Raw genomic sequence first — 72,089 nt, forward strand, 5'->3', positions numbered from 1 at the left:
CCTCCAATTTACTATCGGTTAAGAGGGCCACAAATGATTTGAATTGTTATGCAATCTTTGGTCCTAACAATGTTTATTTTCAGGATATTGAGACTGGAAAGGTTCTTGGAGAAGGGCAAGGGAGTGGAGATCTCTATGTCCTAGAGAAAACCGATCCAAATTTATCCTTTACTAAGTCTTGTTTTGTTGTCGATTCGAATATGGTGTGGCATGCTAGGCTAGGCCACCCACATTCACGTGCTTTAGGGTTGATGTTTCCTAATATTTCTTTTGATAATTCTACTTGTGAACCTTGTATTCTCGGAAAACATTGCAAGTCTATCTTTCCTAAGTCAACTACTATTTATGAGAATTGTTTTGATTTAGTTCACTCAGATGTTTGGACATCACCATGCCTATCTAGAGATAATAACAAGTATTTTGTGACTTTTATTGATGAAAAATCAAAATACACTTGGATTACCTTGTTGCCATCTAAAGATAGAGTATTTGATGCCTTTATCAATTTTCAAAATTATGTGACTAATCACTTCAATGCTAAACTTAAGGTACTTAGGTCTGATAATGGGGGGGAATACACAAGTTGCAAGTTCAAAGAACATCTCTCCAAGCATGGCATTCTCCATCAAACTAGTTGTCCCTACACGCCACAACAAAATGGTGTGGCCGAGAGGAAGAACCGGCACCTCATGGAAGTGGCGCGGGCAATCATGTTCCATTCGAGTGTTCCTAAACGATATTGGGGTGATGCCGTGATGACTGCATGCTACCTAATCAACCGAACACCAACTAGAGTTCTTCATGACTTATCTCCATTTGAAGTACTAAACAAATTTAAACCATCTCTTGATCACTTACGAGTTTTCGGCTGTGTTTGTTTTGTGTTAGTACCAGGAGAACAAAGGAGTAAGCTGGATGCCAAAAGTACAAAGTGTATGTTCATTGGCTACTCCACCACACAAAAGGGGTACAAATGTTATGATCCGGCCACAAGTCGACTATATGTCTCTCGAGATGTCCGGTTTCTAGAACATGTGGGCTACCATGACAAGAGGGATTGGAACAGCCTTAAAGATCTCTCTCACTCACCTAATGACCGAGCTTCGAGTCTACGGTTCCTTCTTGATCACCTTGGCAACCCATCCCCACCAACGGGTGCCGTGCGGCCAACACTAAGTCAAATTTCTACCGATGGTGGGTCTGACCAAGGAGATGCAAATGACAATGGTTCAGCCCAAGATGGTGAATCTCTCGAGTCTGGCCTACCCATAACCGGTGTTCCCGTCCCTGGCCCTACAACGGACACGCATGCTCCGGCGGCGGCCTCTACCGAGGAAAACACGGAGACGGCTCCTACGGACGGTACGTCCACCGTGTTGCCTAGCGTGGGTCCACTTCCGGCACCAGTCCTGCGTCGGAGCACCAGACCTCGATCGGATCCCTCCACTTGGAAGAACAAGCGTGTCTATTACAACAGCCAAGCTGTCGCTCATCCCATTCAGTCCGTTTGTTCCCTTGAGCTGTTACCTGCTGATCACCAAGCTTTCTTCGGCCAAGTGGACGCCAATTGGATCCCGCAGACATATGATGAAGCCAAGGAACATCAAGTTTGGTTAGATGCGGTCAAGGATGAAACTGGCGCCATGATCCGGAATCATACGTGGGACGAATCGGATCTTCCTCAAGGCAAGCGGGCAGTTAGCTCCAAATGGGTGTTTACCATAAAGTATTTGAGCAATGGCGACATTGAACGGCATAAAGCCAGGTTAGTGGCCCGTGGCTTCACCCAAACCTATGGCGCGGACTACACGGACACCTTTGCACCCGTGGCCAAGCTCCATACGGTTCGGGTTGTGCTGTCTCTTGCTGTCAACCTCTCATGGGACTTATGGCAGATGGATGTGAAGAACGCCTTCCTTCAAGGTGAACTTGATGAAGAAGTGTACATGACGCCTCCTCCCGGCCTTGAAGACATGGTTACACCCGGAAAAGTCTTGAGGCTGCGTAAGGCCATCTATGGCCTTAAGCAGTCCCCACGAGCGTGGTACCACAAACTAAGCTCCACTCTCAAGACTGATGGTTTTACGCGATCGGAGGCTGATCATACTCTCTTCACGCGTCGCACCTCTATTGGTTGGGTGGTGGTGCTCATATACGTCGACGACATCATCGTGACTGGTGATGATAAGGCGGCCATTCAGGACACCAAGGACTCTCTCAAGTCGGTATTTGACATCAAGGACCTTGGGGAACTCAAATACTTTCTTGGTATTGAGATTTGTCGCTCACCGGAAGGACTCTTCCTCTCACAACGCAAGTATACTCTTGACTTGTTAGAGGAGACTGGCAAGCTTGGTGTGTCTCCGGTTGCTACGCCCCTTGATGATGATTACCAGCTCAAGCGAAAGGGGGAGAGCTTACGGGCAAAAGAAGGCCGACCTAAGGAACCAATGGACGAGCCATTCTTAGACGTCACACGCTACCGCCGGCTTGTAGGTAAGCTGATATACCTTACTATCACACGACCTGACATATCCTATGCTGTGAATCAGGTTAGCCAACATATGAAGGCACCAAGCAAGTACCAATGGAGTCAAGTCGAAAGGATCCTAAGCTATCTCAAGGGCAGTCCGGGTCAAGGTATTTGGATGGGCAAGAATGACAACACCGAAATCGTTGGCTATTGTGATGCGGATTACAATGGCGACACGCTGGATAGGAGATCCACCACTGGGTACTGCACGTTTGTTGGAGGCAACTTGGTTACATGGAGGTCTAAGAAACAAAAGGTGGTTTCATGCTCTAGCGCCGAGGCCGAGTATAGAGCTATGAGGAAGCTCACTAACGAGATGACATGGCTGAAGGGCCTACTCAAGGACTTAGGCATCGAGACAAAGCAGCCCATGACCATGCACTGCGACAATGAAGCGGCTATCCACATTGCCACAAACTCAGTCTTTCATGAGAGGACCAAGCACATAGAAAGCGATTGCCACAAGGTGAGAGAGAAGATTGAAGAAGGAGTGGTGTTACCATGCCACACAAGGAGTCAAGATCAGCTAGCTGACATCTTCACCAAGTCTGCAAGCTCCAAGGTTTGTGATCACATCTACAGCAAACTTGGACTTGTAGACATTACACGGCCATGATCAAGCTTCCCTAATCCGTGGACAGCACACTCTTTTTCCCTTGACTTGGTTTTGTCCCATGAGGTTTTCTAAGTCAAGGTTTTTAATGAGGTGCTGCTTCACGGGTTCCAAGCTTAGCCATTTCACTCGGCTAAGCTTGAGGGGGAGTATTGATCAAGAGAATAAGCCTAAGGCAGCCATGGTCGTCCGTACAATTATGGGGCCGTCCGTACAACCAAGCAATAAGGCCGAGTCATGTAAGTGTGTAAAGACAATGAGGAGGCCTGCTCTCCTTAGGCCCATGAGAAGGATCTAGAATGTCGCTTGTAGCCGTTAGAGAGGAGGAACAAGTGGAGTCACGGGTTATGTTGTGTTTAAGGAGACTAGGACGGGTCACTATCACCGTTGGGATTAGTTCTATCTCTCTCCTTGTCCCTATCACTTATACGATCGGTTGGTAGAGGGTGTAGCCCTAATTTTCCCTTGATATATATAGGCTTTAGCCTACATTGTAATATGTATTCTTATGGAACAATAACCTAATCTTTTCTTCTTCCTCATTCTCTTTGTCTACCGATATCTCTCATCAATCTCTTGATTCTCTTCTTTATTCTACAAAGTCTTACACTTAGAATCAATGTTTTCTCGGTTTTAGCCTGTTTCGGGACAAAATGGGTAAAAGTGGTGTCTAAACACTCCAAATTCAACCTGAACTCTTATAATTAGTCAAATGCATTGGATTGTTACATATTTTGACCCTAGAAAGAGTACCATAGCTGTTTACTGCTTTAAATCAATGTTTTCTCTCGGTTTTAGCCTTTTTCTCTGTTTAAGCCTATTTTGGGATAAAACGGGTTGAAGTGTTGTCTAAACACTCTAAATTCATCCCGAACTCTTCCATTTAGTCAAATGCATTAGATTGTCACACATTCTGACCCTAGAAACAGTAAAAAAGCTGTTTATTGCTTAGAATCAATGTTTTCTCGGTTTTAGCCTATTTCGGGACAAAATGGGTAAAACTGGTGTCTAAACACTCCAAATTCAACCCGAACTCTTATAATTAGTCAAATGCATTGGATTGTTCCATATTTTGACCCTAGAAAGAGTACCATAGCTGTTTACTGCTTTAAATCAATGTTTTCTCTCGGTTTTACCCTTTTTCTCTGTTTAAGCCTATTTTGGAATAAAACGGATTTAAGTGTTGTCTAAACACTCTAAATTCATCCCGAACTCTTACAGGTAGTCAAATGCATTGGATTGTTACATATTTTGACCCTAGAAAGAGTAACATAGCTGTTTACTGCTTTAAATCAATGTTTTCTCTTGGTTTTAGCCTTTTTCTCTGTTTAAGCCTGTTTTCGGATAAAACGGGTTTAAGTGTTGTCTAAACACTCCAAATTCATCCCGAACTCTTAAAGATAGTCAAATGCATTGGATTGTCACACATTCTGACCCTAGAAACAGTAACAAAGCTGTCTATTACTTAGAATCAATGTTTTCTCGGTTTTAGCCTGTTTCGGGACAAAATGGGTAAAAGTGGTGTCTAAACACTCCAAATTCAACCTGAACTCTTATAATTAGTCAAATGCATTGGATTGTTACATATTTTGACCCTAGAAAGAGTACCATAGCTGTTTACTGCTTTAAATCAATGTTTTCTCTCGGTTTTAGCCTTTTTCTCTGTTTAAGCCTATTTTGGGATAAAACGGGTTTAAGTGTTGTCTAAACACTCTAAATTCATCCCGAACTCTTCCATTTAGTCAAATGCATTAGATTGTCACACATTCTGACCCTAGAAACAGTAACATAGCTGTTTACTGCTTTAAATCAATGTTTTCTCTTGGTTTTAGCATTTTTCTCTGTTTAAGCCTGTTTTCGGATAAAACGGGTTTAAGTGTTGTCTAAACACTCCAAATTCATTCCGAACTCTTACAGTTAGTTAAATGCATTGGATTGTCACACATTCTGACCCTAGAAACAGTAACAAAGCTGTCTATTGCTTAGAATCAATGTTTTCTCTGTTTAAGCCTATTTTGGAATAAAACGGATTTAAGTGTTGTCTAAACACTCTAAATTCATCCCGAACTCTTACAGGTAGTCAAATGCAATGGATTGTTACATATTTTGACCCTAGAAAGAGTAACATAGCTGTTTACTGCTTTAAATCAATGTTTTCCCTCGGTTTTAGCCTTTTTCTCTCTTTAAGCCTATTTTGGAATAAAACGGATTTAAGTGTTGTCTAAACACTCTAAATTCATCCCGAACTCTTACAGGTAGTCAAATGCATTGGATTGTTACATATTTTGACCCTAGAAAGAGTAACATAGCTGTTTACTGCTTTAAATCAATGTTTTCTCTTGGTTTTAGCCTTTTTCTCTGTTTAAGCCTGTTTTCGGATAAAACGGGTTTAAGTGTTGTCTAAACACTCCAAATTCATCCCGAACTCTTACAGATAGTCAAATGCATTGGATTGTCACACATTCTGACCCTAGAAACAGTAACAAAGCTGTCTATTACTTAGAATCAATGTTTTCTCGGTTTTAGCCTGTTTCGGGACAAAATGGGTAAAAGTGGTGTCTAAACACTCCAAATTCAACCTGAACTCTTATAATTAGTCAAATGCATTGGATTGTTACATATTTTGACCCTAGAAAGAGTACCATAGCTGTTTACTGCTTTAAATCAATGTTTTCTCTCGGTTTTAGCCTTTTTCTCTGTTTAAGCCTATTTTGGGATAAAACGGGTTTAAGTGTTGTCTAAACACTCTAAATTCATCCCGAACTCTTCCATTTAGTCAAATGCATTAGATTGTCACACATTCTGACCCTAGAAACAGTAAAAAAGCTGTTTATTGCTTAGAATCAATGTTTTCTCGGTTTTAGCCTATTTCGGGACAAAATGGGTAAAACTGGTGTCTAAACACTCAAAATTCAACCCGAACTCTTATAATTAGTCAAATGCATTGGATAGTTACATATTTTGACCCTAGAAAGAGTACCATAGCTGTTTACTGCTTTAATCAATGTTTTCTCTCGGTTTTAGCCTTTTTCTCTGTTTAAGCCTATTTTGGGATAAAACGAGTTTAAGTGTTGTCTAAACACTCCAAATTCATCCCGAACTCTTACAGTTAGTCAAATGCATTGGATTGTCACATATTCTGACCATATAAACAGTAACAAAGCTGTTTATTGCTTAGAATCAATGTTTTCTCGGCTTTAGCCTATTTCGGGACAAAAAGGGGAAAAGTGGTGTCTACACACTCCAAATTCAACCCGAACTCTTATAGGTAGTCAAATGCATTGGATTGTTACATATTTTGACCCTAGAAAGAGTAACATAGCTATTTACTGCTTTAAATCAATGTTTTCTCTCGGTTTTAGCCTTTTTCTCTGTTTAAGCCTATTTTGGAATAAAACGGATTTAAGTGTTGTCTAAACACTCTAAATTCATTCCGAACTCTTACAGGTAGACAAATGCAATGGATTGTTACATATTTTGACCCTAGAAAGAGTAACATAGCTGTTTACTGCTTTAAATCAATGTTTTCTCTTGGTTTTAGCCTTTTTCTCTGTTTAAGCCTGTTTTCGGATAAAACGGGTTTAAGTGTTGTCTAAACACTCCAAATTCATCCCGAACTCTTACAGTTAGTTAAATGCATTGGATTGTCACACATTCTGACCCTAGAAACAGTAACAAAGCTGTCTATTGCTTAGAATCAATGTTTTCTCGGTTTTAGCCTGTTTCGGGACAAAATGGGTAAAAGTGGTGTCTAAACACTCCAAATTCAACCCGAACTCTTATAATTAGTCAAATGCATTGGATTGTTACATATTTTGACCCTAGAAAGAGTACCATAGCTGTTTACTGCTTTAAATCAATGTTTTCTCTCGGTTTTAGCCTTTTTCTCTGTTTAAGCCTATTTTGGGATAAAACGGGTTTAAGTGTTGTTTAAACACTCCAAATTCATCCCGAACTCTTACAGTTAGTTAAATGCATTGGATTGTCACACATTCTGACCCTAGAAACAGTAACAAAGCTGTCTATTGCTTAGAATCAATGTTTTCTCGGTTTTAGCCTGTTTCGGGACAAAATGGGTAAAAGTGGTGTCTAAACACTCCAAATTCAACCCGAACTCTTATAATTAGTCAAATGCATTGGATTGTTACATATTTTGACCCTAGAAAGAGTACCATAGCTGTTTACTGCTTTAAATCAATGTTTTCTCTCGGTTTTAGCCTTTTTCTCTGTTTAAGCCTATTTTGGGATAAAACGGGTTTAAGTGTTGTTTAAACACTCTAAATTCATCCCGAACTCTTACAGTTAGTCAAATGCATTGGATTGTCACACATTCTGACCCTAGAAACAGTAACAAAGCTGTTTATTGCTTAGAATCAATGTTTTCTCGGTTTTAGCTTGTTTCGGGACAAAATGGGTAAAAGTGGTGTCTACACACTCCAAATTCAACCCGAACTCTTATAGTTAGTCAAATGCATTGGATTGTTACATATTTTGACCCTAGAAAGAGTAACATAGCTGTTTACTGTTTTAAATCAATGTTTTCTCTTGGTTTTAGCCTTTTTCTCTGTTTAAGCCTGTTTTCGGATAAAACGGGTTTAAGTGTTGTCTAAACACTCCAAATTCATCCCGAACTCTTACAGATAGTCAAATGCATTGGATTGTCACACATTCTGACCCTAGAAACAGTAACAAAGCTGTCTATTACTTAGAATCAATGTTTTCTCGGTTTTAGCCTGTTTCGGGACAAAATGGGTAAAAGTGGTGTCTAAACACTCCAAATTCAACCTGAACTCTTATAATTAGTCAAATGCATTGGATTGTTACATATTTTGACCCTAGAAAGAGTACCATAGCTGTTTACTGCTTTAAATCAATGTTTTCTCTCGGTTTTAGCCTTTTTCTCTGTTTAAGCCTATTTTGGAATAAAACGGATTTAAGTGTTGTCTAAACACTCTAAATTCATCCCGAACTCTTACAGGTAGTCAAATGCAATGGATTGTTACATATTTTGACCCTAGAAAGAGTAACATAGCTGTTTACTGCTTTAAATCAATGTTTTCTCTTGGTTTTAGCCTTTTTCTCTGTTTAAGCCTGTTTTCGGATAAAACGGGTTTAAGTGTTGTCTAAACACTCCAAATTCATCCCGAACTCTTACAGATAGTCAAATGCATTGGATTGTCACACATTCTGACCCTAGAAACAGTAACAAAGCTGTCTATTACTTAGAATCAATGTTTTCTCGGTTTTAGCCTGTTTCGGGACAAAATGGGTAAAAGTGGTGTCTAAACACTCCAAATTCAACCTGAACTCTTATAATTAGTCAACTGCATTGGATTGTTACATATTTTGACCCTAGAAAGAGTACCATAGCTGTTTACTGCTTTAAATCAATGTTTTCTCCCGGGTTTAGCCTTTTTCTCTGTTTAAGCCTATTTTGGGATAAAACGGGTTTAAGTGTTGTTTAAACACTCTAAATTCATCCCGAACTCTTACAGTTAGTCAAATGCATTGGATTGTCACACATTCTGACCCTAGAAACAGTAACAAAGCTGTTTATTGCTTAGAATCAATGTTTTCTCGGTTTTAGCTTGTTTCGGGACAATATGGGTAAAAGTGGTGTCTACACACTCCAAATTCAACCCGAACTCTTATAGTTAGTCAAATGCATTGGATTGTTACATATTTTGACCCTAGAAAGAGTAACATAGCTGTTTACTGCTTTAAATCAATGTTTTCTCTTGGTTTTAGCCTTTTTCTCTGTTTAAGCCTGTTTTCGGATAAAACCGGTTTAAGTGTTGTCTAAACACTCCAAATTCATCCCGAACTCTTACAGATAGTCAAATGCATTGGATTGTCACACATTCTGACCCTATAAACAGTAACAAAGCTGTCTATTACTTAGAATCAATGTTTTCTCGGTTTTAGCCTGTTTCGGGACAAAATGGGTAAAAGTGGTGTCTAAACACTCCAAATTCAACCCGAACTCTTATAATTAGTCAAATGCATTGGATTGTTACATATTTTGACCCTAGAAAGAGTACCATAGCTGTTTACTGCTTTAAATCAATGTTTTCTCTCGGTTTTAGCCTTTTTCTCTGTTTAAGCCTATTTTGGGATAAAACGGGTTTAAGTGTTGTCTAAACACTCTAAATTCATCCCGAACTCTTCCATTTAGTCAAATGCATTAGATTGTCACACATTCTGACCCAAGAAACAGTAAAAAAGCTGTTTATTGCTTAGAATCAATGTTTTCTCGGTTTTAGCCTATTTCGGGACAAAATGGGTAAAACTGGTGTCTAAACACTCCAAATTCAACCCGAACTCTTATAATTAGTCAAATGCATTGGATTGTTCCATATTTTGACCCTAGAAAGAGTACCATAGCTGTTTACTGCTTTAAATCAATGTTTTCTCTCGGTTTTAGCCTTTTTCTCTGTTTAAGCCTATTTTGGAATAAAACGGATTTAAGTGTTGTCTAAACACTCTAAATTCATCCCGAACTCTTACAGGTAGTCAAATGCATTGGATTGTTACATATTTTGACCCTAGAAAGAGTAACATAGCTGTTTACTGCTTTAAATCAATGTTTTCTCTTGGTTTTAGCCTTTTTCTCTGTTTAAGCCTGTTTTCGGATAAAACGGGTTTAAGTGTTGTCTAACCACTCCAAATTCATCCCGAACTCTTACAGATAGTCAAATGCATTGGATTGTCACACATTCTGACCCTAGAAACAGTAACAAAGCTGTCTATTACTTAGAATCAATGTTTTCTCGGTTTTAGCCTGTTTCGGGACAAAATGGGTAAAAGTGGTGTCTAAACACTCCAAATTCAACCTGAACTCTTATAATTAGTCAAATGCATTGGATTGTTACATATTTTGACCCTAGAAAGAGTACCATAGCTGTTTACTGCTTTAAATCAATGTTTTCTCTCGGTTTTAGCCTTTTTCTCTGTTTAAGCCTATTTTGGGATAAAACGGGTTTAAGTGTTGTCTAAACACTCTAAATTCATCCCGAACTCTTCCATTTAGTCAAATGCATTAGATTGTCACACATTCTGACCCTAGAAACAGTAAAAAAGCTGTTTATTGCTTAGAATCAATGTTTTCTCGGTTTTAGCCTATTTCGGGACAAAATGGGTAAAAGTGGTGTCTAAACACTCCAAATTCAACCCGAACTCTTATAATTAGTCAAATGCATTGGATTGTTACATATTTTGACCCTAGAAAGAGTACCATAGCTGTTTACTGCTTTAAATCAATGTTTTCTCTCGGTTTTAGCCTTTTTCTCTGTTTAAGCCTATTTTGGGATAAAACGGGTTTAAGTGTTGTTTAAACACTCTAAATTCATCCCGAACTCTTACAGTTAGTCAAATGCATTGGATTGTCACACATTCTGACCCTAGAAACAGTAACAAAGCTGTTTATTGCTTAGAATCAATGTTTTCTCGGTTTTAGCTTGTTTCGGGACAAAATGGGTAAAAGTGGTGTCTACACACTCCAAATTCAACCCGAACTCTTATAGTTAGTCAAATGCATTGGATTGTTACATATTTTGACCCTAGAAAGAGTAACATAGCTGTTTACTGTTTTAAATCAATGTTTTCTCTTGGTTTTAGCCTTTTTCTCTGTTTAAGCCTGTTTTCGGATAAAACGGGTTTAAGTGTTGTCTAAACACTCCAAATTCATCCCGAACTCTTACAGATAGTCAAATGCATTGGATTGTCACACATTCTGACCCTAGAAACAGTAACAAAGCTGTCTATTACTTAGAATCAATGTTTTCTCGGTTTTAGCCTGTTTCGGGACAAAATGGGTAAAAGTGGTGTCTAAACACTCCAAATTCAACCTGAACTCTTATAATTAGTCAAATGCATTGGATTGTTACATATTTTGACCCTAGAAAGAGTACCATAGCTGTTTACTGCTTTAAATCAATGTTTTCTCTCGGTTTTAGCCTTTTTCTCTGTTTAAGCCTATTTTGGAATAAAACGGATTTAAGTGTTGTCTAAACACTCTAAATTCATCCCGAACTCTTACAGGTAGTCAAATGCAATGGATTGTTACATATTTTGACCCTAGAAAGAGTAACATAGCTGTTTACTGCTTTAAATCAATGTTTTCTCTTGGTTTTAGCCTTTTTCTCTGTTTAAGCCTGTTTTCGGATAAAACGGGTTTAAGTGTTGTCTAAACACTCCAAATTCATCCCGAACTCTTACAGATAGTCAAATGCATTGGATTGTCACACATTCTGACCCTAGAAACAGTAACAAAGCTGTCTATTACTTAGAATCAATGTTTTCTCGGTTTTAGCCTGTTTCGGGACAAAATGGGTAAAAGTGGTGTCTAAACACTCCAAATTCAACCTGAACTCTTATAATTAGTCAAATGCATTGGATTGTTACATATTTTGACCCTAGAAAGAGTACCATAGCTGTTTACTGCTTTAAATCAATGTTTTCTCTCGGTTTTAGCCTTTTTCTCTGTTTAAGCCTATTTTGGGATAAAACGGGTTGAAGTGTTGTCTAAACACTCTAAATTCATCCCGAACTCTTCCATTTAGTCAAATGCATTAGATTGTCACACATTCTGACCCTAGAAACAGTAAAAAAGCTGTTTATTGCTTAGAATCAATGTTTTCTCGGTTTTAGCCTATTTCGGGACAAAATGGGTAAAACTGGTGTCTAAACACTCCAAATTCAACCCGAACTCTTATAATTAGTCAAATGCATTGGATTGTTCCATATTTTGACCCTAGAAAGAGTACCATAGCTGTTTACTGCTTTAAATCAATGTTTTCTCTCGGTTTTACCCTTTTTCTCTGTTTAAGCCTATTTTGGAATAAAACGGATTTAAGTGTTGTCTAAACACTCTAAATTCATCCCGAACTCTTACAGGTAGTCAAATGCATTGGATTGTTACATATTTTGACCCTAGAAAGAGTAACATAGCTGTTTACTGCTTTAAATCAATGTTTTCTCTTGGTTTTAGCCTTTTTCTCTGTTTAAGCCTGTTTTCGGATAAAACGGGTTTAAGTGTTGTCTAAACACTCCAAATTCATCCCGAACTCTTAAAGATAGTCAAATGCATTGGATTGTCACACATTCTGACCCTAGAAACAGTAACAAAGCTGTCTATTACTTAGAATCAATGTTTTCTCGGTTTTAGCCTGTTTCGGGACAAAATGGGTAAAAGTGGTGTCTAAACACTCCAAATTCAACCTGAACTCTTATAATTAGTCAAATGCATTGGATTGTTACATATTTTGACCCTAGAAAGAGTACCATAGCTGTTTACTGCTTTAAATCAATGTTTTCTCTCGGTTTTAGCCTTTTTCTCTGTTTAAGCCTATTTTGGGATAAAACGGGTTTAAGTGTTGTCTAAACACTCTAAATTCATCCCGAACTCTTCCATTTAGTCAAATGCATTAGATTGTCACACATTCTGACCCTAGAAACAGTAACATAGCTGTTTACTGCTTTAAATCAATGTTTTCTCTTGGTTTTAGCATTTTTCTCTGTTTAAGCCTGTTTTCGGATAAAACGGGTTTAAGTGTTGTCTAAACACTCCAAATTCATTCCGAACTCTTACAGTTAGTTAAATGCATTGGATTGTCACACATTCTGACCCTAGAAACAGTAACAAAGCTGTCTATTGCTTAGAATCAATGTTTTCTCTGTTTAAGCCTATTTTGGAATAAAACGGATTTAAGTGTTGTCTAAACACTCTAAATTCATCCCGAACTCTTACAGGTAGTCAAATGCAATGGATTGTTACATATTTTGACCCTAGAAAGAGTAACATAGCTGTTTACTGCTTTAAATCAATGTTTTCTCTTGGTTTTAGCCTTTTTCTCTGTTTAAGCCTGTTTTCGGATAAAACGGGTTTAAGTGTTGTCTAAACACTCCAAATTCATCCCGAACTCTTACAGATAGTCAAATGCATTGGATTGTCACACATTCTGACCCTAGAAACAGTAACAAAGCTGTCTATTACTTAGAATCAATGTTTTCTCGGTTTTAGCCTGTTTCGGGACAAAATGGGTAAAAGTGGTGTCTAAACACTCCAAATTCAACCTGAACTCTTATAATTAGTCAAATGCATTGGATTGTTACATATTTTGACCCTAGAAAGAGTACCATAGCTGTTTACTGCTTTAAATCAATGTTTTCTCTCGGTTTTAGCCTTTTTCTCTGTTTAAGCCTATTTTGGGATAAAACGGGTTGAAGTGTTGTCTAAACACTCTAAATTCATCCCGAACTCTTCCATTTAGTCAAATGCATTAGATTGTCACACATTCTGACCCTAGAAACAGTAAAAAAGTTGTTTATTGCTTAGAATCAATGTTTTCTCGGTTTTAGCCTATTTCGGGACAAAATGGGTAAAACTGGTGTCTAAACACTCAAAATTTAACCCGAACTCTTATAATTAGTCAAATGCATTGGATAGTTACATATTTTGACCCTAGAAAGAGTACCATAGCTGTTTACTGCTTTAATCAATGTTTTCTCTCGGTTTTAGCCTTTTTCTCTGTTTAAGCCTATTTTGGGATAAAACGAGTTTAAGTGTTGTCTAAACACTCCAAATTCATCCCGAACTCTTACAGTTAGTCAAATGCATTGGATTGTCACATATTCTGACCATATAAACAGTAACAAAGCTGTTTATTGCTTAGAATCAATGTTTTCTCGGCTTTAGCCTATTTCGGGACAAAAAGGGGAAAAGTGGTGTCTACACACTCCAAATTCAACCCGAACTCTTATAGGTAGTCAAATGCATTGGCTTGTTACATATTTTGACCCTAGAAAGAGTAACATAGCTATTTACTGCTTTAAATCAATGTTTTCTCTTGGTTTTAGCCTTTTTCTCTGTTTAAGCCTGTTTTCGGATAAAACGGGTTTAAGTGTTGTCTAAACACTCCAAATTCATCCCGAACTCTTACAGTTAGTTAAATGCATTGGATTGTCACACATTCTGACCCTAGAAACAGTAACAAAGCTGTCTATTGCTTAGAATCAATGTTTTCTCGGTTTTAGCCTGTTTCGGGACAAAATGGGTAAAAGTGGTGTCTAAACACTCCAAATTCAACCCGAACTCTTATAATTAGTCAAGTGCATTGGATTGTTACATATTTTGACCCTAGAAAGAGTACCATAGCTGTTTACTGCTTTAAATCAATGTTTTCTCTCGGTTTTAGCCTTTTTCTCTGTTTAAGCCTATTTTGGGATTAAACGGGTTTAAGTGTTGTTTAAACACTCTAAATTCATCCCGAACTCTTACAGTTAGTCAAATGCATTGGATTGTCACACATTCTGACCCTAGAAACAGTAACAAAGCTGTTTATTGCTTAGAATCAATGTTTTCTCGGTTTTAGCTTGTTTCGGGACAAAATGGGTAAAAGTGGTGTCTACACACTCCAAATTCAACCCGAACTCTTATAGTTAGTCAAATGCATTGGATTGTTACATATTTTGACCCTAGAAAGAGTAACATAGCTGTTTACTGTTTTAAATCAATGTTTTCTCTTGGTTTTAGCCTTTTTCTCTGTTTAAGCCTGTTTTCGGATAAAACGGGTTTAAGTGTTGTCTAAACACTCTAAATTCATCCCGAACTCTTACAGGTAGTCAAATGCAATGGATTGTTACATATTTTGACCCTAGAAAGAGTAACATAGCTGTTTACTGCTTTAAATCAATGTTTTCTCTTGGTTTTAGCCTTTTTCTCTGTTTAAGCCTGTTTTCGGATAAAACGGGTTTAAGTGTTGTCTAAACACTCCAAATTCATCCCGAACTCTTACAGATAGTCAAATGCATTGGATTGTCACACATTCTGACCCTAGAAACAGTAACAAAGCTGTCTATTACTTAGAATCAATGTTTTCTCGGTTTTAGCCTGTTTCGGGACAAAATGGGTAAAAGTGGTGTCTAAACACTCCAAATTCAACCTGAACTCTTATAATTAGTCAAATGCATTGGATTGTTACATATTTTGACCCTAGAAAGAGTACCATAGCTGTTTACTGCTTTAAATCAATGTTTTCTCTCGGTTTTAGCCTTTTTCTCTGTTTAAGCCTATTTTGGGATAAAACGGGTTGAAGTGTTGTCTAAACACTCTAAATTCATCCCGAACTCTTCCATTTAGTCAAATGCATTAGATTGTCACACATTCTGACCCTAGAAACAGTAAAAAAGCTGTTTATTGCTTAGAATCAATGTTTTCTCGGTTTTAGCCTATTTCGGGACAAAATGGGTAAAACTGGTGTCTAAACACTCCAAATTCAACCCGAACTCTTATAATTAGTCAAATGCATTGGATTGTTCCATATTTTGACCCTAGAAAGAGTACCATAGCTGTTTACTGCTTTAAATCAATGTTTTCTCTCGGTTTTAGCCTTTTTCTCTGTTTAAGCCTATTTTGGAATAAAACGGATTTAAGTGTTGTCTAAACACTCTAAATTCATCCCGAACTCTTACAGGTAGTCAAATGCATTGGATTGTTACATATTTTGACCCTAGAAAGAGTAACATAGCTGTTTACTGCTTTAAATCAATGTTTTCTCTTGGTTTTAGCCTTTTTCTCTGTTTAAGCCTGTTTTCGGATAAAACGGGTTTAAGTGTTGTCTAAACACTCCAAATTCATCCCGAACTCTTAAAGATAGTCAAATGCATTGGATTGTCACACATTCTGACCCTAGAAACAGTAACAAAGCTGTCTATTACTTAGAATCAATGTTTTCTCGGTTTTAGCCTGTTTCGGGACAAAATGGGTAAAAGTGGTGTCTAAACACTCCAAATTCAACCTGAACTCTTATAATTAGTCAAATGCATTGGATTGTTACATATTTTGACCCTAGAAAGAGTACCATAGCTGTTTACTGCTTTAAATCAATGTTTTCTCTCGGTTTTAGCCTTTTTCTCTGTTTAAGCCTATTTTGGGATAAAACGGGTTTAAGTGTTGTCTAAACACTCTAAATTCATCCCGAACTCTTCCATTTAGTCAAATGCATTAGATTGTCACACATTCTGACCCTAGAAACAGTAACATAGCTGTTTACTGCTTTAAATCAATGTTTTCTCTTGGTTTTAGCATTTTTCTCTGTTTAAGCCTGTTTTCGGATAAAACGGGTTTAAGTGTTGTCTAAACACTCCAAATTCATTCCGAACTCTTACAGTTAGTTAAATGCATTGGATTGTCACACATTCTGACCCTAGAAACAGTAACAAAGCTGTCTATTGCTTAGAATCAATGTTTTCTCGGTTTTAGCCTGTTTCGGGACAAAATGGGTAAAAGTGGTGTCTAAACACTCCAAATTCAACCTGAACTCTTATAATTAGTCAACTTCATTGGATTGTTACATATTTTGACCCTAGAAAGAGTACCATAGCTGTTTACTGCTTTAAATCAATGTTTTCTCTCGGGTTTAGCCTTTTTCTCTGTTTAAGCCTATTTTGGGATAAAACGGGTTTAAGTGTTGTTTAAACACTCTAAATTCATCCCGAACTCTTACAGTTAGTCAAATGCATTGGATTGTCACACATTCTGACCCTAGAAACAGTAACAAAGCTGTTTATTGCTTAGAATCAATGTTTTCTCGGTTTTAGCTTGTTTCGGGACAAAATGGGTAAAAGTGGTGTCTACACACTCCAAATTCAACCCGAACTCTTATAATTAGTCAAATGCATTGGATTGTTACATATTTTGACCCTAGAGAGAGTAACATAGCTGTTTACTGCTTTAAATCAATGTTTTCTCTTGGTTTTAGCCTTTTTCTCTGTTTAAGCCTGTTTTCGGATAAAACGGGTTTAAGTGTTGTCTAAACACTCCAAATTCATCCCGAACTCTTACAGATAGTCAAATGCATTGGATTGTCACACATTCTGACCCTAGAAACAGTAACAAAGCTGTCTATTACTTAGAATCAATGTTTTCTCGGTTTTAGCCTGTTTCGGGACAAAATGGGTAAAAGTGGTGTCTAAACACTCCAAATTCAACCTGAACTCTTATAATTAGTCAAATGCATTGGATTGTTACATATTTTGACCCTAGAAAGAGTACCATAGCTGTTTACTGCTTTAAATCAATGTTTTCTCTCGGTTTTAGCCTTTTTCTCTGTTTAAGCCTATTTTGGAATAAAACGGATTTAAGTGTTGTCTAAACACTCTAAATTCATCCCGAACTCTTACAGGTAGTCAAATGCAATGGATTGTTACATATTTTGACCCTAGAAAGAGTAACATAGCTGTTAACTGCTTTAAATCAATGTTTTCTCTTGGTTTTAGCCTTTTTCTCTGTTTAAGCCTGTTTTCGGATAAAACGGGTTTAAGTGTTGTCTAAACACTCCAAATTCATCCCGAACTCTTACAGATAGTCAAATGCATTGGATTGTCACACATTCTGACCCTAGAAACAGTAACAAAGCTGTCTATTACTTAGAATCAATGTTTTCTCGGTTTTAGCCTGTTTCGGGACAAAATGGGTAAAAGTGGTGTCTAAACACTCCAAATTCAACCTGAACTCTTATAATTTGTCAAATGCATTGGATTGTTACATATTTTGACCCTAGAAAGAGTACCATAGCTGTTTAATGCTTTAAATCAATGTTTTCTCTCGGTTTTAGCCTTTTTCTCTGTTTAAGCCTATTTTGGGATAAAACGGGTTTAAGTGTTGTCTAAACACTCTAAATTCATCCCGAACTCTTCCATTTAGTCAAATGCATTAGATTGTCACACATTCTGACCCTAGAAACAGTAACATAGCTATTTACTGCTTTAAATCAATGTTTTCTCTTGGTTTTAGCCTTTTTCTCTGTTTAAGCCTGTTTTCGGATAAAACGGGTTTAAGTGTTGTCTAAACACTCCAAATTCATCCCGAAAGCTGTTTATTGCTTAGAATCAATGTTTTCTCGGTTTTAGCCTATTTCGGGACAAAATGGGTAAAACTGGTGTCTAAACACTCCAAATTCAACCCGAACTCTTATAATTAGTCAAATGCATTGGATTGTTACATATTTTGACCCTAGAAAGAGTAACATAGCTATTTACTGCTTTAAATCAATGTTTTCTCTCGGTTTTAGCCTTTTTCTCTGTTTAAGCCTATTTTGGAATAAAACGGATTTAAGTGTTGTCTAAACACTCTAAATTCATCCCGAACTCTTACAGGTAGTCAAATGCATTGGATTGTTACATATTTTGACCCTAGAAAGAGTAACATAGCTGTTTACTGCTTTAAATCAATGTTTTCTCTTGGTTTTAGCCTTTTTCTCTGTTTAAGCCTGTTTTCGGATAAAACGGGTTTAAGTGTTGTCTAAACACTCCAAATTCATCCCGAACTCTTACAGATAGTCAAATGCATTGGATTGTCACACATTCTGACCCTAGAAACAGTAACAAAGCTGTCTATTACTTAGAATCAATGTTTTTTCGGCTTTAGCCTATTTCGGGACAAAAAGGGGAAAAGTGGTGTCTACACACTCCAAATTCAACCCGAACTCTTATAGGTAGTCAAATGCATTGGATTGTTACATATTTTGACCCTAGAAAGAGTACCATAGCTGTTTACTGCTTTAAATCAATGTTTTCTCTCGGTTTTAGCCTTTTTCTCTGTTTAAGCCTATTTTGGGATAAAACGGGTTTAAGTGTTGTCTAAACACTCTAAATTCATCCCGAACTCTTCCATTTAGTCAAATGCATTAGATTGTCACACATTCTGACCCTAGAAACAGTAAAAAAGCTGTTTATTGCTTAGAATCAATGTTTTCTCGGTTTTAGCCTATTTCGGGACAAAATGGGTAAAACTAGTGTCTAAACACTCCAAATTCAACCCGAACTCTTATAATTAGTCAAATGCATTGGATAGTTACATATTTTGACCCTAGAAAGAGTACCATAGCTGTTTACTGCTTTAATCAATGTTTTCTCTCGGTTTTAGCCTTTTTCTCTGTTTAAGCCTATTTTGGGATAAAACGAGTTTAAGTGTTGTCTAAACACTCCAAATTCATCCCGAACTCTTACAGTTAGTCAAATGCATTGGATTGTCACATATTCTGACCATATAAACAGTAACAAAGCTGTTTATTGCTTAGAATCAATGTTTTCTCGGCTTTAGCCTATTTCGGGACAAAAAGGGGAAAAGTGGTGTCTACACACTCCAAATTCAACCCGAACTCTTATAGGTAGTCAAATGCATTGGATTGTTACATATTTTGACCCTAGAAAGAGTAACATAGCTATTTACTGCTTTAAATCAATGTTTTCTCTGTTTAAGCCTGTTTTCGGATAAAACGGGTTTAAGTGTTGTCTAAACACTCCAAATTCATCCCGAACTCTTACAGTTAGTTAAATGCATTGGATTGTCACACATTCTGACCCTAGAAACAGTAACAAAGCTGTCTATTGCTTAGAATCAATGTTTTCTCGGTTTTAGCCTGTTTCGGGACAAAATGGGTAAAAGTGGTGTCTAAACACTCCAAATTCAACCTGAACTCTTATAATTAGTCAACTGCATTGGATTGTTACATATTTTGACCCTAGAAAGAGTACCATAGCTGTTTACTGCTTTAAATCAATGTTTTCTCCCGGGTTTAGCCTTTTTCTCTGTTTAAGCCTATTTTGGGATAAAACGGGTTTAAGTGTTGTTTAAACACTCTAAATTCATCCCGAACTCTTACAGTTAGTCAAATGCATTGGATTGTCACACATTCTGACCCTAGAAACAGTAACAAAGCTGTTTATTGCTTAGAATCAATGTTTTCTCGGTTTTAGCTTGTTTCGGGACAATATGGGTAAAAGTGGTGTCTACACACTCCAAATTCAACCCGAACTCTTATAGTTAGTCAAATGCATTGGATTGTTACATATTTTGACCCTAGAAAGAGTAACATAGCTGTTTACTGCTTTAAATCAATGTTTTCTCTTGGTTTTAGCCTTTTTCTCTGTTTAAGCCTGTTTTCGGATAAAACCGGTTTAAGTGTTGTCTAAACACTCCAAATTCATCCCGAACTCTTACAGATAGTCAAATGCATTGGATTGTCACACATTCTGACCCTATAAACAGTAACAAAGCTGTCTATTACTTAGAATCAATGTTTTCTCGGTTTTAGCCTGTTTCGGGACAAAATGGGTAAAAGTGGTGTCTAAACACTCCAAATTCAACCCGAACTCTTATAATTAGTCAAATGCATTGGATTGTTACATATTTTGACCCTAGAAAGAGTACCATAGCTGTTTACTGCTTTAAATCAATGTTTTCTCTCGGTTTTAGCCTTTTTCTCTGTTTAAGCCTATTTTGGGATAAAACGGGTTTAAGTGTTGTCTAAACACTCTAAATTCATCCCGAACTCTTCCATTTAGTCAAATGCATTAGATTGTCACACATTCTGACCCAAGAAACAGTAAAAAAGCTGTTTATTGCTTAGAATCAATGTTTTCTCGGTTTTAGCCTATTTCGGGACAAAATGGGTAAAACTGGTGTCTAAACACTCCAAATTCAACCCGAACTCTTATAATTAGTCAAATGCATTGGATTGTTCCATATTTTGACCCTAGAAAGAGTACCATAGCTGTTTACTGCTTTAAATCAATGTTTTCTCTCGGTTTTAGCCTTTTTCTCTGTTTAAGCCTATTTTGGAATAAAACGGATTTAAGTGTTGTCTAAACACTCTAAATTCATCCCGAACTCTTACAGGTAGTCAAATGCATTGGATTGTTACATATTTTGACCCTAGAAAGAGTAACATAGCTGTTTACTGCTTTAAATCAATGTTTTCTCTTGGTTTTAGCCTTTTTCTCTGTTTAAGCCTGTTTTCGGATAAAACGGGTTTAAGTGTTGTCTAAACACTCCAAATTCATCCCGAACTCTTACAGATAGTCAAATGCATTGGATTGTCACACATTCTGACCCTAGAAACAGTAACAAAGCTGTCTATTACTTAGAATCAATGTTTTCTCGGTTTTAGCCTGTTTCGGGACAAAATGGGTAAAAGTGGTGTCTAAACACTCCAAATTCAACCTGAACTCTTATAATTTGTCAAATGCATTGGATTGTTACATATTTTGACCCTAGAAAGAGTACCATAGCTGTTTAATGCTTTAAATCAATGTTTTCTCTCGGTTTTAGCCTTTTTCTCTGTTTAAGCCTATTTTGGGATAAAACGGGTTTAAGTGTTGTCTAAACACTCTAAATTCATCCCGAACTCTTCCATTTAGTCAAATGCATTAGATTGTCACACATTCTGACCCTAGAAACAGTAACATAGCTATTTACTGCTTTAAATCAATGTTTTCTCTTGGTTTTAGCCTTTTTCTCTGTTTAAGCCTGTTTTCGGATAAAACGGGTTTAAGTGTTGTCTAAACACTCCAAATTCATCCCGAAAGCTGTTTATTGCTTAGAATCAATGTTTTCTCGGTTTTAGCCTATTTCGGGACAAAATGGGTAAAACTGGTGTCTAAACACTCCAAATTCAACCCGAACTCTTATAATTAGTCAAATGCATTGGATTGTTACATATTTTGACCCTAGAAAGAGTAACATAGCTATTTACTGCTTTAAATCAATGTTTTCTCTCGGTTTTAGCCTTTTTCTCTGTTTAAGCCTATTTTGGAATAAAACGGATTTAAGTGTTGTCTAAACACTCTAAATTCATCCCGAACTCTTACAGGTAGTCAAATGCATTGGATTGTTACATATTTTGACCCTAGAAAGAGTAACATAGCTGTTTACTGCTTTAAATCAATGTTTTCTCTTGGTTTTAGCCTTTTTCTCTGTTTAAGCCTGTTTTCGGATAAAACGGGTTTAAGTGTTGTCTAAACACTCCAAATTCATCCCGAACTCTTACAGATAGTCAAATGCATTGGATTGTCACACATTCTGACCCTAGAAACAGTAACAAAGCTGTCTATTACTTAGAATCAATGTTTTTTCGGCTTTAGCCTATTTCGGGACAAAAAGGGGAAAAGTGGTGTCTACACACTCCAAATTCAACCCGAACTCTTATAGGTAGTCAAATGCATTGGATTGTTACATATTTTGACCCTAGAAAGAGTACCATAGCTGTTTACTGCTTTAAATCAATGTTTTCTCTCGGTTTTAGCCTTTTTCTCTGTTTAAGCCTATTTTGGGATAAAACGGGTTTAAGTGTTGTCTAAACACTCTAAATTCATCCCGAACTCTTCCATTTAGTCAAATGCATTAGATTGTCACACATTCTGACCCTAGAAACAGTAAAAAAGCTGTTTATTGCTTAGAATCAATGTTTTCTCGGTTTTAGCCTATTTCGGGACAAAATGGGTAAAACTAGTGTCTAAACACTCCAAATTCAACCCGAACTCTTATAATTAGTCAAATGCATTGGATAGTTACATATTTTGACCCTAGAAAGAGTACCATAGCTGTTTACTGCTTTAATCAATGTTTTCTCTCGGTTTTAGCCTTTTTCTCTGTTTAAGCCTATTTTGGGATAAAACGAGTTTAAGTGTTGTCTAAACACTCCAAATTCATCCCGAACTCTTACAGTTAGTCAAATGCATTGGATTGTCACATATTCTGACCATATAAACAGTAACAAAGCTGTTTATTGCTTAGAATCAATGTTTTCTCGGCTTTAGCCTATTTCGGGACAAAAAGGGGAAAAGTGGTGTCTACACACTCCAAATTCAACCCGAACTCTTATAGGTAGTCAAATGCATTGGATTGTTACATATTTTGACCCTAGAAAGAGTAACATAGCTATTTACTGCTTTAAATCAATGTTTTCTCTGTTTAAGCCTGTTTTCGGATAAAACGGGTTTAAGTGTTGTCTAAACACTCCAAATTCATCCCGAACTCTTACAGTTAGTTAAATGCATTGGATTGTCACACATTCTGACCCTAGAAACAGTAACAAAGCTGTCTATTGCTTAGAATCAATGTTTTCTCGGTTTTAGCCTGTTTCGGGACAAAATGGGTAAAAGTGGTGTCTAAACACTCCAAATTCAACCTGAACTCTTATAATTAGTCAACTGCATTGGATTGTTACATATTTTGACCCTAGAAAGAGTACCATAGCTGTTTACTGCTTTAAATCAATGTTTTCTCCCGGGTTTAGCCTTTTTCTCTGTTTAAGCCTATTTTGGGATAAAACGGGTTTAAGTGTTGTTTAAACACTCTAAATTCATCCCGAACTCTTACAGTTAGTCAAATGCATTGGATTGTCACACATTCTGACCCTAGAAACAGTAACAAAGCTGTTTATTGCTTAGAATCAATGTTTTCTCGGTTTTAGCTTGTTTCGGGACAATATGGGTAAAAGTGGTGTCTACACACTCCAAATTCAACCCGAACTCTTATAGTTAGTCAAATGCATTGGATTGTTACATATTTTGACCCTAGAAAGAGTAACATAGCTGTTTACTGCTTTAAATCAATGTTTTCTCTTGGTTTTAGCCTTTTTCTCTGTTTAAGCCTGTTTTCGGATAAAACCGGTTTAAGTGTTGTCTAAACACTCCAAATTCATCCCGAACTCTTACAGATAGTCAAATGCATTGGATTGTCACACATTCTGACCCTATAAACAGTAACAAAGCTGTCTATTACTTAGAATCAATGTTTTCTCGGTTTTAGCCTGTTTCGGGACAAAATGGGTAAAAGTGGTGTCTAAACACTCCAAATTCAACCCGAACTCTTATAATTAGTCAAATGCATTGGATTGTTACATATTTTGACCCTAGAAAGAGTACCATAGCTGTTTACTGCTTTAAATCAATGTTTTCTCTCGGTTTTAGCCTTTTTCTCTGTTTAAGCCTATTTTGGGATAAAACGGGTTTAAGTGTTGTCTAAACACTCTAAATTCATCCCGAACTCTTCCATTTAGTCAAATGCATTAGATTGTCACACATTCTGACCCAAGAAACAGTAAAAAAGCTGTTTATTGCTTAGAATCAATGTTTTCTCGGTTTTAGCCTATTTCGGGACAAAATGGGTAAAACTGGTGTCTAAACACTCCAAATTCAACCCGAACTCTTATAATTAGTCAAATGCATTGGATTGTTCCATATTTTGACCCTAGAAAGAGTACCATAGCTGTTTACTGCTTTAAATCAATGTTTTCTCTCGGTTTTAGCCTTTTTCTCTGTTTAAGCCTATTTTGGAATAAAACGGATTTAAGTGTTGTCTAAACACTCTAAATTCATCCCGAACTCTTACAGGTAGTCAAATGCATTGGATTGTTACATATTTTGACCCTAGAAAGAGTAACATAGCTGTTTACTGCTTTAAATCAATGTTTTCTCTTGGTTTTAGCCTTTTTCTCTGTTTAAGCCTGTTTTCGGATAAAACGGGTTTAAGTGTTGTCTAACCACTCCAAATTCATCCCGAACTCTTACAGATAGTCAAATGCATTGGATTGTCACACATTCTGACCCTAGAAACAGTAACAAAGCTGTCTATTACTTAGAATCAATGTTTTCTCGGTTTTAGCCTGTTTCGGGACAAAATGGGTAAAAGTGGTGTCTAAACACTCCAAATTCAACCTGAACTCTTATAATTAGTCAAATGCATTGGATTGTTACATATTTTGACCCTAGAAAGAGTACCATAGCTGTTTACTGCTTTAAATCAATGTTTTCTCTCGGTTTTAGCCTTTTTCTCTGTTTAAGCCTATTTTGGGATAAAACGGGTTTAAGTGTTGTCTAAACACTCTAAATTCATCCCGAACTCTTCCATTTAGTCAAATGCATTAGATTGTCACACATTCTGACCCTAGAAACAGTAAAAAAGCTGTTTATTGCTTAGAATCAATGTTTTCTCGGTTTTAGCCTATTTCGGGACAAAATGGGTAAAACTAGTGTCTAAACACTCCAAATTCAACCCGAACTCTTATAATTAGTCAAATGCATTGGATAGTTACATATTTTGACCCTAGAAAGAGTACCATAGCTGTTTACTGCTTTAATCAATGTTTTCTCTCGGTTTTAGCCTTTTTCTCTGTTTAAGCCTATTTTGGGATAAAACGAGTTTAAGTGTTGTCTAAACACTCCAAATTCATCCCGAACTCTTACAGTTAGTCAAATGCATTGGATTGTCACATATTCTGACCATATAAACAGTAACAAAGCTGTTTATTGCTTAGAATCAATGTTTTCTCGGCTTTAGCCTATTTCGGGACAAAAAGGGGAAAAGTGGTGTCTACACACTCCAAATTCAACCCGAACTCTTATAGGTAGTCAAATGCATTGGATTGTTACATATTTTGACCCTAGAAAGAGTAACATAGCTATTTACTGCTTTAAATCAATGTTTTCTCTTGGTTTTAGCCTTTTTCTCTGTTTAAGCCTGTTTTCGGATAAAACGGGTTTAAGTGTTGTCTAAACACTCCAAATTCATCCCGAACTCTTACAGTTAGTTAAATTCATTGGATTGTCACACATTCTGACCCTAGAAACAGTAACAAAGCTGTCTATTGCTTAGAATCAATGTTTTCTCGGTTTTAGCCTGTTTCGGGACAAAATGGGTAAAAGTGGTGTCTAAACACTCCAAATTCAACCTGAACTCTTATAATTAGTCAACTGCATTGGATTGTTACATATTTTGACCCTAGAAAGAGTACCATAGCTGTTTACTGCTTTAAATCAATGTTTTCTCTCGGGTTTAGCCTTTTTCTCTGTTTAAGCCTATTTTGGGATAAAACGGGTTTAAGTGTTGTTTAAACACTCTAAATTAATCCCGAACTCTTACAGTTAGTCAAATGCATTGGATTGTCACACATTCTGACCCTAGAAACAGTAACAAAGCTGTTTATTGCTTAGAATCAATGTTTTCTCGGTTTTAGCTTGTTTCGGGACAAAATGGGTAAAAGTGGTGTCTACACACTCCAAATTCAACCCGAACTCTTATAATTAGTCAAATGCATTGGATTGTTACATATTTTGACCCTAGAGAGAGTAACATAGCTGTTTACTGCTTTAAATCAATGTTTTCTCTTGGTTTTAGCCTTTTTCTCTGTTTAAGCCTGTTTTCGGATAAAACGGGTTGAAGTGTTGTCTAAACACTCCAAATTCATCCCGAACTCTTACAGATAGTCAAATGCATTGGATTGTCACACATTCTGACCCTAGAAACAGTAACAAAGCTGTCTATTACTTAGAATCAATGTTTTCTCGGTTTAAGCCTGTTTCGGGACAAAATGGGTAAAAGTGGTGTCTAAACACTCCAAATTCAACCCGAACTCTTATAATTAGTCAAATGCATTGGATTGTTACATATTTTGACCCTAGAAAGAGTACCATAGCTGTTTACTGCTTTAAATCAATGTTTTCTCTCGGTTTTAGCCTTTTTCTCTGTTTAAGCCTATTTTGGGATAAAACGGGTTTAAGTGTTGTCTAAACACTCTAAATTCATCCCGAACTCTTCCATTTAGTCAAATGCATTAGATTGTCACACATTCTGACCCAAGAAACAGTAAAAAAGCTGTTTATTGCTTAGAATCAATGTTTTCTCGGTTTTAGCCTATTTCGGGACAAAATGGGTAAAACTGGTGTCTAAACACTCCAAATTCAACCCGAACTCTTATAATTAGTCAAATGCATTGGATTGTTCCATATTTTGACCCTAGAAAGAGTACCATAGCTGTTTACTGCTTTAAATCAATGTTTTCTCTCGGTTTTAGCCTTTTTCTCTGTTTAAGCCTATTTTGGAATAAAACGGATTTAAGTGTTGTCTAAACACTCTAAATTCATCCCGAACTCTTACAGGTAGTCAAATGCATTGGATTGTTACATATTTTGACCCTAGAAAGAGTAACATAGCTGTTTACTGCTTTAAATCAATGTTTTCTCTTGGTTTTAGCCTTTTTCTCTGTTTAAGCCTGTTTTCGGATAAAACGGGTTTAAGTGTTGTCTAACCACTCCAAATTCATCCCGAACTCTTACAGATAGTCAAATGCATTGGATTGTCACACATTCTGACCCTAGAAACAGTAACAAAGCTGTCTATTACTTAGAATCAATGTTTTCTCGGTTTTAGCCTGTTTCGGGACAAAATGGGTAAAAGTGGTGTCTAAACACTCCAAATTCAACCTGAACTCTTATAATTAGTCGAATGCATTGGATTGTTACATATTTTGACCCTAGAAAGAGTACCATAGCTGTTTACTGCTTTAAATCAATGTTTTCTCTCGGTTTTAGCCTTTTTCTCTGTTTAAGCCTATTTTGGGATAAAACGGGTTTAAGTGTTGTCTAAACACTCTAAATTCATCCCGAACTCTTCCATTTAGTCAAATGCATTAGATTGTCACACATTCTGACCCTAGAAACAGTAAAAAAGCTGTTTATTGCTTAGAATCAATGTTTTCTCGGTTTTAGCCTATTTCGGGACAAAATGGGTAAAACTAGTGTCTAAACACTCCAAATTCAACCCGAACTCTTATAATTAGTCAAATGCATTGGATAGTTACATATTTTGACCCTAGAAAGAGTACCATAGCTGTTTACTGCTTTAATCAATGTTTTCTCTCGGTTTTAGCCTTTTTCTCTGTTTAAGCCTATTTTGGGATAAAACGAGTTTAAGTGTTGTCTAAACACTCCAAATTCATCCCGAACTCTTACAGTTAGTCAAATGCATTGGATTGTCACATATTCTGACCATATAAACAGTAACAAAGCTGTTTATTGCTCAGAATCAATGTTTTCTCGGCTTTAGCCTATTTCGGGACAAAAAGGGGAAAAGTGGTGTCTACACACTCCAAATTCAACCCGAACTCTTATAGGTAGTCAAATGCATTGGATTGTTACATATTTTGACCCTAGAAAGAGTAACATAGCTATTTACTGCTTTAAATCAATGTTTTCTCTTGGTTTTAGCCTTTTTCTCTGTTTAAGCCTGTTTTCGGATAAAACGGGTTTAAGTGTTGTCTAAACACTCCAAATTCATCCCGAACTCTTACAGTTAGTTAAATTCATTGGATTGTCACACATTCTGACCCTAGAAACAGTAACAAAGCTGTCTATTGCTTAGAATCAATGTTTTCTCGGTTTTAGCCTGTTTCGGGACAAAATGGGTAAAAGTGGTGTCTAAACACTCCAAATTCAACCTGAACTCTTATAATTAGTCAACTGCATTGGATTGTTACATATTTTGACCCTAGAAAGAGTACCATAGCTGTTTACTGCTTTAAATCAATGTTTTCTCTCGGGTTTAGCCTTTTTCTCTGTTTAAGCCTATTTTGGGATAAAACGGGTTTAAGTGTTGTTTAAACACTCTAAATTAATCCCGAACTCTTACAGTTAGTCAAATGCATTGGATTGTCACACATTCTGACCCTAGAAACAGTAACAAAGCTGTTTATTGCTTAGAATCAATGTTTTCTCGGTTTTAGCTTGTTTCGGGACAAAATGGGTAAAAGTGGTGTCTACACACTCCAAATTCAACCCGAACTCTTATAATTAGTCAAATGCATTGGATTGTTACATATTTTGACCCTAGAGAGAGTAACATAGCTGTTTACTGCTTTAAATCAATGTTTTCTCTTGGTTTTAGCCTTTTTCTCTGTTTAAGCCTGTTTTCGGATAAAACGGGTTGAAGTGTTGTCTAAACACTCCAAATTCATCCCGAACTCTTACAGATAGTCAAATGCATTGGATTGTCACACATTCTGACCCTAGAAACAGTAACAAAGCTGTCTATTACTTAGAATCAATGTTTTCTCGGTTTAAGCCTGTTTCGGGACAAAAGGGGTAAAAGTGGTGTCTAAACACTCCAAATTCAACCTGAACTCTTATAATTAGTCAAATGCATTGGATTGTTACATATTTTGACCCTAGAAAGAGTACCATAGCTGTTTACTGCTTTAAATCAATGTTTTCTCTCGGTTTTAGCCTTTTTCTCTGTTTAAGCCTATTTTGGAATAAAACGGATTTAAGTGTTGTCTAAACACTCTAAATTCATTCCGAACTCTTACAGGTAGACAAATGCAATGGATTGTTACATATTTTGACCCTAGAAAGAGTAACATAGCTGTTTACTGCTTTAAATCAATGTTTTCTCTTGGTTTTAGCCTTTTTCTCTGTTTAAGCCTGTTTTCGGATAAAACGGGTTTAAGTGTTGTCTAACCACTCCAAATTCATCCCGAACTCTTACAGATAGTCAAATGCATTGGATTGTCACACATTCTGACCCTAGAAACAGTAACAAAGCTGTCTATTACTTAGAATCAATGTTTTCTCGGTTTTAGCCTGTTTCGGGACAAAATGGGTAAAAGTGGTGTCTAAACACTCCAAATTCAACCTGAACTCTTATAATTAGTCAAATGCATTGGATTGTTACATATTTTGACCCTAGAAAGAGTACCATAGCTGTTTACTGCTTTAAATCAATGTTTTCTCTCGGTTTTAGCCTTTTTCTCTGTTTAAGCCTATTTTGGGATAAAACGGGTTTAAGTGTTGTCTAAACACTCTAAATTCATCCCAAACTCTTCCATTTAGTCAAATGCATTAGATTGTCACACATTCTGACCCTAGAAACAGTAAAAAAGCTGTTTATTGCTTAGAATCAATGTTTTCTCGGTTTTAGCCTATTTCGGGACAAAATGGGTAAAACTAGTGTCTAAACACTCCAAATTCAACCCGAACTCTTATAATTAGTCAAATGCATTGGATAGTTACATATTTTGACCCTAGAAAGAGTACCATAGCTGTTTACTGCTTTAATCAATGTTTTCTCTCGGTTTTAGCCTTTTTCTCTGTTTAAGCCTATTTTGGGATAAAACGAGTTTAAGTGTTGTCTAAACACTCCAAATTCATCCCGAACTCTTACAGTTAGTCAAATGCATTGGATTGTCACATATTCTGACCATATAAACAGTAACAAAGCTGTTTATTGCTTAGAATCAATGTTTTCTCGGCTTTAGCCTATTTCGGGACAAAAAGGGGAAAAGTGGTGTCTACACACTCCAAATTCAACCCGAACTCTTATAGGTAGTCAAATGCATTGGATTGTTACATATTTTGACCCTAGAAAGAGTAACATAGCTATTTACTGCTTTAAATCAATGTTTTCTCTTGGTTTTAGCCTTTTTCTCTGTTTAAGCCTGTTTTCGGATAAAACGGGTTTAAGTGTTGTCTAAACACTCCAAATTCATCCCGAACTCTTACAGTTAGTTAAATGCATTGGATTGTCACACATTCTGACCCTAGAAACAGTAACAAAGCTGTCTATTGCTTAGAATCAATGTTTTCTCGGTTTTAGCCTGTTTCGGGACAAAATGGGTAAAAGTGGTGTCTAAACACTCCAAATTCAACCTGAACTCTTATAATTAGTCAAATGCATTGGATTGTTACATATTTTGACCCTAGAAAGAGTACCATAGCTGTTTACTGCTTTAAATCAATGTTTTCTCTCGGTTTTAGCCTTTTTCTCTGTTTAAGCCTATTTTGGGATAAAACGGGTTTAAGTGTTGTCTAAACACTCTAAATTCATCCCGAACTCTTCCATTTAGTCAAATGCATTAGATTGTCACACATTCTGACCCTAGAAACAGTAAAAAAGCTGTTTATTGCTTAGAATCAATGTTTTCTCGGTTTTAGCCTATTTCGGGACAAAATGGGTAAAACTAGTGTCTAAACACTCCAAATTCAACCCGAACTCTTATAATTAGTCAAATGCATTGGATAGTTACATATTTTGACCCTAGAAAGAGTACCATAGCTGTTTACTGCTTTAATCAATGTTTTCTCTCGGTTTTAGCCTTTTTCTCTGTTTAAGCCTATTTTGGGATAAAACGAGTTTAAGTGTTGTCTAAACACTCCAAATTCATCCCGAACTCTTACAGTTAGTCAAATGCATTGGATTGTCACATATTCTGACCATATAAACAGTAACAAAGCTGTTTATTGCTCAGAATCAATGTTTTCTCGGCTTTAGCCTATTTCGGGACAAAAAGGGGAAAAGTGGTGTCTACACACTCCAAATTCAACCCGAACTCTTATAGGTAGTCAAATGCATTGGATTGTTACATATTTTGACCCTAGAAAGAGTAACATAGCTATTTACTGCTTTAAATCAATGTTTTCTCTTGGTTTTAGCCTTTTTCTCTGTTTAAGCCTGTTTTCGGATAAAACGGGTTTAAGTGTTGTCTAAACACTCCAAATTCATCCCGAACTCTTACAGTTAGTTAAATGCATTGGATTGTCACACATTCTGACCCTAGAAACAGTAACAAAGCTGTCTATTGCTTAGAATCAATGTTTTCTCGGTTTTAGCCTGTTTCGGGACAAAATGGGTAAAAGTGGTGTCTAAACACTCCAAATTCAACCTGAACTCTTATAATTAGTCAACTGCATTGGATTGTTACATATTTTGACCCTAGAAAGAGTACCATAGCTGTTTACTGCTTTAAATCAATGTTTTCTCTCGGGTTTAGCCTTTTTCTCTGTTTAAGCCTATTTTGGGATAAAACGGGTTTAAGTGTTGTTTAAACACTCTAAATTCATCCCGAACTCTTACAGTTAGTCAAATGCATTGGATTGTCACACATTCTGACCCTAGAAACAGTAACAAAGCTGTTTATTGCTTAGAATCAATGTTTTCTCGGTTTTAGCTTGTTTCGGGACAAAATGGGTAAAAGTGGTGTCTACACACTCCAAATTCAACCCGAACTCTTATAATTAGTCAAATGCATTGGATTGTTACATATTTTGACCCTAGAGAGAGTAACATAGCTGTTTACTGCTTTAAATCAATGTTTTCTCTTGGTTTTAGCCTTTTTCTCTGTTTAAGCCTGTTTTCGGATAAAACGGGTTGAAGTGTTGTCTAAACACTCCAAATTCATCCCGAACTCTTACAGATAGTCAAATGCATTGGATTGTCACACATTCTGACCCTAGAAACAGTAACAAAGCTGTCTATTACTTAGAATCAATGTTTTCTCGGTTTTAGCCTGTTTCGGGACAAAAGGGGTAAAAGTGGTGTCTAAACACTCCAAATTCAACCTGAACTCTTATAATTAGTCAAATGCATTGGATTGTTACATATTTTGACCCTAGAAAGAGTACCATAGCTGTTTACTGCTTTAAATCAATGTTTTCTCTCGGTTTTAGCCTTTTTCTCTGTTTAAGCCTATTTTGGAATAAAACGGATTTAAGTGTTGTCTAAACACTCTAAATTCATTCCGAACTCTTACAGGTAGACAAATGCAATGGATTGTTACATATTTTGACCCTAGAAAGAGTAACATAGCTGTTTACTGCTTTAAATCAATGTTTTCTCTTGGTTTTAGCCTTTTTCTCTGTTTAAGCCTGTTTTCGGATAAAACGGGTTTAAGTGTTGTCTAACCACTCCAAATTCATCCCGAACTCTTACAGATAGTCAAATGCATTGGATTGTCACACATTCTGACCCTAGAAACAGTAACAAAGCTGTCTATTACTTAGAATCAATGTTTTCTCGGTTTTAGCCTGTTTCGGGACAAAATGGGTAAAAGTGGTGTCTAAACACTCCAAATTCAACCTGAACTCTTATAATTAGTCAAATGCATTGGATTGTTACATATTTTGACCCTAGAAAGAGTACCATAGCTGTTTACTGCTTTAAATCAATGTTTTCTCTCGGTTTTAGCCTTTTTCTCTGTTTAAGCCTATTTTGGGATAAAACGGGTTTAAGTGTTGTCTAAACACTCTAAATTCATCCCGAACTCTTCCATTTAGTCAAATGCATTAGATTGTCACACATTCTGACCCTAGAAACAGTAAAAAAGCTGTTTATTGCTTAGAATCAATGTTTTCTCGGTTTTAGCCTATTTCGGGACAAAATGGGTAAAACTAGTGTCTAAACACTCCAAATTCAACCCGAACTCTTATAATTAGTCAAATGCATTGGATAGTTACATATTTTGACCCTAGAAAGAGTACCATAGCTGTTTACTGCTTTAATCAATGTTTTCTCTCGGTTTTAGCCTTTTTCTCTGTTTAAGCCTATTTTGGGATAAAACGAGTTTAAGTGTTGTCTAAACACTCCAAATTCATCCCGAACTCTTACAGTTAGTCAAATGCATTGGATTGTCACATATTCTGACCATATAAACAGTAACAAAGCTGTTTATTGCTTAGAATCAATGTTTTCTCGGCTTTAGCCTATTTCGGGACAAAAAGGGGAAAAGTGGTGTCTACACACTCCAAATTCAACCCGAACTCTTATAGGTAGTCAAATGCATTGGATTGTTACATATTTTGACCCTAGAAAGAGTAACATAGCTATTTACTGCTTTAAATCAATGTTTTCTCTTGGTTTTAGCCTTTTTCTCTGTTTAAGCCTGTTTTCGGATAAAACGGGTTTAAGTGTTGTCTAAACACTCCAAATTCATCCCGAACTCTTACAGTTAGTTAAATGCATTGGATTGTCACACATTCTGACCCTAGAAACAGTAACAAAGCTGTCTATTGCTTAGAATCAATGTTTTCTCGGTTTTAGCCTGTTTCGGGACAAAATGGGTAAAAGTGGTGTCTAAACACTCCAAATTCAACCTGAACTCTTATAATTAGTCAACTGCATTGGATTGTTACATATTTTGACCCTAGAAAGAGTACCATAGCTGTTTACTGCTTTAAATCAATGTTTTCTCTCGGGTTTAGCCTTTTTCTCTGTTTAAGCCTATTTTGGGATAAAACGGGTTTAAGTGTTGTTTAAACACTCTAAATTCATCCCGAACTCTTACAGTTAGTCAAATGCATTGGATTGTCACACATTCTGACCCTAGAAACAGTAACAAAGCTGTTTATTGCTTAGAATCAATGTTTTCTCGGTTTTAGCTTGTTTCGGGACAAAATGGGTAAAAGTGGTGTCTACACACTCCAAATTCAACCCGAACTCTTATAATTAGTCAAATGCATTGGATTGTTACATATTTTGACCCTAGAGAGAGTAACATAGCTGTTTACTGCTTTAAATCAATGTTTTCTCTTGGTTTTAGCCTTTTTCTCTGTTTAAGCCTGTTTTCGGATAAAACGGGTTGAAGTGTTGTCTAAACACTCCAAATTCATCCCGAACTCTTACAGATAGTCAAATGCATTGGATTGTCACACATTCTGACCCTAGAAACAGTAACAAAGCTGTCTATTACTTAGAATCAATGTTTTCTCGGTTTTAGCCTGTTTCGGGACAAAAGGGGTAAAAGTGGTGTCTAAACACTCCAAATTCAACCTGAACTCTTATAATTAGTCAAATGCATTGGATTGTTACATATTTTGACCCTAGAAAGAGTACCATAGCTGTTTACTGCTTTAAATCAATGTTTTCTCTCGGTTTTAGCCTTTTTCTCTGTTTAAGCCTATTTTGGAATAAAACGGATTTAAGTGTTGTCTAAACACTCTAAATTCATCCCGAACTCTTACAGGTAGACAAATGCAATGGATTGTTACATATTTTGACCCTAGAAAGAGTAACATAGCTGTTTACTGCTTTAAATCAATGTTTTCTCTTGGTTTTAGCCTTTTTCTCTGTTTAAGCCTGTTTTCGGATAAAACGGGTTTAAGTGTTGTCTAAACACTCCAAATTCATCCCGAACTCTTACAGATAGTCAAATGCATTGGATTGTCACACATTCTGACCCTAGAAACAGTAACAAAGCTGTCTATTACTTAGAATCAATGTTTTCTCGGTTTTAGCCTGTTTCGGGACAAAATGGGTAAAAGTGGTGTCTAAACACTCCAAATTCAACCTGAACTCTTATAATTAGTCAAATGCATTGGATTGTTACATATTTTGCCCCTAGAAAGAGTACCATAGCTGTTTACTGCTTTAAATCAATGTTTTCTCTCGGTTTTAGCCTTTTTCTCTGTTTAAGCCTATTTTGGGATAAAACGGGTTTAAGTGTTGTCTAAACACTCTAAATTCATCCCGAACTCTTCCATTTAGTCAAATGCATTAGATTGTCACACATTCTGACCCAAGAAACAGTAAAAAAGCTGTTTATTGCTTAGAATCAATGTTTTCTCGGTTTTAGCCTATTTCGGGACAAAATGGGTAAAACTGGTGTCTAAACACTCCAAATTCAACCCGAACTCTTATAATTAGTCAAATGCATTGGATTGTTCCATATTTTGACCCTAGAAAGAGTACCATAGCTGTTTACTGCTTTAAATCAATGTTTTCTCTCGGTTTTAGCCTTTTTCTCTGTTTAAGCCTATTTTGGAATAAAACGGATTTAAGTGTTGTCTAAACACTCTAAATTCATCCCGAACTCTTACAGGTAGTCAAATGCATTGGATTGTTACATATTTTGACCCTAGAAAGAGTAACATAGCTGTTTACTGCTTTAAATCAATGTTTTCTCTTGGTTTTAGCCTTTTTCTCTGTTTAAGCCTGTTTTCGGATAAAACGGGTTTAAGTGTTGTCTAAACACTCCAAATTCATCCCGAACTCTTACAGATAGTCAAATGCATTGGATTGTCACACATTCTGACCCTAGAAACAGTAACAAAGCTGTCTATTACTTAGAATCAATGTTTTCTCGGTTTTAGCCTGTTTCGGGACAAAATGGGTAAAAGTGGTGTCTAAACACTCCAAATTCAACCTGAACTCTTATAATTAGTCAAATGCATTGGATTGTTACATATTTTGACCCTAGAAAGAGTACCATAGCTGTTTACTGCTTTAAATCAATGTTTTCTCTCGGTTTTAGCCTTTTTCTCTGTTTAAGCCTATTTTGGGATAAAACGGGTTTAAGTGTTGTCTAAACACTCTAAATTCATCCCGAACTCTTCCATTTAGTCAAATGCATTAGATTGTCACACATTCTGACCCTAGAAACAGTAAAAAAGCTGTTTATTGCTTAGAATCAATGTTTTCTCGGTTTTAGCCTATTTCGGGACAAAATGGGTAAAACTAGTGTCTAAACACTCCAAATTCAACCCGAACTCTTATAATTAGTCAAATGCATTGGATAGTTACATATTTTGACCCTAGAAAGAGTACCATAGCTGTTTACTGCTTTAATCAATGTTTTCTCTCGGTTTTAGCCTTTTTCTCTGTTTAAGCCTATTTTGGGATAAAACGAGTTTAAGTGTTGTCTAAACACTCCAAATTCATCCCGAACTCTTACAGTTAGTCAAATGCATTGGATTGTCACATATTCTGACCATATAAACAGTAACAAAGCTGTTTATTGCTTAGAATCAATGTTTTCTCGGTTTTAGCCTATTTCGGGACAAAATGGGTAAAAGTGGTGTCTACACACTCCAAATTCAACCCGAACTCTTATAGGTAGTCAAATGCATTGGATTGTTACATATTTTGACCCTAGAAAGAGTAACATAGCTATTTACTGCTTTAAATCAATGTTTTCTCTTGGTTTTAGCCTTTTTCTGGACAAAATGGGTAAAAGTGGTGTCTAAACACTCCAAATTCAACCTGAACTCTTATAATTAGTCAAATGCATTGGATTGTTACATATTTTGACCCTAGAAAGAGTACCATAGCTGTTTACTGCTTTAAATCAATGTTTTCTCTCGGGTTTAGCCTTTTTCTCTGTTTAAGCCTATTTTGGGATAAAACGGGTTTAAGTGTTGTTTAAACACTCTAAATTCATCCCGAACTCTTACAGTTAGTCAAATGCATTGGATTGTCACACATTCTGACCCTAGAAACAGTAAAAAAGCTGTTTATTGCTTAGAATCAATGTTTTCTCGGTTTTAGCTTGTTTCGGGACAAAATGGGTAAAAGTGGTGTCTACACACTCCAAATTCAACCCGAACTCTTATAATTAGTCAAATGCATTGGATTGTTACATATTTTGACCCTAGAGAGAGTAACATAGCTGTTTACTGCTTTAAATCAATGTTTTCTCTTGGTTTTAGCCTTTTTCTCTGTTTAAGCCTGTTTTCGGATAAAACGGGTTGAAGTGTTGTCTAAACACTCCAAATTCATCCCGAACTCTTACAGATAGTCAAATGCATTGGATTGTCACACATTCTGACCCTAGAAACAGTAACAAAGCTGTCTATTACTTAGAATCAATGTTTTCTCGGTTTTAGCCTGTTTCGGGACAAAAGGGGTAAAAGTGGTGTCTAAACACTCCAAATTCAACCTGAACTCTTATAATTAGTCAAATGCATTGGATTGTTACATATTTTGACCCTAGAAAGAGTACCATAGCTGTTTACTGCTTTAAATCAATGTTTTCTCTCGGTTTTAGCCTTTTTCTCTGTTTAAGCCTATTTTGGAATAAAACGGATTTAAGTGTTGTCTAAACACTCTAAATTCATTCCGAACTCTTACAGGTAGACAAATGCAATGGATTGTTACATATTTTGACCCTAGAAAGAGTAACATAGCTGTTTACTGCTTTAAATCAATGTTTTCTCTTGGTTTTAGCCTTTTTCTCTGTTTAAGCCTGTTTTCGGATAAAACGGGTTTAAGTGTTGTCTAACCACTCCAAATTCATCCCGAACTCTTACAGATAGTCAAATGCATTGGATTGTCACACATTCTGACCCTAGAAACAGTAACAAAGCTGTCTATTACTTAGAATCAATGTTTTCTCGGTTTTAGCCTGTTTCGGGACAAAATGGGTAAAAGTGGTGTCTAAACACTCCAAATTCAACCTGAACTCTTATAATTAGTCAAATGCATTGGATTGTTACATATTTTGACCCTAGAAAGAGTACCATAGCTGTTTACTGCTTTAAATCAATGTTTTCTCTCGGTTTTAGCCTTTTTCTCTGTTTAAGCCTATTTTGGGGTAAAACGGGTTTAAGTGTTGTCTAAACACTCTAAATTCATCCCGAACTCTTCCATTTAGTCAAATGCATTAGATTGTCACACATTCTGACCCTAGAAACAGTAAAAAAGCTGTTTATTGCTTAGAATCAATGTTTTCTCGGTTTTAGCCTATTTCGGGACAAAATGGGTAAAACTAGTGTCTAAACACTCCAAATTCAACCCGAACTCTTATAATTAGTCAAATGCATTGGATAGTTACATATTTTGACCCTAGAAAGAGTACCATAGCTGTTTACTATGAACCGGCACACACACTTGTCCGTACGACCGTACGGACGTCCGTACGACCAACCAACGGGCCATCCTCAAATAGAAGTCTTCATGAGCCCAATCCACCAAAGAGATCCTCCAACGGTCGCCATTCATCTCGATCCTTCCTTTGTAGCCGTTGGAGCAAGTTGTAAGAGAGAAGAGGAGATCACATGTTAGAATAAGGAGATGTCGCTTTCTCCTCATATTAGTGTGCATAGGATCCTAAGAGAATATCCTATTTGTATATGTCTTTAAATAGTTTGTAAGTATCATACTAATAGAAGTAAGAAAAGAGTTTATTCTCTTTCTCCAACACTCTCTCTCTCAATCGTTCACTCTCCTCACTCTTTACACGATTTCACTCTCTTCCATAATCTCTTGATTACTCTACTCTCAAACTTACATGGTATCAGAGCAGATTTGATTCTGTTCTTGCCTCAAATCTCCATCACTCCCTTCCGCATTCTCTTTCTTGTTCTTGAAATTTCTTGTTCTTGAATCTTCTTTCTTTAACCGTTGGACAATAGCTTTAACCAACGGTCTCTTCATCTTTTTCCATGGAAACTACCAAAACTCTCATTGTTCCAGTTACTCTCAAGGGAGAGAATTACTTACTGTGGGCTAGAACCACAAAGACAGCCCTATGCGGCCGAGGACTTTGGTCCCATGTTGAGACGAGCGAAGCTCCTAGTGGCGAGACCACCAAAGACGGCAAGGATCTTGTCGATGAGAAGAACAAGTGGTTTCAAGAAGATCAGGGAGTCCTAGCTATCATTCAAAACTCCCTAGATGCACCTATACTTGAAGCTTACTCTTATTGCGAGACAGCAAAAGACTTGTGGGACACTCTCAAGAATGTTTTTGGGAATGTTACAAATGTAAACCGAATTTTTGAGATTAAGAGGGCCATCAACAACCTCAACCAAGAAGACATGGAGTTCACCAAGCACTTTGGGAAGTTTAGGTCCCTTTGGGCTGAACTAGAGATGCTCCGGCCGGCGACTATAGATCCGGCCATTCTGAATGAGAGGCGTGAACAAGATAAGGTGTTCGGCCTTCTCTTGACCTTGAACCCCTCCTACAATGACCTTATCAAGCATATTCTACGGTCGGACAAGCTCCCTAGCCTTGATGATGTCTGTAACCAAATTCAAAAGGAGCATGGCTCCATGGGATTGTTTGGCGGCAAGGGAGAACTTGTGACCGCTAACAAAGCTGAGACGGCATCAGCAAACAAGGGCTACTACAAGCCGGAGGACAAGAACAACCCGCCATTTTGTGAGCATTGTAAGAAGCTTGGTCACTTCAAGAGCCGCTGCTGGATTCTACACCCTCATCTAGCACCACCGCCGGGTACCATCCGAGGTGGACGACCAAACCGCGGAGGACCACCGAGAGCTCATCAAGCAGTAGCCATGGGGGAGTCATCAATCTCTGAGCAACCTCAACAAGTGACCAGTGGAACTGCTCTTGCTGCAGCATCGTCCGAGCTGGTAAGGCGGTCCGACCTTGATGCGCTCATCAAAGCCATCAAAGAGGCCACCGGTAAGGCGTTTCTTGCCTCAAACAAAATTAAACCCCTCATAGTTGATTCTGGTGCATCCCATCACATGATTAGTGATTCTAGGCTAATTAGTGATATTAAACCTGCTAATGGTAATGTGATAATAGCAAATGGTGAGAAAGTACCAGTTAAAGGCATTGGAAACTTGAAACTATTTGATAAGGAGACTAAGGCATTTTATATGCCAAACTTTACTTCTAACTTGCTATCAGTTAAGAGAGCCACTACTGATTTAAATTGTTATGCTATATTTGGTCCTAACAATGTTCATTTTCAGGATATTGAGACAAGTAAGGTTCTTGGTCAAGGAGGATCCAAGGATGACCTCTATGTGCTTGAGGACTTGAACTTATCTTCTAATGCATCTTGTTTTAATTCGGTTATTATGAAACCTAGTGATTCTATTTTACATGCTAGGCTAGGACACCCTCACACAAGAGCTTTATCTTTAATATTTCCTAATGTTTCTTTTCAAAATGATGAGTGTGAGGCTTGTATTCTTGGTAAACATTGCAAGGCTGTTTTTCCTAAATCTATTACTATTTATGAAAAATGTTTTGATTTAATTCATTCTGATGTTTGGACATCTCCTTGCTTATCTAGAGATAATCAAAAGTATTTTGTGACTTTTATTGATGAAAAATCAAAATATACTTGGATAACTTTACTTCCCTCTAAGGATAGAGTCCTTGAGGCCTTTACTAATTTTCAAAATTATGTCACTAACCACTTTCATGCCAAGATTAAAATTTTGAGATCAGATAATGGTGGAGAGTACACAAGCCATGCCTTTAAGCAATATCTAGCCAAACATGGAATTCTTCATCAAACTAGCTGTCCTTACACACCACAACAAAATGGAGTGGCTGAGAGAAAGAATAGGCACCTCATGGAAGTAGCAAGGTCTATGATGTTTCACACAAGGGTTCCAAAGAGGTTTTGGGGAGATGCTGTGCTAGCCGCTTGTTATCTTATTAACCGCACACCAACAAAGATCCTAAAGGATGTGTCTCCATTTGAGGTATTAACGAATGACAAACCTACATTTGATCACTTACGAGTGTTTGGTTGTGTGTGCTATGTGTTGCGACCAGGTGAGCTAAGAGACAAGCTTGATGCAAAGAGTACAAAGGCTATGTTTCTTGGCTACTCTACCACACAAAAGGGGTATAAGTGCTATGAACCTACAACAAGGAGGGTTCTAGTATCTCGTGATGTCAAGTTCATGGAGACACAAGGTTTTTACGATGAGAAGAATTGGGATGAGCTCCGTAACCTCTCTGATTCACCATCTGATCGGACGCGCAACCTCCGAGTAATCCTTGAGCGACTAGGTCTTGAAAACGATCGGATCACTACCGAGTCAGCCAGACCAGCATCACCAGAGCAACCTGAGCCATTTACTGAGCCTGAGCCTGCTACACATGCCGATGACCATACTGAGCAGCATGAGGAAGCACCCGAGTCACTCGCGGACAACACGGCCGAAACAACCGAGGAGACGGCTGAACAGCTTGAGGAGATCATTACTCCAGGACGAGCCAACTCCGAAGCTGGGGCTATAGTTCCTCTTCGGCGCAGCCAACGTATTAGGTATCCGTTGGCTCATTGGAAGAACACCCGTGTGTACTACAACAACATGGCCGTTGCTCATCCGATTCAGGCCGTGTGCACCTTGGCTCATTTTCCGATAGAGCATCAAGTGTTTCTTGGCCATATTGATGAGGATTGGATCCCCAAGACCTATGATGAGGCTAAGCAGCACAAAGTATGGAGAGATGCAGTGGATGCCGAGAATACGGCCATGGTGCAAAATCATACATGGGACGAGGCTGACTTACCCAAGGGCAAGAAGGCTGTCACCTCTCGGTATATCTTCACAATCAAATATAAGAGCAATGGGGAGATTGAACGCCACAAAGCCCGCCTAGTCGCACGAGGGTTCACGCAAACGTATGGAGAGGACTATCTTGATACGTTTGCTCCGGTGGCTAAGCTTCACACGGTTCGAGTTGTACTCTCTCTCGCCACCAACCTCGACTGGGAACTTTGGCAAATGGACGTGAAGAACGCCTTCTTGCAAGGAGAACTGGAGGATGAAGTGTATATGCGACCACCACCGGGTTTGGAGGATACTATTGGTCCGGGAAAGGTCTTGAAACTCAACAAAGCTATCTATGGCTTGAAGCAGTCACCAAGGGCTTGGTATCACAAGCTTAGCACCACACTCCTTGACAAAGGCTTTCGCAAATCCGAAGCTGACCACACCTTGTTCACCTTACCAAGCGCCAAAGGTATAGTAGTCATTCTAGTGTATGTTGATGATATCATCATCACTGGAAGTGACTCGGTAGGTATTCAAGACTCTAAAACATTCTTGAAATCAGTTTTTGATATTAAAGATCTTGGAGAGTTGAAATACTTTCTTGGGATAGAAGTTTATAGATCAAATGAAGGGTTATTGTTGTCTCAAAGAAAGTATGCACTAGACTTATTGAGTGAAACAGGAAAACTAGGAGCTAAGGCAGTAACAACGCCCCTAGAAGAGAATTACAAGGATGGAGGACAGGGGGAGCTTGACACCGCTCCATTCGAGGACGTTAGCCTCTACCGGCGGCTAGTCGGTAAGCTCATTTATTTGACTATCACACGGCCTGACATTTGCTTTGCCGTGAACCAGGTAAGCCAGCATATGAAGAACCCCACCGTGCACCATTGGAACATGCTGACACGGATCCTCAAGTACATCAAGGGCTCACCCGGCCAAGGCATATGGATGGGACGCAACAAGAGCACTGAGTTGGTAGGCTACTGCGACGCTGACTATGCCGGAGATCGTGGGGACCGACGCTCAACCACAGGCTATTGCACGTTCCTTGGAGGGAACCTGGTCACATGGAAGAGCAAGAAGCAAAAGGTCGTCTCACTCTCAAGTGCCGAATCCGAGTATAGAGCTATGAGGAAGCTAACGACGGAGCTAATGTGGCTGAAGATGTTACTCAAGGATCTTGGAATAGAATCAACAAAGCCGATCACCATGCACTGTGATAACGAAGCAGCCATTCATATAGCAACCAATTCAGTGTTCCATGAGCGGACCAAGCACATTGAAGTGGATTGCCATAAGGTCCGAGAACAAATCAAGCTTGGAGTTGTCTTACCTTGCCATACCGAAAGCAAAGAACAACTTGCAGACGTCCTGACTAAAGCTGCGAGCCCCCAAGTGTGTGAATACATCCATCCTAAGCTTGGCCTCCTAAACCTCACTCGGCCATGACTTGCTTTGTTTTGGCGCCTACACTCTTTTTCCCTTAAGTATAGTTTTCCCAAGAGGTTTTTCTATACTAAGGTTTTTAATGAGGTGGGTGCCTATGTTGTCAAGCTTGACTAGTTCCCCAAGTCAAGCTTGAGGGGGAGTATGAACCGGCACACACACTTGTCCGTACGACCGTACGGACGTCCGTACGACCAACCAACGGGCCATCCTCAAATAGAAGTCTTCATGAGCCCAATCCACCAAAGAGATCCTCCAACGGTCGCCATTCATCTCGATCCTTCCTTTGTAGCCGTTGGAGCAAGTTGTAAGAGAGAAGAGGAGATCACATGTTAGAATAAGGAGATGTCGCTTTCTCCTCATATTAGTGTGCATAGGATCCTAAGAGAATATCCTATTTGTATATGTCTTTAAATAGTTTGTAAGTATCATACTAATAGAAGTATGAAAAGAGTTTATTCTCTTTCTCCAACACTCTCTCTCTCAATCGTTCACTCTCCTCACTCTTTACACGATTTCACTCTCTTCCATAATCTCTTGATTACTCTACTCTCAAACTTACATTTACTGCTTTAAATCAATGTTTTCTCTCGGGTTTAGCCTTTTTCTCTGTTTAAGCCTATTTTGGGATAAAACGGGTTTAAGTGTTGTTTAAACACTCTAAATTCATCCCGAACTCTTACAGTTAGTCAAATGCATTGGATTGTCACACATTCTGACCCTAGAAACAGTAAAAAAGCTGTTTATTGCTTAGAATCAATGTTTTCTCGGTTTTAGCTTGTTTCGGGACAAAATGGGTAAAAGTGGTGTCTACACACTCCAAATTCAACCCGAACTCTTATAATTAGTCAAATGCATTGGATTGTTACATATTTTGACCCTAGAGAGAGTAACATAGCTGTTTACTGCTTTAAATCAATGTTTTCTCTTGGTTTTAGCCTTTTTCTCTGTTTAAGCCTGTTTTCGGATAAAACGGGTTGAAGTGTTGTCTAAACACTCCAAATTCATCCCGAACTCTTACAGATAGTCAAATGCATTGGATTGTCACACATTCTGACCCTAGAAACAGTAACAAAGCTGTCTATTACTTAGAATCAATGTTTTCTCGGTTTTAGCCTGTTTCGGGACAAAAGGGGTAAAAGTGGTGTCTAAACACTCCAAATTCAACCTGAACTCTTATAATTAGTCAAATGCATTGGATTGTTACATATTTTGACCCTAGAAAGAGTACCATAGCTGTTTACTGCTTTAAATCAATGTTTTCTCTCGGTTTTAGCCTTTTTCTCTGTTTAAGCCTATTTTGGAATAAAACGGATTTAAGTGTTGTCTAAACACTCTAAATTCATTCCGAACTCTTACAGGTAGACAAATGCAATGGATTGTTACATATTTTGACCCTAGAAACAGTAACATAGCTGTTTACTGCTTTAAATCAATGTTTTCTCTTGGTTTTAGCCTTTTTCTCTGTTTAAGCCTGTTTTCGGATAAAACGGGTTTAAGTGTTGTCTAACCACTCCAAATTCATCCCGAACTCTTACAGATAGTCAAATGCATTGGATTGTCACACATTCTGACCCTAGAAACAGTAACAAAGCTGTCTATTACTTAGAATCAATGTTTTCTCGGTTTTAGCCTGTTTCGGGACAAAATGGGTAAAAGTGGTGTCTAAACACTCCAAATTCAACCTGAACTCTTATAATTAGTCAAATGCATTGGATTGTTACATATTTTGACCCTAGAAAGAGTACCATAGCTGTTTACTGCTTTAAATCAATGTTTTCTCTCGGTTTTAGCCTTTTTCTCTGTTTAAGCCTATTTTGGGATAAAACGGGTTTAAGTGTTGTCTAAACACTCTAAATTCATCCCGAACTCTTCCATTTAGTCAAATGCATTAGATTGTCACACATTCTGACCCTAGAAACAGTAAAAAAGCTGTTTATTGCTTAGAATCAATGTTTTCTCGGTTTTAGCCTATTTCGGGACAAAATGGGTAAAACTAGTGTCTAAACACTCCAAATTCAACCCGAACTCTTATAATTAGTCAAATGCATTGGATAGTTACATATTTTGACCCTAGAAAGAGTACCATAGCTGTTTACTGCTTTAATCAATGTTTTCTCTCGGTTTTAGCCTTTTTCTCTGTTTAAGCCTATTTTGGGATAAAACGAGTTTAAGTGTTGTCTAAACACTCCAAATTCATCCCGAACTCTTACAGTTAGTCAAATGCATTGGATTGTCACATATTCTGACCATATAAACAGTAACAAAGCTGTTTATTGCTTAGAATCAATGTTTTCTCGGCTTTAGCCTATTTCGGGACAAAAAGGGGAAAAGTGGTGTCTACACACTCCAAATTCAACCCGAACTCTTATAGGTAGTCAAATGCATTGGATTGTTACATATTTTGACCCTAGAAAGAGTAACATAGCTATTTACTGCTTTAAATCAATGTTTTCTCTTGGTTTTAGCCTTTTTCTCTGTTTAAGCCTGTTTTCGGATAAAACGGGTTTAAGTGTTGTCTAAACACTCCAAATTCATCCCGAACTCTTACAGTTAGTTAAATGCATTGGATTGTCACACATTCTGACCCTAGAAACAGTAACAAAGCTGTCTATTGCTTAGAATCAATGTTTTCTCGGTTTTAGCCTGTTTCGGGACAAAATGGGTAAAAGTGGTGTCTAAACACTCCAAATTCAACCTGAACTCTTATAATTAGTCAACTGCATTGGATTGTTACATATTTTGACCCTAGAAAGAGTACCATAGCTGTTTACTGCTTTAAATCAATGTTTTCTCTCGGGTTTAGCCTTTTTCTCTGTTTAAGCCTATTTTGGGATAAAACGGGTTTAAGTGTTGTTTAAACACTCTAAATTCATCCCGAACTCTTACAGTTAGTCAAATGCATTGGATTGTCACACATTCTGACTCTAGAAACAGTAACAAAGCTGTTTATTGCTTAGAATCAATGTTTTCTCGGTTTTAGCTTGTTTCGGGACAAAATGGGTAAAAGTGGTGTCTACACACTCCAAATTCAACCCGAACTCTTATAATTAGTCAAATGCATTGGATTGTTACATATTTTGACCCTAGAGAGAGTAACATAGCTGTTTACTGCTTTAAATCAATGTTTTCTCTTGGTTTTAGCCTTTTTCTCTGTTTAAGCCTGTTTTCGGATAAAACGGGTTGAAGTGTTGTCTAAACACTCCAAATTCATCCCGAACTCTTACAGATAGTCAAATGCATTGGATTGTCACACATTCTGACCCTAGAAACAGTAACAAAGCTGTCTATTACTTAGAATCAATGTTTTCTCGGTTTTAGCCTGTTTCGGGACAAAAGGGGTAAAAGTGGTGTCTAAACACTCCAAATTCAACCTGAACTCTTATAATTAGTCAAATGCATTGGATTGTTACATATTTTGACCCTAGAAAGAGTACCATAGCTGTTTACTGCTTTAAATCAATGTTTTCTCTCGGTTTTAGCCTTTTTCTCTGTTTAAGCCTATTTTGGAATAAAACGGATTTAAGTGTTGTCTAAACACTCTAAATTCATCCCGAACTCTTACAGGTAGACAAATGCAATGGATTGTTACATATTTTGACCCTAGAAAGAGTAACATAGCTGTTTACTGCTTTAAATCAATGTTTTCTCTTGGTTTTAGCCTTTTTCTCTGTTTAAGCCTGTTTTCGGATAAAACGGGTTTAAGTGTTGTCTAAACACTCCAAATTCATCCCGAACTCTTACAGATAGTCAAATGCATTGGATTGTCACACATTCTGACCCTAGAAACAGTAACAAAGCTGTCTATTACTTAGAATCAATGTTTTCTCGGTTTTAGCCTGTTTCGGGACAAAATGGGTAAAAGTGGTGTCTAAACACTCCAAATTCAACCTGAACTCTTATAATTAGTCAAATGCATTGGATTGTTACATATTTTGCCCCTAGAAAGAGTACCATAGCTGTTTACTGCTTTAAATCAATGTTTTCTCTCGGTTTTAGCCTTTTTCTCTGTTTAAGCCTATTTTGGGATAAAACGGGTTTAAGTGTTGTCTAAACACTCTAAATTCATCCCGAACTCTTCCATTTAGTCAAATGCATTAGATTGTCACACATTCTGACCCAAGAAACAGTAAAAAAGCTGTTTATTGCTTAGAATCAATGTTTTCTCGGTTTTAGCCTATTTCGGGACAAAATGGGTAAAACTGGTGTCTAAACACTCCAAATTCAACCCGAACTCTTATAATTAGTCAAATGCATTGGATTGTTCCATATTTTGACCCTAGAAAGAGTACCATAGCTGTTTACTGCTTTAAATCAATGTTTTCTCTCGGTTTTAGCCTTTTTCTCTGTTTAAGCCTATTTTGGAATAAAACGGATTTAAGTGTTGTCTAAACACTCTAAATTCATCCCGAACTCTTACAGGTAGTCAAATGCATTGGATTGTTACATATTTTGACCCTAGAAAGAGTAACATAGCTGTTTACTGCTTTAAATCAATGTTTTCTCTTGGTTTTAGCCTTTTTCTCTGTTTAAGCCTGTTTTCGGATAAAACGGGTTTAAGTGTTGTCTAAACACTCCAAATTCATCCCGAACTCTTACAGATAGTCAAATGCATTGGATTGTCACACATTCTGACCCTAGAAACAGTAACAAAGCTGTCTATTACTTAGAATCAATGTTTTCTCGGTTTTAGCCTGTTTCGGGACAAAATGGGTAAAAGTGGTGTCTAAACACTCCAAATTCAACCTGAACTCTTATAATTAGTCAAATGCATTGGATTGTTACATATTTTGACCCTAGAAAGAGTACCATAGCTGTTTACTGCTTTAAATCAATGTTTTCTCTCGGTTTTAGCCTTTTTCTCTGTTTAAGCCTATTTTGGGATAAAACGGGTTTAAGTGTTGTCTAAACACTCTAAATTCATCCCGAACTCTTCCATTTAGTCAAATGCATTAGATTGTCACACATTCTGACCCTAGAAACAGTAAAAAAGCTGTTTATTGCTTAGAATCAATGTTTTCTCGGTTTTAGCCTATTTCGGGACAAAATGGGTAAAACTAGTGTCTAAACACTCCAAATTCAACCCGAACTCTTATAATTAGTCAAATGCATTGGATAGTTACATATTTTGACCCTAGAAAGAGTACCATAGCTGTTTACTGCTTTAATCAATGTTTTCTCTCGGTTTTAGCCTTTTTCTCTGTTTAAGCCTATTTTGGGATAAAACGAGTTTAAGTGTTGTCTAAACACTCCAAATTCATCCCGAACTCTTACAGTTAGTCAAATGCATTGGATTGTCACATATTCTGACCATATAAACAGTAACAAAGCTGTTTATTGCTTAGAATCAATGTTTTCTCGGTTTTAGCCTATTTCGGGACAAAATGGGTAAAAGTGGTGTCTACACACTCCAAATTCAACCCGAACTCTTATAGGTAGTCAAATGCATTGGATTGTTACATATTTTGACCCTAGAAAGAGTAACATAGCTATTTACTGCTTTAAATCAATGTTTTCTCTTGGTTTTAGCCTTTTTCTGGACAAAATGGGTAAAAGTGGTGTCTAAACACTCCAAATTCAACCTGAACTCTTATAATTAGTCAAATGCATTGGATTGTTACATATTTTGACCCTAGAAAGAGTACCATAGCTGTTTACTGCTTTAAATCAATGTTTTCTCTCGGGTTTAGCCTTTTTCTCTGTTTAAGCCTATTTTGGGATAAAACGGGTTTAAGTGTTGTTTAAACACTCTAAATTCATCCCGAACTCTTACAGTTAGTCAAATGCATTGGATTGTCACACATTCTGACCCTAGAAACAGTAAAAAAGCTGTTTATTGCTTAGAATCAATGTTTTCTCGGTTTTAGCTTGTTTCGGGACAAAATGGGTAAAAGTGGTGTCTACACACTCCAAATTCAACCCGAACTCTTATAATTAGTCAAATGCATTGGATTGTTACATATTTTGACCCTAGAGAGAGTAACATAGCTGTTTACTGCTTTAAATCAATGTTTTCTCTTGGTTTTAGCCTTTTTCTCTGTTTAAGCCTGTTTTCGGATAAAACGGGTTGAAGTGTTGTCTAAACACTCCAAATTCATCCCGAACTCTTACAGATAGTCAAATGCATTGGATTGTCACACATTCTGACCCTATAAACAGTAACAAAGCTGTCTATTACTTAGAATCAATGTTTTCTCGGTTTTAGCCTGTTTCGGGACAAAATGGGTAAAAGTGGTGTCTAAACACTCCAAATTCAACCCGAACTCTTATAATTAGTCAAATGCATTGGATTGTTACATATTTTGACCCTAGAAAGAGTACCATAGCTGTTTACTGCTTTAAATCAATGTTTTCTCTCGGTTTTAGCCTTTTTCTCTGTTTAAGCCTATTTTGGAATAAAACGGATTTAAGTGTTGTCTAAACACTCTAAATTCATCCCGAACTCTTACAGGTAGTCAAATGCAATGGATTGTTACATATTTTGACCCTAGAAAGAGTAACATAGCTGTTTACTGCTTTAAATCAATGTTTTCTCTTGGTTTTAGCCTTTTTCTCTGTTTAAGCCTGTTTTCGGATAAAACGGGTTTAAGTGTTGTCTAAACACTCCAAATTCATCCCGAACTCTTACAGATAGTCAAATGCATTGGATTGTCACACATTCTGACCCTAGAAACAGTAACAAAGCTGTCTATTACTTAGAATCAATGTTTTCTCGGTTTTAGCCTGTTTCGGGACAAAATGGGTAAAAGTGGTGTCTAAACACTCCAAATTCAACCTGAACTCTTATAATTAGTCAAATGCATTGGATTGTTACATATTTTGATCCTAGAAAGAGTACCATAGCTGTTTACTGCTTTAAATCAATGTTTTCTCTCGGTTTTAGCCTTTTTCTCTGTTTAAGCCTATTTTGGGATAAAACGGGTTTAAGTGTTGTCTAAACACTCTAAATTCATCCCGAACTCTTCCATTCAGTCAAATGCATTAGATTGTCACACATTCTGACCCTAGAAACAGTAAAAAAGCTGTTTATTGCTTAGAATCAATGTTTTCTTGGTTTTAGCCTATTTCAGGACAAAATGGGTAAAACTGGTGTCTAAACACTCCAAATTCAACCCGAACTCTTATAATTAGTCAAATGCATTGGATTGTTCCATATGTTGACCCTAGAAAGAGTACCATAGCTGTTTACTGCTTTAAATCAATGTTTTCTCTCGGTTTTAGCCTTTTTCTCTGTTTAAGCCTATTTTGGAATAAAACGGATTTAAGTGTTGTCTAAACACTCTAAATTCATCCCGAACTCTTACAGGTAGTCAAATGCATTGGATTGTTACATATTTTGACCCTAGAAAGAGTAACATAGCTGTTTACTGCTTTAAATCAATGTTTTCTCTTGGTTTTAGCCTTTTTCTCTGTTTAAGCCTGTTTTCGGATAAAACGGGTTTAAGTGTTGTCTAAACACTCCAAATTCATCCCGAACTCTTACAGATAGTCAAATGCATTGGATTGTCACACATTCTGACCCTAGAAACAGTAACAAAGCTGTCTATTACTTAGAATCAATGTTTTCTCGGTTTTAGCCTGTTTCGGGACAAAATGGGTAAAAGTGGTGTCTAAACACTCCAAATTCAACCTGAACTCTTATAATTAGTCAAATGCATTGGATTGTTACATATTTTGACCCTAGAAAGAGTACCATAGCTGTTTACTGCTTTAAATCAATGTTTTCTCTCGGTTTTAGCCTTTTTCTCTGTTTAAGCCTATTTTGGGATAAAACGGGTTTAAGTGTTGTCTAAACACTCTAAATTCATCCCGAACTCTTCCATTTAGTCAAATGCATTAGATTGTCACACATTCTGACCCTAGAAACAGTAAAAAAGCTGTTTATTGCTTAGAATCAATGTTTTCTCGGTTTTAGCCTATTTCGGGACAAAATGGGTAAAACTGGTGTCTAAACACTCCAAATTCAACCCGAACTCTTATAATTAGTCAAATGCATTGGATAGTTACATATTTTGACCCTAGAAAGAGTACCATAGCTGTTTACTGCTTTAATCAATGTTTTCTCTCGGTTTTAGCCTTTTTCTCTGTTTAAGCCTATTTTGGGATAAAACGAGTTTAAGTGTTGTCTAAACACTCCAAATTCATCCCGAACTCTTACAGTTAGTCAAATGCATTGGATTGTCACATATTCTGACCATATAAACAGTAACAAAGCTGTTTATTGCTTAGAATCAATGTTTTCTCGGCTTTAGCCTATTTCGGGACAAAAAGGGGAAAAGTGGTGTCTACACACTCCAAATTCAACCCGAACTCTTATAGGTAGTCAAATGCATTGGATTGTTACATATTTTGACCCTAGAAAGAGTAACATAGCTATTTACTGCTTTAAATCAATGTTTTCTCTTGGTTTTAGCCTTTTTCTCTGTTTAAGCCTGTTTTCGGATAAAACGGGTTTAAGTGTTGTCTAAACACTCCAAATTCATCCCGAACTCTTACAGTTAGTTAAATGCATTGGATTGTCACACATTCTGACCCTAGAAACAGTAACAAAGCTGTCTATTGCTTAGAATCAATGTTTTCTCGGTTTTAGCCTGTTTCGGGACAAAATGGGTAAAAGTGGTGTCTAAACACTCCAAATTCAACCCGAACTCTTATAATTAGTCAAATGCATTGGATTGTTACATATTTTGACCCTAGAAAGAGTACCATAGCTGGTTACTGCTTTAAATCAATGTTTTCTCTCGGTTTTAGCCTTTTTCTCTGTTTAAGCCTATTTTGGGATAAAACGGGTTTAAGTGTTGTTTAAACACTCTAAATTCATCCCGAACTCTTACAGTTAGTCAAATGCATTGGATTGTCACACATTCTGACCCTAGAAACAGTAACAAAGCTGTTTATTGCTTAGAATCAATGTTTTCTCGGTTTTAGCTTGTTTAGGGACAAAATGGGTAAAAGTGGTGTCTACACACTCCAAATTCAACCCGAACTCTTATAGTTAGTCAAATGCATTGGATTGTTACATATTTTGACCATAGAAAGAGTAACATAGCTGTTTACTGCTTTAAATCAATGTTTTCTCTTGGTTTTAGCCTTTTCTCTGTTTAAGCCTGTTTTCGGATAAAACGGGTTTAAGTGTTGTCTAAACACTCCAAATTCATCCCTAACTCTTACAGATTGTTAAATGCATTGGATTGTCACACATTCTGACCCTAGAAACAGTAACAAAGCTGTCTATTGCTTAGAATCAATGTTTTCTCGGTTTTAGCATGTTTCGGGACAAAATGGGTAAAAGTGGTGTCTAAACACTCCAAATTCAACCCGAACTCTTATAATTAGTCAAATGCATTGGATTGTTACATATTTTGACCCTAGAAAGAGTACCATAGCTGTTTACTGCTTTAAATCAATGTTTTCTCTCGGTTTTAGCCTTTTTCTCTGTTTAAGCCTATTTTGGAATAAAACGGATTTAAGTGTTGTCTAAACACTCTAAATTCATCCCGAACTCTTACAGGTAGTCAAATGCATTGGATTGTTACATATTTTGACCCTAGAAAGAGTACCATAGCTGTTTACTGCTTTAAATCAATGTTTTCTCTTGGTTTTAGCCTTTTTCTCTGTTTAAGCCTATTTTGGGATAAAACGGGTTTAAGTGTTGTTTAAACACTCTAAATTCATCCCGAACTCTTACAGTTAGTCAAATGCATTGGATTGTCACACATTCTGACCCTAGAAACAGTAACAAAGCTGTTTATTGCTTAGAATCAATGTTTTCTCGGTTTTAGCTTGTTTCGGGACAAAATGGGTAAAAGTGGTGTCTACACACTCCAAATTCAACCCGAACTCTTATAATTAGTCAAATGCATTGGATTGTTACATATTTTGACCCTAGAAAGAGTACCATAGCTGTTTACTGCTTTAAATCAATGTTTTCTCTCGGTTTTAGCCTTTTTCTCTGTTTAAGCCTATTTTGGAATAAAACGGATTTAAGTGTTGTCTAAACACTCTAAATTCATCCCGAACTCTTACAGGTAGTCAAATGCATTGGATTGTTACATATTTTGACCCTAGAAAGAGTACCATAGCTGTTTACTGCTTTAAATCAATGTTTTCTCTCGGTTTTAGCCTTTTTCTCTGTTTAAGCCTATTTTGGAATAAAACGGATTTAAGTGTTGTCTAAACACTCTAAATTCATCCCGAACTCTTACAGGTAGTCAAATGCATTGGATTGTTACATATTTTGACCCTAGAAAGAGTAACATAGCTGTTTACTGCTTTAAATCAATGTTTTCTCTTGGTTTTAGCCTTTTTCTCTGTTTAAGCCTGTTTTCGGATAAAACGGGTTTAAGTGTTGTCTAAACACTCCAAATTCATCCCGAACTCTTACAGATAGTCAAATGCATTGGATTGTCACACATTCTGACCCTAGAAACAGTAACAAAGCTGTCTATTACTTAGAATCAATGTTTTCTCGGTTTTAGCCTGTTTCGGGACAAAATGGGTAAAAGTGGTGTCTAAACACTCCAAATTCAACCTGAACTCTTATAATTAGTCAAATGCATTGGATTGTTACATATTTTGACCCTAGAAAGAGTACCATAGCTGTTTACTGCTTTAAATCAATGTTTTCTCTCGGTTTTAGCCTTTTTCTCTGTTTAAGCCTATTTTGGGATAAAACGGGTTTAAGTGTTGTCTAAACACTCTAAATTCATCCCGAACTCTTCCATTTAGTCAAATGCATTAGATTGTCACACATTCTGACCCTAGAAACAGTAAAAAAGCTGTTTATTGCTTAGAATCAATGTTTTCTCGGTTTTAGCCTATTTCGGGACAAAATGGGTAAAACTAGTGTCTAAACACTCCAAATTCAACCCGAACTCTTATAATTAGTCAAATGCATTGGATAGTTACATATTTTGACCCTAGAAAGAGTACCATAGCTGTTTACTGCTTTAATCAATGTTTTCTCTCGGTTTTAGCCTTTTTCTCTGTTTAAGCCTATTTTGGGATAAAACGAGTTTAAGTGTTGTCTAAACACTCCAAATTCATCCCGAACTCTTACAGTTAGTCAAATGCATTGGATTGTCACATATTCTGACCATATAAACAGTAACAAAGCTGTTTATTGCTTAGAATCAATGTTTTCTCGGTTTTAGCCTATTTCGGGACAAAATGGGTAAAAGTGGTGTCTACACACTCCAAATTCAACCCGAACTCTTATAGGTAGTCAAATGCATTGGATTGTTACATATTTTGACCCTAGAAAGAGTAACATAGCTATTTACTGCTTTAAATCAATGTTTTCTCTTGGTTTTAGCCTTTTTCTGGACAAAATGGGTAAAAGTGGTGTCTAAACACTCCAAATTCAACCTGAACTCTTATAATTAGTCAAATGCATTGGATTGTTACATATTTTGACCCTAGAAAGAGTACCATAGCTGTTTACTGCTTTAAATCAATGTTTTCTCTCGGGTTTAGCCTTTTTCTCTGTTTAAGCCTATTTTGGGATAAAACGGGTTTAAGTGTTGTTTAAACACTCTAAATTCATCCCGAACTCTTACAGTTAGTCAAATGCATTGGATTGTCACACATTCTGACCCTAGAAACAGTAAAAAAGCTGTTTATTGCTTAGAATCAATGTTTTCTCGGTTTTAGCTTGTTTCGGGACAAAATGGGTAAAAGTGGTGTCTACACACTCCAAATTCAACCCGAACTCTTATAATTAGTCAAATGCATTGGATTGTTACATATTTTGACCCTAGAGAGAGTAACATAGCTGTTTACTGCTTTAAATCAATGTTTTCTCTTGGTTTTAGCCTTTTTCTCTGTTTAAGCCTGTTTTCGGATAAAACGGGTTGAAGTGTTGTCTAAACACTCCAAATTCATCCCGAACTCTTACAGATAGTCAAATGCATTGGATTGTCACACATTCTGACCCTATAAACAGTAACAAAGCTGTCTATTACTTAGAATCAATGTTTTCTCGGTTTTAGCCTGTTTCGGGACAAAATGGGTAAAAGTGGTGTCTAAACACTCCAAATTCAACCCGAACTCTTATAATTAGTCAAATGCATTGGATTGTTACATATTTTGACCCTAGAAAGAGTACCATAGCTGTTTACTGCTTTAAATCAATGTTTTCTCTCGGTTTTAGCCTTTTTCTCTGTTTAAGCCTATTTTGGAATAAAACGGATTTAAGTGTTGTCTAAACACTCTAAATTCATCCCGAACTCTTACAGGTAGTCAAATGCAATGGATTGTTACATATTTTGACCCTAGAAAGAGTAACATAGCTGTTTACTGCTTTAAATCAATGTTTTCTCTTGGTTTTAGCCTTTTTCTCTGTTTAAGCCTGTTTTCGGATAAAACGGGTTTAAGTGTTGTCTAAACACTCCAAATTCATCCCGAACTCTTACAGATAGTCAAATGCATTGGATTGTCACACATTCTGACCCTAGAAACAGTAACAAAGCTGTCTATTACTTAGAATCAATGTTTTCTCGGTTTTAGCCTGTTTCGGGACAAAATGGGTAAAAGTGGTGTCTAAACACTCCAAATTCAACCTGAACTCTTATAATTAGTCAAATGCATTGGATTGTTACATATTTTGATCCTAGAAAGAGTACCATAGCTGTTTACTGCTTTAAATCAATGTTTTCTCTCGGTTTTAGCCTTTTTCTCTGTTTAAGCCTATTTTGGGATAAAACGGGTTTAAGTGTTGTCTAAACACTCTAAATTCATCCCGAACTCTTCCATTCAGTCAAATGCATTAGATTGTCACACATTCTGACCCTAGAAACAGTAAAAAAGCTGTTTATTGCTTAGAATCAATGTTTTCTTGGTTTTAGCCTATTTCAGGACAAAATGGGTAAAACTGGTGTCTAAACACTCCAAATTCAACCCGAACTCTTATAATTAGTCAAATGCATTGGATTGTTCCATATGTTGACCCTAGAAAGAGTACCATAGCTGTTTACTGCTTTAAATCAATGTTTTCTCTCGGTTTTAGCCTTTTTCTCTGTTTAAGCCTATTTTGGAATAAAACGGATTTAAGTGTTGTCTAAACACTCTAAATTCATCCCGAACTCTTACAGGTAGTCAAATGCATTGGATTGTTACATATTTTGACCCTAGAAAGAGTAACATAGCTGTTTACTGCTTTAAATCAATGTTTTCTCTTGGTTTTAGCCTTTTTCTCTGTTTAAGCCTGTTTTCGGATAAAACGGGTTTAAGTGTTGTCTAAACACTCCAAATTCATCCCGAACTCTTACAGATAGTCAAATGCATTGGATTGTCACACATTCTGACCCTAGAAACAGTAACAAAGCTGTCTATTACTTAGAATCAATGTTTTCTCGGTTTTAGCCTGTTTCGGGACAAAATGGGTAAAAGTGGTGTCTAAACACTCCAAATTCAACCTGAACTCTTATAATTAGTCAAATGCATTGGATTGTTACATATTTTGACCCTAGAAAGAGTACCATAGCTGTTTACTGCTTTAAATCAATGTTTTCTCTCGGTTTTAGCCTTTTTCTCTGTTTAAGCCTATTTTGGGATAAAACGGGTTTAAGTGTTGTCTAAACACTCTAAATTCATCCCGAACTCTTCCATTTAGTCAAATGCATTAGATTGTCACACATTCTGACCCTAGAAACAGTAAAAAAGCTGTTTATTGCTTAGAATCAATGTTTTCTCGGTTTTAGCCTATTTCGGGACAAAATGGGTAAAACTGGTGTCTAAACACTCCAAATTCAACCCGAACTCTTATAATTAGTCAAATGCATTGGATAGTTACATATTTTGACCCTAGAAAGAGTACCATAGCTGTTTACTGCTTTAATCAATGTTTTCTCTCGGTTTTAGCCTTTTTCTCTGTTTAAGCCTATTTTGGGATAAAACGAGTTTAAGTGTTGTCTAAACACTCCAAATTCATCCCGAACTCTTACAGTTAGTCAAATGCATTGGATTGTCACATATTCTGACCATATAAACAGTAACAAAGCTGTTTATTGCTTAGAATCAATGTTTTCTCGGCTTTAGCCTATTTCGGGACAAAAAGGGGAAAAGTGGTGTCTACACACTCCAAATTCAACCCGAACCCTTATAGGTAGTCAAATGCATTGGATTGTTACATATTTTGACCCTAGAAAGAGTAACATAGCTATTTACTGCTTTAAATCAATGTTTTCTCTTGGTTTTAGCCTTTTTCTCTGTTTAAGCCTGTTTTCGGATAAAACGGGTTTAAGTGTTGTCTAAACACTCCAAATTCATCCCGAACTCTTACAGTTAGTTAAATGCATTGGATTGTCACACATTCTGACCCTAGAAACAGTAACAAAGCTGTCTATTGCTTAGAATCAATGTTTTCTCGGTTTTAGCCTGTTTCGGGACAAAATGGGTAAAAGTGGTGTCTAAACACTCCAAATTCAACCCGAACTCTTATAATTAGTCAAATGCATTGGATTGTTACATATTTTGACCCTAGAAAGAGTACCATAGCTGGTTACTGCTTTAAATCAATGTTTTCTCTCGGTTTTAGCCTTTTTCTCTGTTTAAGCCTATTTTGGGATAAAACGGGTTTAAGTGTTGTTTAAACACTCTAAATTCATCCCGAACTCTTACAGTTAGTCAAATGCATTGGATTGTCACACATTCTGACCCTAGAAACAGTAACAAAGCTGTTTATTGCTTAGAATCAATGTTTTCTCGGTTTTAGCTTGTTTAGGGACAAAATGGGTAAAAGTGGTGTCTACACACTCCAAATTCAACCCGAACTCTTATAGTTAGTCAAATGCATTGGATTGTTACATATTTTGACCATAGAAAGAGTAACATAGCTGTTTACTGCTTTAAATCAATGTTTTCTCTTGGTTTTAGCCTTTTTCTCTGTTTAAGCCTGTTTTCGGATAAAACGGGTTTAAGTGTTGTCTAAACACTCCAAATTCATCCCTAACTCTTACAGATTGTCAAATGCATTGGATTGTCACACATTCTGACCCTAGAAACAGTAACAAAGCTGTCTATTGCTTAGAATCAATGTTTTCTCGGTTTTAGCATGTTTCGGGACAAAATGGGTAAAAGTGGTGTCTAAACACTCCAAATTCAACCCGAACTCTTATAATTAGTCAAATGCATTGGATTGTTACATATTTTGACCCTAGAAAGAGTACCATAGCTGTTTACTGCTTTAAATCAATGTTTTCTCTCGGTTTTAGCCTTTTTCTCTGTTTAAGCCTATTTTGGAATAAAACGGATTTAAGTGTTGTCTAAACACTCTAAATTCATCCCGAACTCTTACAGGTAGTCAAATGCATTGGATTGTTACATATTTTGACCCTAGAAAGAGTACCATAGCTGTTTACTGCTTTAAATCAATGTTTTCTCTTGGTTTTAGCCTTTTTCTCTGTTTAAGCCTATTTTGGGATAAAACGGGTTTAAGTGTTGTTTAAACACTCTAAATTCATCCCGAACTCTTACAGTTAGTCAAATGCATTGGATTGTCACACATTCTGACCCTAGAAACAGTAACAAAGCTGTTTATTGCTTAGAATCAATGTTTTCTCGGTTTTAGCTTGTTTCGGGACAAAATGGGTAAAAGTGGTGTCTACACACTCCAAATTCAACCCGAACTCTTATAATTAGTCAAATGCATTGGATTGTTACATATTTTGACCCTAGAAAGAGTACCATAGCTGTTTACTGCTTTAAATCAATGTTTTCTCTCGGTTTTAGCCTTTTTCTCTGTTTAAGCCTATTTTGGAATAAAACGGATTTAAGTGTTGTCTAAACACTCTAAATTCATCCCGAACTCTTACAGGTAGTCAAATGCATTGGATTGTTACATATTTTGACCCTAGAAAGAGTACCATAGCTGTTTACTGCTTTAAATCAATGTTTTCTCTCGGTTTTAGCCTTTTTCTCTGTTTAAGCCTATTTTGGAATAAAACGGATTTAAGTGTTATCTAAACACTCAAAATTCATCCCGAACTCTTACAGGTAGTCAAATGCATTGGATTGTTACATATTTTGACCCTAGAAAGAGTACCATAGCTGTTTACTGCTTTAAATCAATGTTTTCTCTTGGTTTTAGCCTTTTTCTCTGTTTAAGCCTATTTTGGGATAAAACGGGTTTAAGTGTTGTTTAAACACTCTAAATTCATCCCGAACTCTTACAGTTAGTCAAATGCATTGGATTGTCACATATTCTGACCCTAGAAACAGTAACAAAGCTGTTTATTGCTTAGAATCAATGTTTTCTCGGTTTTAGCTTGTTTCGGGACAAAATGGGTAAAAGTGGTGTCTACACACTCCAAATTCAACCCGAACTCTTATAATTAGTCAAATGCATTGGATTGTTACATATTTTGACCCTAGAGAGAGTAAAATAGCTGTTTACTGCTTTAAATCAATGTTTTCTCTTGGTTTTAGCCTTTTTCTCTGTTTAAGCCTGTTTTCGGATAAAACGGGTTTAAGTGTTGTCTAAACACTCCAAATTCATCCCTAACTCTTACAGATTGTCAAATGCATTGGATTGTCACACATTCTGACCCTAGAAACAGTAACAAAGCTGTCTATTGCTTAGAATCAATGTTTTCTCGGTTTTAGCATGTTTCGGGACAAAATGGGTAAAAGTGGTGTCTAAACACTCCAAATTCAACCCGAACTCTTATAATTAGTCAAATGCATTGGATTGTTACATATTTTGACCCTAGAAAGAGTACCATAGCTGTTTACTGCTTTAAATCAATGTTTTCTCTCGGTTTTAGCCTTTTTCTCTGTTTAAGCCTATTTTGGAATAAAACGGATTTAAGTGTTGTCTAAACACTCTAAATTCATCCCGAACTCTTACAGGTAGTCAAATGCATTAGATTGTTACATATTTTGACCCTAGAAAGAGTACCATAGCTGTTTACTGCTTTAAATCAATGTTTTCTCTCGGTTTTAGCCTTTTTCTCTGTTTAAGCCTATTTTGGAATAAAACGGATTTAAGTGTTGTCTAAACACTCTAAATTCATCCCGAACTCTTACAGGTAGTCAAATGCATTGGATTGTTACATATTTTGACCCTAGAAAGAGTACCATAGCTGTTTACTGCTTTAAATCAATGTTTTCTCTTGGTTTTAGCCTTTTTCTCTGTTTAAGCCTATTTTGGGATAAAACGGGTTTAAGTGTTGTCTAAACACTCCAAATTCATCCTGAACTCTTACAGTTAGTCAAATGCATTGGATTGTCACACATTCTGACCCTAGAAACAGTAACAAAGCTGTTTATTGCTTAGAATCAATGTTTTCTCGGTTTTAGCTTGTTTCGGGACAAAATGGGTAAAAGTGGTGTCTACACACTCCAAATTCAACCCGAACTCTTATAATTAGTCAAATGCATTGGATTGTTACATATTTTGACCCTAGAGAGAGTAACATAGCTGTTTACTGCTTTAAATCAATGTTTTCTCTTGGTTTTAGCCTTTTTCTCTGTTTAAGCCTGTTTTCGGATAAAACGGGTTTAAGTGTTGTCTAAACACTCCAAATTCATCCCGAACTCTTACAGATAGTCAAATGCATTGGATTGTCACACATTCTGACCCTAGAAACAGTAACAAAGCTGTCTATTACTTAGAATCAATGTTTTCTCGGTTTTAGCATGTTTCGGGACAAAATGGGTAAAAGTGGTGTCTAAACACTCCAAATTCAACCCGAACTCTTATAATTAGTCAAATGCATTGGATTGTTACATATTTTGACCCTAGAAAGAGTACCATAGCTGTTTACTGCTTTAAATCAATGTTTTCTCTCGGTTTTAGCCTTTTTCTCTGTTTAAGCCTATTTTGGAATAAAACGGATTTAAGTGTTGTCTAAACACTCTAAATTCATCCCGAACTCTTACAGGTAGTCAAATGCATTGGATTGTTACATATTTTGACCCTAGAAAGAGTACCATAGCTGTTTACTGCTTTAAATCAATGTTTTCTCTCGGTTTTAGCCTTTTTCTCTGTTTAAGCCTATTTTGGAATAAAACGGATTTAAGTGTTGTCTAAACACTCTAAATTCATCCCGAACTCTTACAGGTAGTCAAATGCATTGGATTGTTACATATTTTGACCCTAGAAAGAGTACCATAGCTGTTTACTGCTTTAAATCAATGTTTTCTCTTGGTTTTAGCCTTTTTCTCTGTTTAAGCCTATTTTGGGATAAAACGGGTTTAAGTGTTGTTTAAACACTCTAAAATCATCCCGAACTCTTACAGTTAGTCAAATGCATTGGATTGTCACACATTCTGACCCTAGAAACAGTAACAAAGCTGTTTATTGCTTAGAATCAATGTTTTCTCGGTTTTAGCTTGTTTCGGGACAAAATGGGTAAAAGTGGTGTCTACACACTCCAAATTCAACCCGAACTCTTATAATTAGTCAAATGCATTGGATTGTTACATATTTTGACCCTAGAAAGAGTACCATAGCTGTTTACTGCTTTAAATCAATGTTTTCTCTCGGTTTTAGCCTTTTTCTCTGTTTAAGCCTATTTTGGAATAAAACGGATTTAAGTGTTGTCTAAACACTCCAAATTCATCCCGAACTCTTACAGATAGTCAAATGCATTGGATTGTCACACATTCTGACCCTAGAAACAGTAACAAAGCTGTCTATTACTTAGAATCAATGTTTTCTCGGTTTTAGCCTGTTTCGGGACAAAATGGGTAAAAGTGGTGTCTAAACACTCTAAATTCAACCCGAACTCTTATAGTTAGTCAAATGCATTGGATTGTTCCATATTTTGACCCTAGAAAGAGTACCATAGCTGTTTACTGCTTTAAATCAATGTTTTCTCTTGGTTTTAGCCTTTTTCTCTGTTTAAGCCTGTTTTCGGATAAAACGGGTTTAAGTGTTGTCTAAACACTCCAAATTCATCCCGAACTCTTACAGATAGTCAAATGCATTGGATTGTCACACATTCTGACCCTAGAAACAGTAACAAAGCTGTCTATTACTTAGAATCAATGTTTTCTCGGTTTTAGCATGTTTCGGGACAAAATGGGTAAAAGTGGTGTCTAAACACTCCAAATTCAACCCGAACTCTTATAATTAGTCAAATGCATTGGATTGTTACATATTTTGACCCTAGAAAGAGTACCATAGCTGTTTACTGCTTTAAATCAATGTTTTCTCTCGGTTTTAGCCTTTTTCTCTGTTTAAGCCTATTTTGGAATAAAACGGATTTAAGTGTTGTCTAAACACTCTAAATTCATCCCGAACTCTTACAGGTAGTCAAATGCATTAGATTGTTACATATTTTGACCCTAGAAAGAGTACCATAGCTGTTTACTGCTTTAAATCAATGTTTTCTCTCGGTTTTAGCCTTTTTCTCTGTTTAAGCCTATTTTGGAATAAAACGGATTTAAGTGTTGTCTAAACACTCTAAATTCATCCCGAACTCTTACAGGTAGTCAAATGCATTGGATTGTTACATATTTTGACCCTAGAAAGAGTACCATAGCTGTTTACTGCTTTAAATCAATGTTTTCTCTTGGTTTTAGCCTTTTTCTCTGTTTAAGCCTATTTTGGGATAAAACGGGTTTAAGTTTTGTTTAAACACTCTAAATTCATCCCGAACTCTTACAGTTAGTCAAATGCATTGGATTGTCACACATTCTGACCCTAGAAACAGTAACAAAGCTGTTTATTGCTTAGAATCAATGTTTTCTCGGTTTTAGCTTGTTTCGGGACAAAATGGGTAAAAGTGGTGTCTACACACTCCAAATTCAACCCGAACTCTTATAATTAGTCAAATGCATTGGATTGTTACATATTTTGACCCTAGAGAGAGTAACATAGCTGTTTACTGCTTTAAATCAATGTTTTCTCTTGGTTTTAGCCTTTTTCTCTGTTTAAGCCTGTTTTCGGATAAAACGGGTTTAAGTGTTGTCTAAACACTCCAAATTCATCCCGAACTCTTACAGATAGTCAAATGCATTGGATTGTCACACATTCTGACCCTAGAAACAGTAACAAAGCTGTCTATTACTTAGAATCAATGTTTTCTCGGTTTTAGCATGTTTCGGGACAAAATGGGTAAAAGTGGTGTCTAAACACTCCAAATTCAACCCGAACTCTTATAATTAGTCAAATGCATTGGATTGTTACATATTTTGACCCTAGAAAGAGTACCATAGCTGTTTACTGCTTTAAATCAATGTTTTCTCTCGGTTTTAGCCTTTTTCTCTGTTTAAGCCTATTTTGGAATAAAACGGATTTAAGTGTTGTCTAAACACTCTAAATTCATCCCGAACTCTTACAGGTAGTCAAATGCATTAGATTGTTACATATTTTGACCCTAGAAAGAGTACCATAGCTGTTTACTGCTTTAAATCAATGTTTTCTCTCGGTTTTAGCCTTTTTCTCTGTTTAAGCCTATTTTGGAATAAAACGGATTTAAGTGTTGTCTAAACACTCTAAATTCATCCCGAACTCTTACAGGTAGTCAAATGCATTGGATTGTTACATATTTTGACCCTAGAAAGAGTACCATAGCTGTTTACTGCTTTAAATCAATGTTTTCTCTTGGTTTTAGCCTTTTTCTCTGTTTAAGCCTATTTTGGGATAAAACGGGTTTAAGTGTTGTTTAAACACTCTAAATTCATCCCAAACTCTTACAGTTAGTCAAATGCATTGGATTGTCACACATTCTGACCCTAGAAACAGTAACAAAGCTGTTTATTGCTTAGAATCAATGTTTTCTCGGTTTTAGCTTGTTTCGGGACAAAATGGGTAAAAGTGGTGTCTACACACTCCAAATTCAACCCGAACTCTTATAATTAGTCAAATGCATTGGATTGTTACATATTTTGACCCTAGAAAGAGTACCATAGCTGTTTACTGCTTTAAATCAATGTTTTCTCTCGGTTTTAGCCTTTTTCTCTGTTTAAGCCTATTTTGGAATAAAACGGATTTAAGTGTTGTCTAAACACTCTAAATTCATCCCGAACTCTTACAGGTAGTCAAATGCATTGGATTGTTACATATTTTGACCCTAGAAAGAGTACCATAGCTGTTTACTGCTTTAAATCAATGTTTTCTCTTGGTTTTAGCCTTTTTCTCTGTTTAAGCCTATTTTGGGATAAAACGGGTTTAAGTTTTGTTTAAACACTCTAAATTCATCCCGAACTCTTACAGTTAGTCAAATGCATTGGATTGTCACACATTCTGACCCTAGAAACAGTAACAAAGCTGTTTATTGCTTAGAATCAATGTTTTCTCGGTTTTAGCTTGTTTCGGGACAAAATGGGTAAAAGTGGTGTCTACACACTCCAAATTCAACCCGAACTCTTATAATTAGTCAAATGCATTGGATTGTTACATATTTTGACCCTAGAGAGAGTAACATAGCTGTTTACTGCTTTAAATCAATGTTTTCTCTTGGTTTTAGCCTTTTTCTCTGTTTAAGCCTGTTTTCGGATAAAACGGGTTTAAGTGTTGTCTAAACACTCCAAATTCATCCCGAACTCTTACAGATAGTCAAATGCATTGGATTGTCACACATTCTGACCCTAGAAACAGTAACAAAGCTGTCTATTACTTAGAATCAATGTTTTCTCGGTTTTAGCATGTTTCGGGACAAAATGGGTAAAAGTGGTGTCTAAACACTCCAAATTCAACCCGAACTCTTATAATTAGTCAAATGCATTGGATTGTTACATTTTTTGACCCTAGAAAGAGTACCATAGCTGTTTACTGCTTTAAATCAATGTTTTCTCTCGGTTTTAGCCTTTTTCTCTGTTTAAGCCTATTTTGGAATAAAACGGATTTAAGTGTTGTCTAAACACTCTAAATTCATCCCGAACTCTTACAGGTAGTCAAATGCATTAGATTGTTACATATTTTGACCCTAGAAAGAGTACCATAGCTGTTTACTGCTTTAAATCAATGTTTTCTCTCGGTTTTAGCCTTTTTCTCTGTTTAAGCCTATTTTGGAATAAAACGGATTTAAGTGTTGTCTAAACACTCTAAATTCATCCCGAACTCTTACAGGTAGTCAAATGCATTGGATTGTTACATATTTTGACCCTAGAAAGAGTACCATAGCTGTTTACTGCTTTAAATCAATGTTTTCTCTTGGTTTTAGCCTTTTTCTCTGTTTAAGCCTATTTTGGGATAAAACGGGTTTAAGTGTTGTTTAAACACTCTAAATTCATCCCGAACTCTTACAGTTAGTCAAATGCATTGGATTGTCACACATTCTGACCCTAGAAACAGTAACAAAGCTGTTTATTGCTTAGAATCAATGTTTTCTCGGTTTTAGCTTGTTTCGGGACAAAATGGGTAAAAGTGGTGTCTACACACTCCAAATTCAACCCGAACTCTTATAATTAGATTGGATTGTTACATATTTTGACCCTAGAAAGAGTACCATAGCTGTTTACTGCTTTAAATCAATGTTTTCTCTCGGTTTTAGCCTTTTTCTCTGTTTAAGCCTATTTTGGAATAAAACGGATTTAAGTGTTGTCTAAACACTCTAAATTCATCCCGAACTCTTACAGGTAGTCAAATGCATTGGATTGTTACATATTTTGACCCTAGAAAGAGTACCATAGCTGTTTACTGCTTTAAATCAATGTTTTCTCTTGGTTTTAGCCTTTTTCTCTGTTTAAGCCTATTTTGGGATAAAACGGGTTTAAGTTTTGTTTAAACACTCTAAATTCATCCCGAACTCTTACAGTTAGTCAAATGCATTGGATTGTCACACATTCTGACCCTAGAAACAGTAACAAAGCTGTTTATTGCTTAGAATCAATGTTTTCTCGGTTTTAGCTTGTTTCGGGACAAAATGGGTAAAAGTGGTGTCTACACACTCCAAATTCAACCCGAACTCTTATAATTAGTCAAATGCATTGGATTGTTACATATTTTGACCCTAGAGAGAGTAACATAGCTGTTTACTGCTTTAAATCAATGTTTTCTCTTGGTTTTAGCCTTTTTCTCTGTTTAAGCCTGTTTTCGGATAAAACGGGTTTAAGTGTTGTCTAAACACTCCAAATTCATCCCGAACTCTTACAGATAGTCAAATGCATTGGATTGTCACACATTCTGACCCTAGAAACAGTAACAAAGCTGTCTATTACTTAGAATCAATGTTTTCTCGGTTTTAGCATGTTTCGGGACAAAATGGGTAAAAGTGGTGTCTAAACACTCCAAATTCAACCCGAACTCTTATAATTAGTCAAATGCATTGGATTGTTACATTTTTTGACCCTAGAAAGAGTACCATAGCTGTTTACTGCTTTAAATCAATGTTTTCTCTCGGTTTTAGCCTTTTTCTCTGTTTAAGCCTATTTTGGAATAAAACGGATTTAAGTGTTGTCTAAACACTCTAAATTCATCCCGAACTCTTACAGGTAGTCAAATGCATTGGATTGTTACATATTTTGACCCTAGAAAGAGTACCATAGCTGTTTACTGCTTTAAATCAATGTTTTCTCTCGGTTTTAGCCTTTTTCTCTGTTTAAGCCTATTTTGGAATAAAACGGATTTAAGTGTTGTCTAAACACTCTAAATTCATCCCGAACTCTTACAGGTAGTCAAATGCATTGGATTGTTACATATTTTGACCCTAGAAAGAGTACCATAGCTGTTTACTGCTTTAAATCAATGTTTTCTCTTGGTTTTAGCCTTTTTCTCTGTTTAAGCCTATTTTGGGATAAAACGGGTTTAAGTGTTGTTTAAACACTCTAAATTCATCCCGAACTCTTACAGTTAGTCAAATGCATTGGATTGTCACACATTCTGACCCTAGAAACAGTAACAAAGCTGTTTATTGCTTAGAATCAATGTTTTCTCGGTTTTAGCTTGTTTCGGGACAAAATGGGTAAAAGTGGTGTCTACACACTCCAAATTCAACCCGAACTCTTATAATTAGTCAAATGCATTGGATTGTTACATATTTTGACCCTAGAGAGAGTAACATAGCTGTTTACTGCTTTAAATCAATGTTTTCTCTTGGTTTTAGCCTTTTTCTCTGTTTAAGCCTGTTTTCGGATAAAACGGGTTTAAGTGTTGTCTAAACACTCCAAATTCATCCCGAACTCTTACATGTTGGGATTTATGAGACAAAGCTCACAAGAGAGGGTAGACAAGCACTTGGTGAATGAATCCCCCTTTACCCACAACAAACTAACTCATTCTCAAGGGGGAGGAGAGAACATCAACTTGTGATGAACTCCCCATAAACAAGCTAGATAGAACCCAAATACTAGAGAGTAAGCGGATCCTAACTAGGAGAAGCACTAGTTTGAGACTTATCCTCTTCTAGTATCACAACACTTAGAGTTTGTGTACTTAGGAGAAGGAGGATTAAGAATCAGTAATCTAGGCTAAGTAAAGCAGTAAATAAGAAGAATTTAGGTGGATTTGAGAAGAGAATAGGCTGCCTTAAGGGCAGCCCCTAACCGCTAATCCTAAACTCTCTACATTGTTAATATGAAACAAGAACACAAGTATAGAGAGGAAATCGGTTTCTCTTCTATCGAATAATGTTGTGATGTATATGAGGTGAAATACAAAGCTTAATATAGGAGAATACAAGGTCATATGACCGTTAGAGAGAAGAAGAGAGTGATGAAAGTGACATTCTCGATTTGGTGTTGGTGAGAGTGACCTTTCCTTCCTTCACCAACCAAGGGCACATGTGATCTTCCCATAAGCCTCTCTCTCTTGTAGGGCCTCGCTTTCCTCCTCTCAAACTCGGCCTCTCTATCTACTGGACCGAGCGCAGGCCTAAGGGCCGAGACCGTACGGACGGGCCTTCTCTTCATCGTACGGACGGGCCTTCTCTTCATCGTACGGACGGGCCTGTACGGACGGGCCTGTACGGACGGGCCTGTACGGACGGGCCTTCTCTTCATCGTGTTCACGGCCTAACTGGCCGCTCACCGGACATGGGTCCGTTCACGGACACGGTACATGGTACCGGACACGGTACATGGTCGCTCACGGACACGGACATGGCCTTACCGGCCTTTACATGGCCTTTCCGGCCTTTCTTCTCTTCTTCCAAGGCTCGGCCTTACCGGCCTCTCCTCTCTCTTCCTCCTTACTCTCTAATACTCCCCCGCACGCTTGATCTGCAGGGCACCATGGGGACCAAAGATCAAGGGTGGACTAGTGTCATCTACCTCATTAAAAACCTCAACAAAGAAAACCTCTTGGGATAAAACTTTGTTAAGGGAAAAAGAGTATAGACTCCACTATCCATGATGTCCCTTGACCTTGGTTTGCAAAGAACTAGCTCCCTTCTCTTCATGATTTGAACCGCTCCTACTCCTTAGCCCACCTTGCCTTTAGCACATTCCTTATGATCTCCATCCTTGCGCCTTTAGAGTTTCTTTGAGGCTCTCATAGTCTCCTTTACCCCTTAAACAAGTGATAAAGAAGAAAAGAATAAGTGTTTGCTATGAGGAATATCAAAGAAAATTTCTAAAAGTGTGACAATTCAAGAGAACATATTAAAGAGTAAAGACTAGTAATGAAGCTAAGGTAATGAATTTAAGAAATTTAAATAGAGTAGAGTTTAGAGCACAGCCTTTATGGTGTTTTGATGGATAGGAAGGGGAGAGTTGATCACTGATGCGGTTTGGAATTCCTCCTTGAGACCGCTTCTCTAACCATGGTTTTTAAACCCGGCCAGTTTTATCTGTCAGACTGACACATGCCCACTGAATCGGACATAACTTTCGAACGGCTGCTCGGATTGGTATGATTCCACTTCCACTGGCAAGATGACTCTGTGGTCTCGAACTTTAATGAAGAACGCGGAAGCCGAATCGCAGTGGAAGGGTTTCGTCCGAGTCGATCTTTGAGACGCTTAGGCTGAGCTTTAAGTAAAGACTTTTGCTTGTGGCCGAGCAGAATCTGTGAGGTACGGTCTGAAGTCACTTGATCTCCCCCGTAACCTTTACTTGATGATGGGCTGAAACCTCATCACCTCAGTTGAAGCCTTGTGCATCACCGTTCTTGTGCACATCCAATCAACAGTTGAAACCTTGTGCATCACCTTTCCTAAAGACCATTGTGCACATCCGATCAACAACTTGGCACTAACACACATGCTCTTGGACTGATTCATCACCTTCCACCAGCTTAACAAAGACTTGGTGGCCCTTGGTTCTAACTCCAGGCATTGTGCTGCGCTCTTACATGGCTATCTTGTAGCCTTCAACCTCGCCACTTCTTCTCCTTGAGATAGTGAGCGAGCTCCACACAATCTTCAATGCTGAAACTGAAACCAAAAATCAATGGAACAGATTCTAAACAAGAGATTGTTAGAGATTAGAGAATAGAGAATATAGAATATTACTGAAAATAAAATAGAATTTAGAGAATAAGTAACCAGAGAATTAGTAACCAAGAGTATAGAGTATAGTAGAGTATATGGGCGGAAGTATAAGGTGAGTGGAGAGTAGAATAGAGAATTTGCTCAAGAGTTCTTATGGACAGAGTTATACTCTGTTTTCTTGAGTTTGCAGAAGCTTTGACAGCCAAGAGCATCCAACATTCAACAAGACTTTGGTGCTTTAATGGCTGAAACATATGGACCTTATGGAAAATTAGTTTCTCCAAAGGTTTAGGACACTTCTCATGGTAGAAACACTTAAACAGGTGTTCTCCAAGAGTCTAATGCCTTCAAGGATCACGAAAGAGCATATAGAAGATGCTTTCCATGTTCAAAATTCAAATAAAAGAAGAAACACCTTTGGAACAACCTTTTGTCCATTGGTTAAAAGAATGCATCTTGGACCAACTTGAATCTATTTGACCAAGCGGGCCATACATGCTAAAAACAAGAACTCTCTCTTCCCCAAACTCGAATCTGGACACACCATATGGCCAGAAACAAAGCTTTCTCAACCAAGAACAAAACCGATTTGCTCCTTGGTTCATCACCACCTCATTTAAACCCAAGCTTTCACCAAATCGGTAAGCCTAAAGATGAGGTTTTAAAATCGATTTCTTTCACACACTTGGTCTACAAATTCTAACAAGACAAGAGACCAAGCTTACTCAACAATGAGCTGCTAGAGAATCGATTTAACAACAAAAGCAAAATTAAAGCTTTAAAGAACTAAGCTAAGCGAATTAACACCTAAGCTAGGATTAAAACTTTAACTAAGCTAACTCCTAAGAAAGCGACATTGAGAATGAGTTTGAATCACCAAGAACAGAACCTGCTCTGATACCATGTTGGGATTTATGAGACAAAGCTCACAAGAGAGGGTAGACAAGCACTTGGTGAATGAATCCCCCTTTACCCACAACAAACTAACTCATTCTCAAGGGGGAGGAGAGAACATCAACTTGTGATGAACTCCCCATAAACAAGCTAGATAGAACCCAAATACTAGAGAGTAAGCGGATCCTAACTAGGAGAAGCACTAGTTTGAGACTTATCCTCTTCTAGTATCACAACACTTAGAGTTTGTGTACTTAGGAGAAGGAGGATTAAGAATCAGTAATCTAGGCTAAGTAAAGCAGTAAATAAGAAGAATTTAGGTGGATTTGAGAAGAGAATAGGCTGCCTTAAGGGCAGCCCCTAACCGCTAATCCTAAACTCTCTACATTGTTAATATGAAACAAGAACACAAGTATAGAGAGGAAATCGGTTTCTCTTCTATCGAATAATGTTGTGATGTATATGAGGTGAAATACAAAGCTTAATATAGGAGAATACAAGGTCATATGACCGTTAGAGAGAAGAAGAGAGTGATGAAAGTGACATTCTCGATTTGGTGTTGGTGAGAGTGACCTTTCCTTCCTTCACCAACCAAGGGCACATGTGATCTTCCCATAAGCCTCTCTCTCTTGTAGGGCCTCGCTTTCCTCCTCTCAAACTCGGCCTCTCTATCTACTGGACCGAGCGCAGGCCTAAGGGCCGAGACCGTACGGACGGGCCTTCTCTTCATCGTACGGACGGGCCTTCTCTTCATCGTACGGACGGGCCTGTACGGACGGGCCTGTACGGACGGGCCTGTACGGACGGGCCTTCTCTTCATCGTGTTCACGGCCTAACTGGCCGCTCACCGGACATGGGTCCGTTCACGGACACGGTACATGGTACCGGACACGGTACATGGTCGCTCACGGACACGGACATGGCCTTACCGGCCTTTACATGGCCTTTCCGGCCTTTCTTCTCTTCTTCCAAGGCTCGGCCTTACCTATTGATCAAGAATAAGCCTATGGCGTCCGTACAGTCCGTACCGTCCGTACGTGCAAGCAATAAGGCCGAGTGAAGCACTAAGGCCGAGTCATCTATGTGTGAGGATAGTGAGGAGGCCTGCTCACCTCCGGCCCATGAGAAGGATCGAGAATCCCTTGTGTAGCCGTTAGGGAGAAAGCGCAAGTGGACAAGAGTGGAAGACTAGGACAAGTCGCTATCACCGATCACCTACCCCCTCTCTCTCCTAATTGTCGATTTCTCTTGTTTCTACTTTAGGTCATGTGGTCGCCCTAGCTGCCTCCCTATTTAAACCCTTGTCATGTGTTGTATTTGAGACATTCTACCTAATTCTAACCTATTATCACTCTCTTTCATACTATTCGCCACCAACTCTTCTTCTTCATTCTAAACCTCTCAAATCTCTCTAAGTCTTCCGCTTATTTCAACATGGTATCAGAGCTAGGTTGTCGTTCTTGATAACCTATCTCTTCTATTCTTCCATTCTTCATTCTTGTTCACTCGATTCTCAGTCCTATTTCTCTTTATTCTCCGGGTAAAAGCTTTGTCCATCGGTCCATAGCGGTTAAACCATGGAAAACGCCAAACCCATTGTCATGCCGGTTGTTCTCAAAGGAACAAACTACTTGCTGTGGACTAGAACCACAAGAACTGCCCTTGGAGGTCGTGGTCTTTGGAGTCATGTCGAGAGTGACTATGCTCCAAAACAAAACCTAAAAGGAGAAGATGAAGGCGCTTCCGAGGAGGAAGTAGAAGAAGAGAGCGAGAGGAAGGCCAAGTGGTTCCAAGAAGACCAAGTTGTCCTATCTGTTCTCCAAAACTCTCTTGACACACCAATCCTTGAGGCCTACTCATATTGCGAGACGGCCAAGGAGTTGTGGGAGACACTTAAAGGTGT

This window comes from Camelina sativa, chromosome 18 (assembly GCF_030686135.1).
Source record: "Camelina sativa cultivar CO46 ecotype springtype chromosome 18, ASM3068613v1".
Classification (NCBI taxonomy): domain Eukaryota; kingdom Viridiplantae; phylum Streptophyta; class Magnoliopsida; order Brassicales; family Brassicaceae; genus Camelina; species Camelina sativa.